At 33.4% G+C, this 72,089-nt stretch overlaps 1 protein-coding gene and 1 non-coding gene across 2 annotated transcripts; both read left to right on the top strand.

Moving 5' to 3' along the window:
- Nucleotides 1-40,923: 40,923 nt before the first annotated feature.
- LOC113771594 (dirigent protein 19-like) lies at nucleotides 40,924-41,493 on the top strand. The gene has a single exon (XM_027316167.1). It carries the CDS (start codon nucleotides 40,924-40,926, stop codon nucleotides 41,491-41,493), a length of 570 nt encoding a protein of 189 aa, XP_027171968.1.
- Nucleotides 41,494-57,884: 16,391 nt separating this feature from the next.
- LOC113772725 lies at nucleotides 57,885-57,991 on the top strand. The gene has a single exon (XR_003468682.1). It is a non-coding gene; the product is annotated as a small nucleolar RNA R71 (small nucleolar RNA).
- The last annotated feature ends 14,098 nt before the right edge of the window (nucleotides 57,992-72,089 follow it).

Below are 72,089 nucleotides of genomic sequence, written 5' to 3'. Positions count from 1 at the left end.
TAGAAAAATTTTTGTGTACACGAGGGTTTGGAAAAATTGAAAAACTTTTCTTTTTTTTTTTCCTTTTTTTTCTCTCTTTCCTCTTTCTTCTTCCTCCCCACAGGGTGAATTCTTAGTTTATGATGAAAAAAAAAAAGGATTCTACAACTGGGGCGATTTTTGGAGGTTGTTCTACAAATGGAGGGTCTTCGCATTCCGGGAATGCGAGCTCACAGAGCTCGCATTCGCGAAATGCGAGCTCACCGAGCTCGCATTCCCGGAATGCGAGCTCTGTGAGGAATATAGTGAATATGGTGAATCAGTGAATGATATTAGTTCTTTTACTACTAATTTGGGTTGCAAATAATGTTTGGTCCTGTACAGTGGTTAATGCTCCGGCATTTCTTAAGCTTGGATTCTTTGAATTCTCATGGTCTTCATTTTTTTTTTTTTCAATTTCCAACTTCAGGTATTGACTACTCAAACCTGGATTTTTTTGGAATATTCTCGATTTTTCATTTCTTTCTCAGTTATTAGTACGTAGATTACTGTAGCTGAACTCCTACAAATTTATGTGAATGGGTTGCCCATTTTTTAGAAAATTTTTATATTATTTCTTAAACACTGTTGTCCAACCAAATTTTTACTTTTCCAACATATTATCTCTCTAAAGTATGTCACTAAAATATGACACCATTATTCTTAAATAAGGTTTCCAAATATACTAAATTTCAATTTAAACGTAAGTCTTGTCGATGCTTACATGTCTGGTCTTTCTATTTATTGCAGTAATAAGGGAGGTGTCCAAAATGAAGGAAAGGGAGGTGTCCAATGGTTCAAGGAATGGGAAGCTCGCATTTCGCGAATGCGAGCTCTACAGAGCTCGCATTTCGCGAATGCGAACACCCTCCCTGCGGAATTTCTCACCAAAATCACCCCTTTTGTAGAATTTTTTTAAAATTCATCACAAAATTGGAAATTTCTCCTCCCCACACCAGATTTGCTCTTCCTCTTAATGAAGTATGAATTAATGAAGGCTTTTTTTTTTGGGCGATGAGTGAAGGTTATTATTATAGGACTGTAATTATAGAACCGTCAAAAAATTTGGAACTTCGTCTAAAACTCATATAGAGAATTGTCAAAGACAAACCTACTTACCCAAAGAAAAAATTGTTAAAAATAAACCTGAGTAACGTTTAAAATTAATACTAGTAATAAAATGCCACTAGTAATAGTAAAGCCAAGCCATTTTTTTGACTACTCTCTGGCCATATAGAGCAGATAAGGGCGGATTGATATATTTATAGGCCTATAATGTTTCTCTGTTGCATTAGTCGCAGCCACAAGTTTCAATAGAGAAGAAATTTCTTTGCCTAGTCCGGTAAATTCTTGTGGGTTACTTGAGTAGTTAATAGTATAATTCTTTACAGGATAAAGCCCTACGACTTTTTTGCCTCCATGCATTGAATTTTAGAGTCACCCCACTTAAGATTACAACAAAGCCTAATTTCATAGTTCCACATGAATCAATCTTGAGCAGCAGAGGATATTATGGTACTTTAATTGGTTGGTACGAACTTATCGTGATATTTTCTTTCTTTCTTGCCTTTGGACTTTTGCCTGGATGAAATTATTGTCAATTCTTGACTAATTAAATTGAAAGGATAAAAAAAACTCCTCTCGCTCCCTTCTTTTTGAACTCTTCCATCAAGACCTTCTTCATCTCTCCCATGGGAGAGAGACCAAATCTGGTCCATGAGAGGAAGTACTCTTTATAGTTTTTAGTTTTTCTTATTTGAATAAATTTTTTCCTAAGATTTTCTAATAAGAGGTTCTTCTCTCCTAAGATCTTCTAGTAAGAGTTTCTTCTCTCCTAAATTATTCTAGTGAGAGTTTTATTCTCTTCTAGATTTTTCTTTGCTAGAGTTTTTTAGGTTTTTATCTTTGTGGAGTTTGAGATTTTGTAGATCTAGAATTTAGTTTCTCATATTTGCAATTTCTCCACTATTGTTAGATCTAAATTTCTCTTTGGACTTGAAATAGTTTTAAATAGATTTGATTGTCAGCAGACATGCACTGATGTATTGAACTACAATGATTCATTCGGATGGAAGACATACAGAAGCATCAATTTTATTTTTATTTGTATTGTTTTCTTAGATTTATTATATCTATTGATTTCAGATCCATATATATCTGTGTCATATTTGTTTGATGTATTTTCTGCTATTAGTGCAAATTTGCTTGAATGAAATGATCTTTTTCTTTCAAAAAAAAAATTGAAAGGATAAAAAGGCTATCCCTTCGACAATTGACAGTATTTAGCCTGCAATTTGACATCTGAGAAGGTTTTTCGATGAGAAATTAAATCAAATCTTAGTTGTTAGATCCCCCATTTGCATTTAATTTTTTTTTTTGTTGAGAAAACCATGATATGATCAAATTCAAAAAAATGATAAACATAGATAAAGGTCCTATATATTTTACAGTACGGTTAAACCGTGCAATTTATAAATTGCTCATAATATCAGCACACAGAAAATTCTTACAAGCCGCAAAGGAGAACTAGAAAATTAGCATAACTCTTCTAGCATAAATTATACTTCAACTGTCTAGCAAAATAATATAAAATAAAAAAATCATTCATGGTAACAATAAGTCCTGACTGGTATCTTATTTCCATTATGGTCAATGTATGTAACATGATTGATGGTAAAAATGATATGAATTTCTACCTAATGCAGATATTCAACCATAAAGGACTATATGAAATAAATGAAAAATCAATCATACTCTCACCACAAGAAAAGGTTAAAAATTAACAGAAGACATTGGCTTGAGAAGACTTCATGGTTTGGTACTAGTCTGGAAATTGCTACAAAGGTTCTTTTATTCTTAACTATTAATAGTCAAAAAATTTAGGACTCGTGTAAGTGATAGGGAACTAAGAGAAAAGTTAAAGCGAGTTAGTGTGTACCTTAGAATATTGTGTGGGTATCTATGCCATCTTGATAAAGCAAAAACTGAGAGCGGATTGCCTAAACCTTTTTTTTCTTCTGGTGTGCCTGAAGTATAAGACAACGCATTTAGAAATCAACATATTATTCAATTAAAAAGAGAAAATCTTTATAGACAACATATTTTTCATAAGGGGGTGGCAAAATCAACCATTTTTCTTTTTCTTTTGTAAAATTCTTTGCTAAAATGTGCTCATTAAAATTTTTGTATGTTGCTATATGAGGGGCTTTATATTACAATCTTCAGTTGAATATGTTGGTGTTTTTCGTATAAATTAAGTTCTGAATTTGTTGATTTAGAAAATAAATATAGACAAACTAAACAAGAGAAATCACTACTTTTAATAGGATATATCCCAAATCTAGATTCTGGGGCTAGCGCACTAATTTGAGCAAATTCACTCAAAAACCAAAATACCCTCCATCAATTAACGGCTTGCATGGAAGAAAATAGGTTAGTTACAATAAGTCCCTTAAGGTATGGCCTAATTCTCACTTTACTCCCTAACTTTTAAATTATGTCACTTTACCCCTTATGAGATAAAATTGCCCCTTCATCAACTTTGTCCTTTTTGTTATCTTCGTCCCATTTTTTTAATAACTTCTCTTCACTCTAGAGCCCTAAATTTCTTTAGACGACTAACGAAAATACAACAAAAAAAAAAAAATCATAGACTATTAAAAGAAAAAAAAAAGGAAAATAGTAAGAGGCAGCATTTGGATTGGAGCAAAGGGAAAGGAATTATAGACGCTCCATTTTTGGGATATAGACATAGAATTTGCATAGAGAGATTTAAAAAAAAAAAAATCCTTGTCCTGTATTTTGTAGTCCTCAATTCTTTAAGCCATAATTTGAAGTTCTTCATTTGTTAAAATTCATTAATTATGCAATGCATTATATTTAAAGTTCTTCACATTAGGCAGATGAAAAGATTAATTTACCAAAAAAATAAATTCAAGCATCAGCGGCATAATATAACGACGGTGGCTATGAGACAAATGCAATTGATGGATGAACGCTAGAAATCCTAAAATGTAAAAAAAGCGGAGTTGGCTTATGAATATGAGCAGCAGTCATGGTCCCACATGGGCACATGACTAGGTGGCTAAATTTGGAATTTCACCTTAACATGTTAGTGTTGTACAGATTGAGTTGGTTTAGTGGTACATTGGTTTTGTTGCCTTACTACGTGGAAGCAATTGGAGGCCGGTGAAGTTACATGTCTGTTTAAAATGTTCCAAATGTATATTTAGTGTTTTTTGTACAGGCAGTCTTTTCTCTCCATCCATATCTAAAACCATATACCCCACCTATGTTTTGCAATATCTTTTGACATTAGTTTTCTACCATGTAATCACCTATTTTTGCTAATGTAAATAGTATTTTTGTCTACGGCTCTTTGTCTAAACTTTCTATCCTATATGACTAATTTTTGATGATGTACAAATTGTTACAAAGTAATGTACCTAAGTATTTTGAACTACCACTCTTCTATCGTCAAATTTGCACACACCCACTCTTAACTCCACACACACACTAACAACTTCATCAAAAACTGGGCACGTTCATGCACCGCATGAGGTGCAAATAAACTAGTACTAGTTTTAGCAATGTTTTTAGAACCGGACCGGACCGGCCGGTTCGACCGGTTGGACCGCGAACCGGCCATGTCACCGGTCCGGTCTAATGTTAAAGCCGGAAGTTCATGGAGAACCGTTGAAACCCGGACGAACCGTGCGAACCGTTAAGAACCGTGAACCGGCGGTTTTTTAAATTCTTCAACAAAATATCAAGAATGGTGTAACTAAGATTCGAACCTGGGTCTCCAAGTTTAAATATGACAATCTTACCGCTAGACTGTACTTAAGTTTGTTGAGAATTCTACTTGACTAAAAAATATATTAAAACATCAAGTTCCTCTCTTATTTTTTTTTTCAATTTTTTCTTCTTAACCATTTTTAACCCAAATATCCACAACAAGATTTTCTCAAGTCTTCACCATTATTATCAGGTTATTATCTTTAGCAGATTGTAAACAAATTGAAAATTTCAACTTTTCTTGTTTTCCAACATTTTAGTAAGTTTAATTTTTTTCTTTTCAAGGTTTTTTTCTATATTATTATCTTTAGTTGATTTTTTGCATTTTCTTCTTTTTCCCCTCAATTTTCATATTTTCATATGTTTCCCTCATTTTTGTTTTATTTTTATTGACGATTAATTAAGGATGAAATTTTTGCAAAAGTAGTGCACATCCGTGTAGGAATTGGGTAGGAATTACAAATAATAACATTGGGTTGGTCAAAAATATGGTAGTTGGCACATAATCGAAGCTATTGATAATTGAATTTAAAATAATTAATGGTATAGGATCATTGAATTTAATATAACATGTTAATTAGTAATGTTTAGTAGCAATTAATTTTTTATGTGTTTAACTGTATATTTGTTTTTCAAAAATTTTTAGTTTTTTTTTAGTTTGAGCAATTAGATTTATATTTTTATAATAAAATTTTAACTTTTTCAGCTTAAGTTGATGAAATTGTGAAGGTGGTGTGGTTGTTTATCATGCCACTGATAAAAAGTTTGCTATTCAAATAGTTTGTCTTAACTTGAACTCTTTTATGGATTTTTTTAAGGGTTGTAAAAGAATTTTCAATATTTAATTTATTTATTTTTTGTGTTTTTATTTGTGATAATTGGTGCACATTTGGATTGTATCTATTTATGTTTATAATGAATTTATTGAAAACTTGTGGTGAATTATGATATTTTAATTATATTTATCATTCCATGTTTTGTGTATAACTTTAGAAAATTTATTATTATCATAACTTAAATTAAGTTATGTTGGTAAAGTTCAAGTGTAGAATGAAACCTGCTTAGTACTTAACACTTAAAAAAAAAAAAAAAACAGTGAACCTTTGAACCGGCCGGTTGGACCGGTCGGACCGGTCGAACCGCGAACCGGCCACCTCTCCGGTTCACTGACCGGTCCGAGTTTAAAAACATTGAGTTTTAGACGTAAGCCTTGGTTTCTCTTTGACGGTTTTCCGGTCATGTGTACACCCCACAAGGGCGGCTTCATTCATTTTGCTCCCTGTTTCTTTGCAACGAGGGCGGCTATGTCTATTTAGGCTTCTTTCTTTGTCTCATTATTCATTAATCTTTGGCACCCACACCATTAAATTAGTGTGGGTTTCTTGACTTTAATTCTTTATTGGACAAAGCCCTACAATTACAACGAAGGTCAAGCTCCATGGCATCACATGAGTCAAATCTTATCTGGACAACTCATGTCGTGTTATCTCTATGCAGAGGTTTCTATTCTGTAAACGTGACCATAAGAGGAGACTATGATGCTGTGATTATTGGTTAACAACGAGTGTCTATGTTGGAAAAATCTTAATAACAAAATTGACATAACTGCAAAAAGTGAGATTTACTTTCTTTGCTGTACAATGAGTGGGTGGGCATAATTATTGACTATGGAGATTTATTTTCTATTGTGGGGTTTAATTTGATTTCAATAGGTAGATATTAATCTCACCAGTATTTTTTTAATTAATACAACAAATAAACATCCATTGAGCTTTATAAATCAACCAATTCAGGATGGGTTCATCTGACACTTCAAAGTTATCCTACCGCATGACACTTGGATAGACCTGATCTTTCAAGATTTAATGATTCAAATTGTATCCAATGTTTTCAGAATCGGACCGGACCGGCCGGTTCGACCGGTTGGACCGCGAACCGGCCATGTCACCGGTCCGGTCTAATGCTAAAGCCGGAAGTTCATGGAGAACCGTTGAAACCCGGACGAACCGGACGAACTGTGCGAACCGTTAAGAACCGTGAACCGGCGGTTTTTTAAATTCTTCAACAAAATATCAAGAATGGTATAGCTAAGATTCGAACCTGGGTCTCCAAGTTTAAATATGACAATCTTACCGCTAGACTGTACTTAAGTTTGTTGAGAATTCTACTTGACTACAAAATATATTAAAACATCAAGTTCTTCTCTTATTTTTTTTTTTTCAATTTTTTCTTCTTAACCATTTTTAACCCAAATATCCACAACAAGATTTTCTCAAGTCTTCACCATTATTATCTGGTTATTATCTTTAGCAGATTGTAAACAAGTTGAAAATTTCAACTTTTCTTGTTTTCCAACATTTTAGTAAGTTTAATTTTTTTCTTTTCAAGGTTTTTTTCTATATTATTATCTTTAGTTGATTTTTTGCATTTTCTTCTTTTTCCCCTCAATTTTCATATGTTTCCCTCATTTTTGTTTTATTTTTATTCGATTAATTAAGGATGAAATTTTTGCAAAAGTAGTGCACATCCGTGTAGGAATTGGGTAGGAATTACAAATAATAACATTGGGTTGGTCAAAAATATGGTAGTTGGCACATAATCGAAGCTATTGATAATTGAATTTAAAATAATTAATGGTATAGGATCATTGAATTTAATATAACATGTTAATTAGTAATGTTTAGTAGCTGTTAGCCCCGATGCAACCCAATGAGTACAAACAATTTCACAATAATGCACAAAGATATATCAAATTTAAGCACAATAAGGAAAACTTAATTAAAGAGAAAAGATAAGAAATGCAAACCAAATATCAATCCAATAGCCTCTTCAATAGATGGCGATGCTAACCAAGATGTACATGTGAAGGCTCACTCCTTCCTCACCCCAAACACACTTTGGTTGAGCCAAGGAGTTTTACAACTATTCTAGTTAACCCTCAACAACCTACACTTGAAAGATCACTCACCCAAATAAGAACTATTTTATACAAATGAGGCAACCTTCACCAAGGTTTTACCACTCCAAGTGATAGGTTCACCTTCACCAAGGTTTTACTCCTCCTAGAGAGGAACCTTCACTTGAGCAACCTCACAACCCAACTTTCCCAACCCCTTATACAACCAACAAAGAATCTTTCTACTCAAAAATCTCACTTGTAAGCTTGTATTTTGTGTTGGCAAAAGTCTCTTGTCTTCTTGTGCTTTGGGGTATTTATAGAAGGTGAGAAATGGCTTCAAAAGGCTGTCTAACGGTCAAATATTAAATGCTGTCAAAACTAGCCGTTGGCCTGTCGGACGTCCGACAGGTGCCTGTCAGACGTCCGAACCACCTGTCGGACGTCCGAACCCTGCGTCCGAACGTAGGCAGAGAGTCATCAAATCTTTGCGAAATTTCTCGGACGTCCGATGCGATCGATGTGCGTCCGAGGCGTGCGTCCGATCCTTCCGGACGTCCGATGCTTCCTCACGAGCGTCCGACAGAGTTTCTTTCTTGATGTTCTTCATCCTTTCGGACGTCCGATAGCGTCCGACATGAGTGCCCTGTTTTTGCTTCTTCTTTTATGCCACAAGAATCTGTTCTAACAAATTACTCACATAAAAATATTAGCCCAAATCTACATTTTGGTTTGTTAATCATCAAAACCAACCAAGGTCAACAATCTCCCCCTTTTTGATGATGACAAACAAAATGAAGATTTCTTTTATCAAATAAGATCAAATAAAGCTCCCCCTTAGAAAATGCCACATTCAAAGAAATTTCAATAAATCCTACTCCCCCTTTTGGCATCAATCAAAAAGCAAACTCCCCCTTTATTTTTCAAATCAAAACCATATAGAATGTCAAAACTTTTCATAGGGTCCTTGGGAGTTAGTACAACATGATCTAGCAATCCACATGGATTTCATACCTTTTCTCATATTTTTCTTTACATAGCAATCATTTTGCATATGTCCAAATTGGCAACAAAAGTGACACATGATAGAAGTATCTTGCACATAAGTGGATTTAATGCAACTAATTTTCTTAGCAAACTTATTTGTGCCTTGAAAAGATTTGCTTTCTTTTGTTTGAGAAAACTTTTGTTTTTCATTTTGGAGAAACTCGTTCAAGTCATTAATTCTTTTCTTTAACAAATTTTGTTCCTCCAACATTTTTTCATAAAACTTTGTTTTCTCTTCCAACTTCCTTTTCAAATTATTTTTGCAATCAAAAACACCTTTTTGATTTTCCATTCTCAAACATTTGTTTTCTTGAAAAAGTTTGGAGTTTTCTTCCAACAAATCATTTATTTTTGTTTTCAAATCTTTATTTTTAGCATAAGACTTTCTCAACCTTTTATGCATTTTAATCATAAGAATATGCACATCATCATCTTCATTATTTTCATCACTAGAAGAGTGATAAGAATTTACCTCATCTTCTCCAAAGGCCATTAGTGCCATTTGGGCTAACTCTTCTTTTTCTCTTTTTGAATTGCAATCATCCCATGTAATTTTGTAATCTTCTCTTGAACTTCTCTTGTTGAAGATCTTCTTGAATCTTTTGATTTGAGGAGTTGTATCATTGTCCACTTCCATATTTTCATTACCCATGAAGAATGGGTTATCCCCCACTTGAGATGCTTTAAAAGCTATGCCTCTCGTATACATTCTTGCATTTTCTTCCTCTTGCACTTTGAAATTCAGCTTTAATTCATAAGAGGTTAGGGTATCCACAAGAGATTCAATGGACATAGAATTTAAATCTTTTGCCTCTTCTATAGCATTTATTTTGTTTTCCCATTCTTTTGGCAAGGCATTCAAAATCTTTCTATTTTTCTCACCCAAAGAATATTCTTTTCCAAGCAATTTAAGATCTTGAATAATGTCACAAAATCTACTACACATCTTATCAACATTTTCAAGAGGATGCATTTTGAAAAATTCATATTGAGAAACAAGTAAAGATTTCTTTTGTTCTTTAATATCTTGGTTACCTTCATGAAATTCACACAATTTATCCCAAATATCTTTTGCTGATTTACAACCTTTAATCCTACTAGATTCATTTACATCTAATGCATTGTACAATATATTCATGGTCTTGGCATTCAAAGAAAGGTATCTCTTGTCTTTTTCATTCAATTCTTGTCTAGTCTTTAATCTACTCAAATTGGTGATAGAGTCAACTATTCTAGCTTCATAAGGACCATCTTCTACCACATACCATAATTCAATGTAAACAGATTGTAAGAAAATCATCATTCTTTGTTTCCACATGCTAAAATGAGAACCATTAAACATAGGTGGTCTATCAATAGATTGCCCTTCTAAAAAAGAAACTTTTATGGTTGCCATGATCTTTACTCTAAGCGGTTAAGCTTGATCAAAAGAGACCAAGCTCTGATACCAATTGTTAGCCCCGATGCAACCCAATGAGTACAAACAATTTCACAATAATGCACAAAGATATATCAAATTTAAGCACAATAAAGAAAACTTAATTAAAGAGAAAAGATAAGAAATGCAAACCAAATATCAATCCAATAGCCTCTTCAATAGATGGCGATGCTAACCAAGATGTACATGTGAAGGCTCACTCCTTCCTCACCCCAAACACACTTTGGTTGAGCCAAGGAGTTTTACAACTATTCTAGTTAACCCTCAACAACCTACACTTGAAAGATCACTCACCCAAATAAGAACTATTTTATACAAATGAGGCAACCTTCACCAAGGTTTTACCACTCCAAGTGATAGGTTCACCTTCACCAAGGTTTTACTCCTCCTAGAGAGGAACCTTCACTTGAGCAACCTCACAACCCAACTTTCCCAACCCCTTATACAACCAACAAAGAATCTTTCTACTCAAAAATCTCACTTGTAAGCTTGTATTTTGTGTTGGCAAAAGTCTCTTGTCTTCTTGTGCTTTGGGGTATTTATAGAAGGTGAGAAATGGCTTCAAAAGGCTGTCTAACGGTCAAATATTAAATGCTGTCAAAACTAGCCGTTGGCCTGTCGGACGTCCGACGTCCGAACCACCTGTCGGACGTCCGAACCCTGCGTCCGAACGTAGGCAGAGAGTCATCAAATCTTTGCGAAATTTCTCGGACGTCCGATGCGATCGATGTGCGTCCGAGGCGTGCGTTCCTTCCGGACGTCCGATGCGTGCGTCCGATCCTTCCGGACGTCCGATGCTTCCTCACGAGCGTCCGACAGAGTTTCTTTCTTGATGTTCTTCATCCTTTCGGACGTCCGATAGCGTCCGACATGAGTGCCCTGTTTTTGCTTCTTCTTTTATGCCACAAGAATCTGTTCTAACAAATTACTCACATAAAAATATTAGCCCAAATCTACATTTTGGTTTGTTAATCATCAAAACCAACCAAGGTCAACAGTAGCAATTAATTTTTTATGTGTTTAACTGTATATTTGTTTTTCAAAAATTTTTAGTTTTTTTTAGTTTGAGCAATTAGATTTATATTTTTATAATAAAATTTTAACTTTTTCAGCTTAAGTTGATGAAATTGTGAAGGTAGTGTGGTTGCTTATCATGCCACTGATAAAAGTTTGCTATTCAAATAGTTTGTCTTAACTTGAACTCTTTTATGGATTTTTTTAAGGGTTGTAAAAGAATTTCAATATTTAATTAATTTATTTTTTGTGTTTTTATTTGTGATAATTGGTGCACATTTGGATTGTATCTATTTATGTTTATAATGAATTTATGAAAACTTGTGGTGAATTATGATATTTTAATTATATTTATCATTCCATGTTTTGTGTATAACTTTTAGAAAATTTATTATTATCATAACTTAAATTAAGTTATGTTGGTAAAGTTCAAGTGTAGAATGAAACCTGCTTAGTACTTAACACTAAAAAAAAAAAAAAAAAAAAAAAAAAAAAACAGTGAACCTTTGAACCGGCCGGTTGGACCGGTCGGACCGGTCGAACCGCGAACCGGCCACCTCTCCGGTTCACTGACCGGTCCGAGTTTAAAAACATTGATTGTATCTCATCACTAGCAGGTCTACCCAAGTTTTGACCAATGTTAAAAGGATGTAGTTAGATAAAAAGATCATTGCCAATTGAAGAATAGGGTGAATTAAACAATTCAAAGAAAATGACTTTTAGAGGCTGTCCAACCCCCATTTGTACTAACGAGTGCATTCAAGTAGAATTATCAGTCATTCCAAAGATGAATAGACTAATCACTACATTATCAGTCATTTGTACTAACGAGCACTAATAGAATTATCGGTCTCGATTGTATTGTGCAGTGCAGGTACTAACAAAATAAATGTAGACAGTAAAGTAACAAAAGTAGTCACTAATATAATGACATATAAAAATATAATAAGTTTTAAGAGACAAATTCCAATTAGTGAAAAAATGGAGTATCATGTTTTTACTTGTTATTGTGTTAGCATGGCATGGGACACGTTAGGGGCAGCTTCTTGGTGGACAGTGGACACTAATTACTAGTTACTACTCATGCACTGGAAAACGGTGAATGGTCCAAAAGTTATTTGTCTCACCCTTCCATCGGGGTAGCAGTACTACAATAATTGCAGTAATGGTCCGCTTAATCCGTCCTGAGGTCGTCGGGCAATACTACAATAATAATTGCAAGCCAATAGGCAAATTCAATTGTCAATGGGAAATGAGTTCGTCGTCATCACCCATCTCTTCAACATCCAATCCCATTTCCAAACCCCTGAATAAGAAAAAGCAAATTCATATGTGTACGCCGTGCGAGGCCAACAGACTCTGGGCTGTTGGTAACCCTAAGATAATAAAAGTCTTGGGAAGGTGGGAGGTTATGATTTAATCCTAATTAGCTTCCATCAAACTTGTCACTTAATTGTGACTATCATGTTCTGATGGTTTTCTTCGACAGAATTTTCCGTCGACTCCGCCTTTCCTTAGACTAGATTAGAGTAGGTTATATAATTATTATCATTGCGACAAAAAAAAAATATGTGTATGCAGTACGATTTCTACGTCAAACATGTAATAAACCTAGTTGAATTCTTTTGCATTTTGTCCTGCAAAATTCGTAAGATTTTATCCCAAAAAAAAAGAGAGAGTTGTATAAATGTATAGTCATAACTTTTTTGATTAACGAACTGAATGATAATAAAATATGTTATAGTAATTTAACTTATGTGAGATGAAAAATAATTACAAAATATAATTACAAAACATATAAAATTTTTCTTTGAAAAATTGCAATCTATGGAGGCATCAAATTCCCTAGGCTTATTGACAAAGCTGCCTCTTTATTCCAGAAGTTTTCGGTGGTGCAATCAACTTGTTGAACGACTCCAAAAGCTTTAATGGGTACAATATTCAACTAACTTTATGATTCTTACTTGGCTGGCTTCCATACTCTTATAAAGTTTTAATGGGTAATGAATTCATGATGGATCTGTCATCAAGAGCGCAGGTCACAAATACGTGCCCCGCAGATTTCGGCTAATTCCTCTGATTATTGTTCCAAAAAAATCGCAACAACAAATGTTCTGACGAGTTTTGATACAAAACTATGCCTGCCTGTCGGCAAGAGAAAAAAATTTTTTTTTTTTTGTAAATGTTATAAAAACCACAAGGAAATCTGCAAAAAAACTGTAGCGTGCAGCTTTTTTTTTTTTGGTAATTTATCATGCTGCCGCCTGCCAGGCTTAGTAAGCCCGGCAGCCTTGATTTTTTTTTTTTTTTTTAAAAAAAAAACAAAGCTGCAGGCAGTCGGACTGACAGCGTAGTAGCTTTTTTTGTAGATTTCCCTGCGGCAGCCAAACATTTTAAAAAAAAATTTTCTCTCGCCTGCCGAGCTGTGTCAGGCATAGTTTTGTATTAGAATTCTGTCATAACTTTATTGTTGCGATATTTTTTTCGAACAATAATCAGAGGAATTAGTCATAGATTTCCAACTATTTTGTCTGGTTTAACAAATCACCTTGATGTGTTTGTATAGTAAATTATTTGGGAAAATTTTTTAAAAAAAATATTATAACATTTTTTTATGTGATATATATAAAATAAAAGGTAATTAAAAAATGTATTAATGATGTACGTAAATAAAATTGTGCAAATAATCCACCATCAAAAAAATACAATCAATTTGTTTGGATAGGATTATTTGACAAAAAAAATTATTTACTTACCTTACAAACACATTTTTCAATACATTATTTATTTTTTATTATATTTTTATCTTATATATATTATATTACAAAAAATGCTACAATAATTATTTCAAATAATTTCCTATCCAAACACATAATATAGTATTCTTCCTCCGAGGAGTTTGTCCAACAAAGAGGTTGCCTTGTGAAAAGAATTTACACTCTTAAACGAATTTTGTGTAATACTCTATGTTAATTAGATTGTTTCCTTTTCACCAAAATGTTGTTCTCAATTATAGTTTCTAAAAGATATCATATAAGTTGTGTACAAGATTACACATTAATTGTGAGAAGTTGCACCTTAAAATATGTATAATTTTGAAAGTCATGTATAATTAATTCCATATAACTATGCGTTTCTTCTTCAAATGCGGTCACAAGAACCTATTGAGGATAAGGCCAAGCTTTGAACTTCGTGGTCGAGGACTATGTACAACTAGTGCTCAATGCACATTCAATATGTGTGCAATCAAAAATGCATAATATTTATGTTATATATTTTACATTAAATTTTTATTATTGAAGCAAACTTTAATCTTTTAAATATTTTCATAAAATAACTTTATATTAGTAGTTACAGTGTTTAGGGATAATTATGTTGAAAACATATAGTTAAATAGTCAAAAGTACAAACAGTTATAGGTAGTTATAGGTAATTAAAGTAAAAATAGTTTTTATAAGAGTAAAAAAGGAAGATCGTGAAGTGAGATAAATATTAATCCCAATATTAACCTCAAACCCCTTCATCAGACTTTATATATTATATTGACAGTTTATATGTTAGTATTATATTTTTTTTAGAACAGTCTGACTGGAAAACACTTGAGCAATATGCGACTCAACACTTGGAATTTTGCAAGGTAAAAAAAAAAAGTTTGTTTCATTTATTCAAGGCCTGTGGTAAAAAATGCTATTCAAATTTTTGGCAAAAACTTCTATGCTGCACGAAGGGAAGATAATCTTACAAGTCATACCATGCTTTCTGGAATTACTCATACTATTTGCATCTCAATTGACGGAAACAGGATATTGTCAGCAGCAAATTAATAAGATCTTTGAATCATGTTTTTTTCCCTGCCCATCCGTGGGCCACATCTCGATGTAACTACAGCATCCATTTTTTGACAAGTTTTAGCATCAGTCTTGGCTCTTGGGTACCGTGTACTAAGTATATTTTCTACTTTTAGAAACTTTCTTCAATGTTGTAGGGGAATTTTTTTTTATACAAATTCAAGTGCAAAAATATTATAATGATCCTTTACTGGGAAAGAGGGAAAAGGATGGATCTATCTAATTTATTAAAAGACGTGAAGGAACTAAGGGATTTGTTACTACTTGATTCTAATATTTGCAAAATTCATGTAAATCATTAATTTATTGACAGTACAAACAATGACATCAAATTTGTAATAATATTAATTTTTTATGGTAATATGTTTACCTATATATATATATATATATAGGTACGAAGAACAACTATAACTGTATCTAGATTATTCAGATTTTAATTAGTGAAGAGGACACATTCTTGCCTTAGGATCTAACAACAGTTACACAAAATTATTCAAAAGCATTGCACACCACAATGTTTTATTGATAGAGTCAACTTGACTAAATGCCAAGTACCTCAAGAAATATGCAGCTCACATCACACATCTTGACGATTGATATATGGAGAAACTCTTGACCTGATGACCTATTAGACCCAGGGCCAAGTTTATTTATGAGGTACATATATCAGTTATCAATAAAGAGCAATATCAGGGTAGTCACCATGTAAGTCCCGTCTAATGTAGAGGTCCAACTTATAAACATTATGCCCTGTAGCATTTACAACCGAGGTACCTGTAAAAGTCGTATGCCTTGTTGCATACCGAAGTTGTTTGGTTCCTCCTACAATTGCAACTGCGCTGACTTGCTGATTTTGATTGATAATTCCTTTAATTTCCACAGTGCTACCAATGTGCTCTGATTCACACAACAGAAGATAATCATCAAGGCTACCCATTTGATATCATGTGCCAACAACTTTGACATCAAGGCTGGTGTTTCACCATTTTGCATTTAAGATTTAGAAAACTATTATGCAAAAGAAAAACAGAAGATTTTGAAAACCATCCTTTGCTCAAATTCGGGAAAATGCAACCAAAGACAAAGATTTGGTAATAATACTGTCATACTTATGATTGTTGTATAAAAGGTTCCTCATTAGCTAGAAAAATGGATATAGTAGTTTTATTTCATGGGGTTTTGTATGTTCCTAGCGTTGCATCACAACTGGTGAGCAATGGGTCAATAAATAGACAAGAAGTATAATCTGGATTTTTTTAGGGTTTCATTAACATATGTAAAATTACACTTGACTTATTATGCGAAAAAACACAATTACAAATATTCCATCAATGTTATTAGATACTTTTCTACATTAACTATATATTTTTTAAAAAACTAATCCTTGGTACCCATCTCTTAGCGATAGGCACCCATTAGTCAAGCCGCATTTATATTTAGGCAATGATATCTACTATGTTTTACAAGAAGGATTTGGTAAAGGGAGCATTAGTCAAGAGGAGTCTTAAATGTTAATTTTTTTTGACAAGAATGAAATTAATTTAGAAAATGTCTAAATGCATTGGCTATAATAAATATAAATGTGCATTCACACAATAAATTACGATTAATTTAGGTGTGCTAACGAATGTCTTTTTTTTATATAAAATATTATAATTTCATTAAAATATTACTAATGAAAGAAGTTATATCTTTTTTTTTCTATTTTTTTCTAGTGTAGGTGGTCGGACTTGAATTCGGAATATCTTACTTATATTTTCTGCTCTCGAACCATCCAATCCATCCCTTCTCTCTCCCATTATAGAAGTTACATCATTAAGCATATACATAGATATCAAAGAATATATATGAATAATGGATACTGCAGATCTAAATATAAAAAAGAAAATTACATTGTAAAACTCTAATAATTTTAGTGTCTATTGGCAAGGTGTTGCAAAAATCTCATAGGAAAATTGACATAATTGCGAAAGTGATTCTGACTTCAAATTGCGTATTTCCACCAAATCCAAACAAAAATGAGATTTGTTTTCTTTGATGTACAATGATTTTGTGGGTTGTGGGGGCGGGGGAGGGGGGGGGGTGGCAATCGACAATATAGCCTGCTGTGATCTGTTACTTCAGAGCCACGTGCTCGGTGATCTATTGACCATCGACTATTCCATAGATGAATAGATTTATCAATTATCACTAGAATAGATTCTAATATTATACAATCAACTAGTCATTACCGGAAATACACAAATAAGCCCAATGCATCAGCAAGATATTTTTTTTTCAAGATTTCTTGGGCATGGAATGGGACACATTAGGAGAATTTATTATTTTTTGAGAGAGAATAATGTAATCTCACCAGTATATTCTTAACGCAACAAATAAAAAATCATTTACTTTTATAAATCAACCAACTGAACTTGCGTTCATCTGTCATTTTAAAGTTACCCTGCCTGCATTTTCCAAAGATGAATAGGGTAATCACTAGATTAGACTAATCTTTATTTAATGAACCAATGATTACCAAGACCAAAGCATCAGCAAAATATAAACTTCAAAATCAATTTAAAGAATTTTTTATAGCATAGTCTATTACACGTTAGGAGATTTTGAAAATGCTTGAAGGTCAAAAGTAGCTTTATGCCTTTATATATATATATACTAGAGTATTTTTGGCTGTGCCTTGCCCAAGGTATTGTGCAAAAAAATATTGAAATGTGTTTTTTTAACAGGAAGGAACCAAAGCTTAATATCTTCAGGTATAGTGAGCTATATGAGGATGCAAACAGAAGAAAATAATAGATAAAGAACTCCATCCTATCACAACATTTTTGTCATGTATCATTTCTTTGTAAACCTCCTCAGCTGATCCAACACCCAACAGCTCTGCACACGCATTCATCCAAAGGTTGTACGATAGGGCATTTCTTGGTATTCGATTTTGTTTCATCTGCACTATGACAGCGAGTACTTTCTTATGTTGAGATGTTGCTATGTAAAGCTTCATCATCTCGTTAAATGGATAAGGGTTTACAATTAGCCCCAAGCTGTTCATCTTCTGCATCAAAGCCTCGGCCTTGTCAGTGGACCTTTCTTTAACAAAAGAGTGAAGAAGATGGAGACAGGCGGCTTTCTTAGAAACAGTGTCAGGCAAAGTTTCAAAATACTCTTTGCTGTGTGCACTTTAATTGTCAATTCCAATCTCATTGCATGATCAGCAGCAGACATTCGAGATCTTTCTTTAGCCTCCATCCATGTGAATATCTGCAAAAGCATAAAAAACCAAACAACATTGCTTCCTGCATCGAATTTCTGACATAAACCCCACAATAGGGTAAAAGAGAAATATACATAGCCTGTCTCTTGCACTTGTACTCTCACATTAACATGAAAACCAGAGTAAATGCATAGCATCAGTGCCACAACAACCACCAAAAATCACCTCTCAAATAAGTTTTTTTAGACAAAAAGAAAGGAATAATTAGCTTTAGTAGGAAAGATTGCAGAGGTACAATCATTTTCAGCCATATTCAGCCGATAAATGAAGTTAGAACCTAAAAACTACAGTCATTTTAAGCCACGGAAGAACACAGTACTGTCGCTTAGCAGATAATGAGCAGCCGTAATTTGGTGAAGACAATCTTCAAATTGTTGACCAAATGTTGGAGGAATTCAATTGGCACTTTTCTTTGTCTATAAACCAGAAAAGCAAAACGAAGGAGAAAGTAAATAAGGGGAAAGAGAGAGAAAGCATGAGATTGTTGACCAAGTGGGCGGAAGAGTTGAATTCATGCTTTTCTTTGTTTGTTTTGGAAGAACACCTAGCAGGTAGACAACCCATTTTTGGCCACTGTCTCTAAAAGCTGTTCAGCTACCTGTCTGCTGCTCTTTTTCCACCGAAGAGAAGAGGAGCAGTGAAAGAAACGGGAAACAATGAAAAGGAAAGGAGGATAATTTGATCCAACATACCGAAAATAACCCTTAACAGTGATCTACTGTTTTGAGGTGATGTTATGTTTGGTAGGACAAAATTGTAATTAGATAGTAAAAGACGTATGACCCCTTAACAGTAGTTCACTGTTCAGCTTAGAAGTTAAAATTTGGAGGACATTTTTGGTAAAAGACATCTGCTACAATAGGCTTCCTCCCCAAAAGCAACCACGTGGATCAACGTGGGAGAAGAAGGCTTAGGTTTTTATATATATGTAAGATAAAGAACGTAGTTAGGCACAAAGTCATTATTGTCTACTGAAGAATGGGGTGAAATAAACAATTCAAGGAACTGACTTTTAGAGGCTTTTCTACACCAATTTGTACGTTTTCCTTTTGATTTCCTACGCCTGTTACTTGTCCCTCCGGGAATCTTACGATATTAATTAACCAATCACACCTCTAACTTGTCCCCTTTTGATTTATATTTATGGAATATTGCAACAAGAATATGATATAGACTGCACAAGTTCTAGATCCGTATAATTTTTGTAGTTAAGTAGACCTCGTTGTATAAGTTAACTTGCCCTCTTAGCTCATATGTTCTTAATAAAATTATTTATGTTATTATCTTTACTAAAAGTACTAGTTTCATTTAGTGATTTAATGATTTGGAAACGTTTTTCAGTATTACCTCATCATAACATACCAAGACATGTTATGACTCTAAATTTAAATTTCAACATTATTTAGGGCATTTCTTTAATGTCGATTTTGATGTCTTATTTTAAGAAAAGAAGTTGTTGCGTTAAATTTCTTTTATGGATAGAGTTAAATTTCGAATGAAGTTTCTTCAATGTGTTCAAAGAAGGAAACATCGAAACTAACAATACCTACAAATTTCTAATGGATCAAACATACAGAAACCATCCAACACAATCCAATTTGGTGGTGGTCTTGGACAGCCATGGAGCAATTATTCTTTGTCATGGGCAACAATTAAAAATTTCTATTATTTAATAAGGCTGGTTTACTAGTCTACATGAATAGATGATAGGATAGAATACTTGAAGTTTCGCCAATCCGGGACAAAAATTTTGTTTTGAATTATTTGTTAAGTGCTTATTTCGTTTTGGATATTAAGTCCAAATTAGTATTAGATTTCGAACACTAAAAAACCCAAATAAATTTGCCCCTCAAATCTATATAAAATATATAAATCAGTTCAAGAAAACCAAATAATGTTCTTGGAAAATTTATAACTCTTTCAGTTTGATGACAACTAAATTTATTCGGACTCAAACTCAAATCCTAACCTTAATGGGTTTGAAAAAGGATATTTAAGTCCAGACCTGGACCCTAGTGGGTTTAGGGTACCAAAATGTCATCTTTGGGTAATTTTATAGTCTGAAACTAAAAAGTTAGTATTAATCAACAAAATTTGCGAGCACATATGAGTCGGAAAAAAGTCCTTTTATTTATTATATTATTTTACATACATATGGCTAATTTTGAGGCGATCAAATTGTTTCTGGTTCAACATAGACACACATATATACATTGTCTATGTGTTTACTTTTATGGTGTACACCTCAATATAAATGTCATTCTAATTTAAATTTTGCTTATGAAAATCATTTTGATAAATATATAAAAATTTGGTAGTTTCAAAATGATTTAGAGGAAAAATATCTTTTGATTTATAGGACATTATTAATAAATTAAAGACAAAAAATGTAATTCAAATATTATCGCACTGGATTTTTCAAATAATATTTCAAGTGTGTCTGTAAGGTTTTTGGAGAAGCCTAGAATAGGGTCTAGATTATGCAAAACTAGGCCCTTCTGAGACTATAGAGGGTCTATATGTAAAATATGGGGTAGATTTGGATTGAATTTGGGTAACATCCCAATTATTACATGCCTATGCATAATACAATTTTCCTTCAATACATATTTGTTTGGATCTCGAAGAAGAAGGTGGAGTGGCTTGGGAAAGCCTCGTGGGATGTGGGTAGTTGGCTAATTGCCATGGTAGAAGGACCAAATTGGAAGGTTGTTTCCGCAAGAGAACTTCAGTTTCGCCAAGGAAGTACAAGAACAATCGAGAAAATTGTATATTGTGAAGGTACGACTGACAGTACCAAAATGAATCCCATCTCACCGAATAAGTAAATGGTTCCTCGTTGTCTGCTAGGTTCCATTTTTAGTTGACATTGGATAATAATAATGGTAATGTATATAACTCTTAGTGTATATATTTATATATATATATATATATATATATATATATTGCAATATTCATTCAGTTAAATTCTATTGCATTTCGCCGATAAAGCATTAGTTGACCGGTCAAGATAAAGGCTCCAGAATTCAGAGGTTTTGGGTTCAAGCATCACCAAATTATGTGTTATAAGTTATATATAGTCTTATTAAAAAATAAAAAAGCATCGATTGTATCCACCGAACCAGTAAAGCTTATTCGATCAAGATAGAGAAGCCCAAATTACACTCTTTTTTGTTTTCACTTCAGTTAATTCACAATCCATTTTGAGTTTTGGGTTCCATTTAGCTTTTAAATCCGTCTTATTTGACATCTAAGTAAATTCATAGTAAGAATGCAGGAAATCACCTTCTAATTAAATGCCCCGGATATAATTTATTTGTTTACACCACAAAAACAAATAAAACGGTAACAGATAAGGAAAGATTGATTTACAAATCACTACTGCTAGAAATAAGCAGAAGAAATGTTATCCACCCAATGATCTAAGATATGAAATCTAGTATTAAAATGATCAATATCATCATCTCATTAGACCAAATTGACCCGTAATTCAAGAAGCCACTACCATCCCATTTAAACTAAATTTTGAATAGCACTCTACTTTTATTTAATTTTTCTTTGACAAAGTAAACTTTTTTATTCAGAAACGAAACTGTCCCTTGTGGCCTTGTCCACTTCTATTTCTAGCAAATATATCTTAACAATGGTACCAACATTCACAAAAGGCCGCAGGAACAGCAGGGTATGATTTACATAAAGCCCATGCTTCATTCCCATGCCTTCTTTGGCACTCATTCCAGCAACGTTCATCAGGCTTTTCTCCATCGCATTTGGTCTCTATCCAAGGGTACCCTTCGTGACAGGTTTTAGCCTCAATCTTGAGTACTGTGTAATTAGCTGCATCAGCATAATAAATTTTTTTTTTTGAGTACTAAATTTTTTTGCTAGGGTATAACTAAAATTTTTGATAAAAGAGCAAGGGTAGCAATTAATTTTAGTGTAGCCCTGTCGGGCCTATACTTTTAATTATCGGCATTCTATTAGCTTTATAAGCGAATAACAAAAAGTAGAGTGCTAACATCGGTGCCCTAAAATTAAGGGCACGTTTTCATATGTGCTTGATAAAGTTATAAAGGATGTACAACCTGTTACATATATGACATGACAATTGAAAATATTGATTGAAAAACTGGTAAAATATCTGCGGATTGCATCTATGAGGGCCGATTATCGGTTCAAATTATTGGTGGGAACTCAAATAATTGATTATATATGTATATGGTAAGCAAATTTGGAGGCAGAAATTAAATGATTGTCCGGGTGATTCAAAAAATAGACCAACTACTTTGATTTGATTAAAGTGAAGATTGGGGATCTGATCTTCTGATCTTAAAAAAAAAAAAAGATGTGAAAGACAGGATTAATACCTGAGAGAAGAATAGTGAGGAGAAGAATGGAGTGAAAAGATGAAGAAAATGTGGAGGCTGCCATCTTCAACTTCAGAACCAGTAACTCTTTGAAGTCGATGAAAAAGAAATGGGAGCGGAGTTGTATCAATTTTCTGCTTATGTAGAAGTAATTTAATCACATTTAATTCAAAGTCAGAGCTTCTTTTTTTTTTGTCTTTTTCTAATTTTTTATAAGCCAATGTAGGCTATGTAGCTAATTTTGAAGGTGCAATTAATTGAAAGATGGTTGTTAAAAAAATTAATAATTGAGAGTGAGAGACAGAGAGGGGGGGGGGGTTGGGGGGGAAGAAAAACGAATTTATTTGGCCTTTATTTTTTTTCTATTTTGGTTGCGTTTTGCCTTACTAGGATTACGCATTACACGGTTTTTGGCAATTTTAGTTGCTAGTAATTAGTTTCCTAAACGAGTGACGTGTTTATATCAAGAATCAATCACCAAATGCGAGTAATTATTAATGGAAAATGACAATTAGTTACCCAACTATTTTTTAAAACCATTTATCTAACAGTACCCATAGGGCACTTGTTAAGATATAATTCATGTATTATATTATTGAAAATGTAAGATTAAGTAAGGAAAGTAAATAAATACAAAGAAAATATTAAATAAGGAAAGTATATAAATGTAAAAGATGATAATAATTGTTAATATGTATATATACATGATATATGAAGCGAATGTTAGGTGTGTTAATTAGTATCCTAAAAGTACCCGTTAGAAAAATACTTTTTAAAATAGTACATATAACCATTAACTACTCTGTCAAAGTATGGTCAAATTGACTTATACAACTTTATCCATCAATAGAAAAGCAGTAAATATATAGACACACACAGTTTCAAGAAACACAAAAGACAAACAAAGACTATCTCTATGGGGTAGGGAAGCTTCGAAAAAAATTAACAACAATTTTTCTTTATCAACAATGAATAATATTGAAAGTTCTTCTTTTTTGAAAAAAAAGACATCCAATTGATGATAATGTTTGAAATGTGACACGTCCCTTTATTACTATTACTCATTTGAGAATAAAAAGAATACATACAAGCAACAGATAATAATACACTTCTTTTCAATTTATTTCGCAAGTGGATAATATTACAACTATCACATGAAAATTGAGTTCAAATTAAGATCCTACAAGGCTACACCATCTTTATTTTTATATGTAAGTTATTCTCTTTATTTTACTTTTTTTTAAAAAAAATTCTCTAATAGGGTAGAGGTGGAATTTAAGAAATGGGGAAGGAACAGGAATTAAGGGCTCTAATTAGAAATTAGAAATTAAGGGCTCTAATTTTTGAGGCCTCAAACATCCTTTTTATTTACTTATATTAAATAAAAAATAGTAAGTTGCATTCAAACCAAACAGTCAACCAGTCCAATCGATCGAAGAAACAGAAATACAAGGATCATTCCACAATATCTGAGAATCAAAACCCATTCCAGCACATTGAGGCAATTCCTTCTAACCCAAACATATTTAGACCATTAGAAAGAGCTCGACATTTTGTGAATATCATAAACAAAAGGAATGCCATGTTTATTAAACCATTTAAATTGACTAATGTAAAATTCTGCGATGATCTAAAAATGTAGTCAAGTAATTAAGAGGCTATATTAGCATTGACTGATTGCTTATTTTAGTTTCTTTTTTCTACAACAAAAATGTGGTTAAAAAATCCATTACCATCTGGTCTATTTTTTATTTCATCCTCTTTTTTTGCTAACTTTTAGTTTTTATTTAACCACGTTCGCTATTAAAAGCAGCATGAGAATTTGGAGGGATGTTATAGCCAAAATCTTTGCCATCGGAAATGTAATATGTTGAAGGCTTTGCTGGAAAAACAATTTGGTTAGATGTGTTAGAGCGGTAATTTATATTAACCTTTGGTGAAAGCCATCACCTATTAAACCCAAGATCTATATGGCGATTATTAAGAAATAAATTAACAAGAAATAGCGGAAGCATACCTGAATCCATATTGATATACTTGACACTTGAATGGCCTAGAGATTTGGGGTGGCCTTCCAGGTCAACAGGTATTCACCGATCCTTTGAGAGAGGCCTTTAGTTTCTCTCTGGTATCTTTCCTGACGATGGGATATCAGGGAAGAGGTATTTGGCGGTATTAGGAAATACGACAACTAAAACGATGCCTGTGACCTGGGGACCATAACCCTATTTATAAGTAACATTCCTGTTACCTTTGGAGCCCTATTTCAGCCCATCATTGAAATAGGAGTCCATAAGTTTCTACACATAAAAGGGCCCACATCCTATTAGATACATTAAACCCAAACTATATTTGCAATACATAATTATTCACATATAAGTCCAATGTTGATTAAGATCCACATCATCCCACTTGGACTATTGTGTAACCTTATAATTATGTTTTTGCAATTAACCGTATGAGCTCAACTTTACTGTCTTATCACAATGTTATCTGTTACACCAATTCAGGTCCATCAAATTACCCATGTAGGATCAAAGCGAGCCTATTTTCATTTCGTAACTCGACCCATCAATGGTCACATATATCAATGCAATTGAATGACATGAATTATGATGTGGATGTGTAGCATGAAAATTTCATGTAATGTGATCAAAACATGCCTATTTCCAACTGGTCCACCTTAAATTTTATGAAATCAAATCATACCAAAATTAGAGTGCAAAAAAATCCAAACTTTATTTATGCATAAAATATCCTTAAATCCTTAATAACTGAAAAATATCATAAGAGCATTTAAAATAACAAACTCCCACTAAAACTATACATCGTTTAATACGACACCCATATGAGCAGTATGCTCATGAAACATTTTGGGTGGCAATCCCTTAGTAAGCGGATCCGCAACCATGGAGTTTGTCCCGATGTGCTCTATTGATAACTGTCCATTCTGCACTCTTTCTTTAACAGTCAGGAACTTGATATCTATATGTTTAGATTTGGTCGAGCTCCTATTGTTATTGGAATATAAGACTGCTGACTTATAGTCAAAGAATAATTTGAGTGGTCTTTCAATGCCATCCACTATACGTAATCCTGTGACGAAATTTCGCAGCCAAATTCCCTGGTTGGATGCCTTATAACAAGTTATAAACTCTGCGGCCATAGTGGAAGATGTTATGAGGGACTGTTTAGCACTCTTCCAAGATATGGCACCTCCAGCCAACAAGTAGACATAGCCTGACGTTGACTTCATAGTATCTTTGCATCCAACATAATCGGAATCAGTATACCCAATGATCTCTAACTCATCTGACTTCCGATACGTGAGCATGTAGTCTTTTGTTTTCTGTAGATACCGTAAGACCCGTTTGGTTGCTTTCCAATGATCTAATCCAGAATTACTCAAATATCTACCCAACATTCCAGTAATGTACGCAATATCCGGACGCGTACATACTTGAGCATACATTAGACTCCCTACTGCTGAGGCATAAGGAATCTTTTGCATCTCTCTTTCCTCAAAAGTATTCTTGGGACACTGTTCAAGACTAAATTTGTCTCCTTTAGCCACAGGAGTGTCACCTGGTTTACAATTTTGCATGCCATATCTCTTAAGAACCTTTTCGATATAGCCCTTTTGTGATAGTCCTAAAATACCCCGAGAGCGATCACGGTGTATCTGTATGCCTAACACAAAAGATGCATCACCAAGATCTTTCATCTCAAAATTCTTAGTTAGAAATTTCTTGGTTTCATGCAATAGACCAATATCGTTGCTGGCAAGCAAAATATCATCAACATACAATACCAGAAAAATATATTTGCTCCCACAGAACTTATGGTATATACAATCATCCACTAAATTCATCTCGAAACCAAATGAGATGATCACTTGATGAAATTTGAAATACCATTGTCGAGACGCTTGTTTGAGCCCATAGATGGATTTTTTAAGTTTGCAAACCATATTCTTTGGATCTCCTGATACAAAGTTTTCTGGTTGCACCATATAAATTGTCTCATCAATGTTACCATTGAGAAACGCTGTCTTTACATCCATCTGATGTAACTCAAGATCGAAATGTGCCACTAATGCCATGATAATTCTAAAAGAATCCTTTGAAGAGACTGGAGAGAAGGTTTCTTTATAATCGATACCTTCTTTTTGTGTAAATCCCTTAGCGACAAGACGAGCTTTGAATCTTTCCACATTGCCTTTCGAATCCCTTTTTGATTTTAAATATCCATTTACAACTTTCCATGGCTTGACGGAAGTTGATTGGATCATCTTCCATCAATCCAGAGTCATCCTCATGTTCTTGGAGAAAAATAATGTAATCATTGGCACTGCACTTCTCCTTTCTCTAGTGGATCTTCTTAATGGCACTGGTTCTTGAAGAGGAAGAGTTTGTTCTTCTATAACAGTTTGCTCTTCGACATTGTCTTGATTTGTCATGTCATGATCAAGTTCAGGAATAGGGTCCTGAGCAAGAGTAATGACACCTGTGGGAATATTAATATATTCCTCTTTAAAGACAATGTCCCTTACTGTATTTTCTCCCCCAAACTCGACATCCTCAAAGAACCGAGCATTTCCTGTCTCAAAAATTGATTTGGCTGTGGGATCATAAAACTTGTAACCTCTGGATCTTTCAGAGTATCCAATAAAATAACAACTAATCGTTCTTGAGTCCAGTTTCTTTTCATTAGGCCTGTAAGGCCTTGCCTCAGCTGGACACCCCCAAACATGCAGATGCTTTAAACTGGGCTTTTTCCCTGTCCAAAACTCATAAGGGGTTTTGATAGTTGCTTTAGTTGGAACTCTATTAAGGATATATGCTGCAGTCTTAAGTGCTTCACCCCAGAGTGACTCTGGTAAGGTAGAATGACATATCATACTCCTTACCATGTCTTTAAGCGTTCTATTTCGTCTTTCAGCTACACCATTCATAGTGGGTGAACCCGACATAGTGTACTGTGGAACGATACCGCATTCCTCTAGGTATTTAGCAAATGGTCCTGGACGTTGTTCACCTGAACCGTCATATCTACCATAGTACTCACCACCACGGTCAGATCTGACGCTTTTAATTCTTTTGTTGAGTTGATTCTCAACTTCAGCCTTAAAATTTTTGAACACGTCCAGTGACTGTGACTTTTCAGAAATGAGATATATGTAGCCATATCTTGAAAAATCGTCTATGAACGTTATAAAATATTGTTGACCATTCCAAGCAGATGTAGGAAATGGTCCACAAATATCTGTATGTATAAGTTCTAAGACGTCTAAGGACCTATTGGCTTCAAATCTCCTTTTATTGGTTTGTTTCCCCTTTATACAGTTAATACAATCATTAAAATCTGTAAAATTCAAGGGGTCGAGAATTTCATTTGACACAAGCCTTTCCATTCTCCGTTTGGAGATATGTCCCAATCTCTTGTGCCATAATGCAGTTGAATTCTCATTGGCTAATTTTCTTTTAACTCCTCTAGTACTCAAATGCAGAGATTCATTAAATGAGGCAATCGTATCAATTAAATATAGATTATCGTAATGCATTAAAGAACCAGAACCAACCAATTTTGAATCATGAAACAATTCAAATTTTCCATTTCCAAATGAACAAAAATAACCAAATTTGTCCAAAGCAGAAATAGAAATTAAATTCCGTCTAAAAGACGGTACAACAAATGTCTCATTGAGATCCAAATAAAATCCGGTCTTTAACAATAATCTAAAAACTCCAATTGCCTCAACTTGAACTGTTTTGCCATCGCCCACGTAGATATATCTTTCACTATCATTAGGCTTTCGGCAATTCAGGCAACCCTGCATAGACACACTGATGTGAGTTGTTGCACCAGAATCTAACCACCATGTGTGTCTAGGTACCGAAGTTAAATTAACCTCAGAACAAACCAAATTAAGAAGCATACCTTTTTTAGCACGCTAAGCGTGATAGTTGGTGCAATGCTTCTTTTGATGCCTTTCAGCCTCACAGAAGAAATAACTATTCTTTCCCTGATCATTTGATTTCTTTTGTTGTTTCTTTTGTGGCACTGTACCTGCAGCTCCTTTTTCCTTCTTTCTTTTAAGTCCCTTACTTTTATTATTAGTGGTTGACACCAGATGGGCACTTTCTGTCTGCTCTTGCTTCAACCTTTCCTCTTCCTCTACACAGTGTGAGATGAGTTCATTTAGAGACCAAGTCTCCTTTTGACAATTGTAACTCACCTTAAACTGGCTAAATTATGTAGGAAGAGATATTAAAATCAAATGCACTAATAACTCTTCAGAGAGTTTCAACTTAAGTGCATTCAATTTCGAAGCAAGATGAGACATCTCCATGATGTACTCTCTGATATTGCCTTTACCACTATATTTCATTGAAACTAGGCGTGTCAAGAGTGTACTAACTTCAGCCTTTTCATTCTTGACAAACCTTTTTTCAATGTCCTGAAAGAACTCTTTAGCGGTTACAGTCGTTTCTGACATTGTTCCCCTGAATGCTTCTGGAACGGCCTTTTTAATGATCATCAGACACAAGCGATTTGATCTCTCCCACCTCTCATTGTTTCTTTTTTCATCAGAGGTACTCTGATCTGTAAGAGGTGGGGGAGAATCATCCCTTAACGCAAGGTCGAGATCCATTACTCCAAGTACTATCAAGAGGTTTTCTTTCCAAAACTTGAAATTTGTGCCATTCAACATAGGAATATTATTGATGTTGGAAGTAATATTTGTAAGATCATTTGCAACTGAACAGAAAACATAATATAATTAAAACAATGCTCACATAAGCCAAAATAATAATAAATTTAAATAATGGTAACCCCATCTCAAGATACCGATATTCCATTAATATTTTATCTTTGGACAAAATATTAATTTCTAAGTGATATCTTGGCGCAGTAATAAATACTGATAATAATAACATGTCAAAAAATAAATTTTCCTTTGGGCCAATTTATAATTCACATGTAAAAGCCGAATAATTATCACATGTTTATTACCACAAGTGCACATGTAATTTCATTAAATATTGACCTTCCTTTGGACCGATCAATATTCATAAAATTACTAGTACCCAACTAATTATATTTTAAAATAAATTAATTTCCATAATAGAGGTCACTTTGGTGGCATATTATTTCAATTAATTTATTCCAAAATATATATAATCATACCAATATTCAAATTTAAAATTATCCAAATTAAATAAAAATTTTGATCAAAATCAACTTTGGTTAACTCTGATCTAACAATTAATTGGATCAAAACTTATTGGACCAAAGGTCCATATCCATAATTTGACCCAATTTATTATTCAAGCCCAATTTTTTTTTTTAAGTCCATAAATACTTTATAAAATTATATATATATGGTGGGCCAAACATATGGACTTTAATAGGGCTTAAATATCTTATCTAACTTTATTAGGGTTCAATTAAATTAAAGAAACCCTAATTTTCTTAACATAAATATATGCAAATTGGCTCTTAAACAAGAAAACAAGTCAAAATTCAAGTTAATTGTCCTAATTTTATAATCAAAAGCATACCCATAAATGGATTCAAGTGATATAAACACAATAAACAATTAACTAGGCCAAGTAAACTATGAATTTACCACTGCCGTGAACATATGCAAACAATCATGGCCAGCATAGTGTTTGACTAACATATGAAGACTTGTTGGTGGAACCCACGAATTGAAAAAGTTGACCGAATTGAAAAGTTGCCGTGGATCAAGACTAGAACCATGGAAACCTTATGAAAGCTTGTTGGTGGAACCCACGAGAACAATGAATAGCACGTGACCAATTCACACAATCAACAGGACAAACAATCACAATTCTTGAGCCATGTATCAATTCCATTCATGTTCCAACAGAGTTAAATTCATGCAATATCAACAACCGTGATTTTCAAACAACCATGAAGCCGGAGCCAAAAAAAAACCGAAACATAAAGTATTGTATCTTGTTAGCCGATTGTTCACAAATATCACACATAACTTTCTTAAAATCAAAATATCAAACCCAAATTATTTCCTAATAATCAACCATAAAGGGCTCTGATACCACTTGTTAGAGCGGTAATTTATATTAACCTTTGGTGAAAGCCATCACCTATTAAATCCAAGATCTATATGGCGATTATTAAGAAATAAATTAACAAGAAATAGTGGAAGCGTACCTGAATCCATATTGATAAACTTGACACTTGAATCCCTAGAGATTTGGGGTGGTCTTCCAGGTCAACAGGTATTCACCGATCCTTTGAGAGAGGCATTTAGTTTCTCTCTGGTATCTTTCCTGACGATGAGATATCAGGGAAGAGGTATTTGGCGGTATTAGGAAATACGACAACTAAAACGATGCTTGTGACCTAGGTACCATAACCCTATTTATAAGTAACATTCCTGTTACCTTTGGAGCCCTATTTCAACCCATCATTGAAATAGGAGCCCATAAGTTTCTACACATAAAAGGGCCCACATCCTATTAGATACATTAAACCCAAACTATATTTGATCACTTTAATTCGGTTTAACCTTAATTGACAGTTTGCAATACTTAATTATTCACATATAAGTCCAATGTTGGATTAAGGATCCAACAAGATGTGGTCGCCAAATGGAAGCTTGATTAAGAAAACAAATAAAACATTATCTGCTACAAAGAAATAGCTGAAAATAGTTTCCTCGCAATGATATGCTACATTCAAATATTAAAAAAATTGGTGGATTAGAAATTCAAGTAGACTTATTTCTTCATGTATTGTTGGGAAAAAAGTCAGGAAAGTATGGCTCTAACAAGATTTGTTTTTGCTTATATGTCCGCTGTGTCCAGAAAATAATTTCCTTGCAATGATATGCTATATTCAATAACTAAAAAAACTTGGTGAATTACAAATTCAAATGGGCTAATTTCTTCATATATTGTTGGAAAAAAAAGAGATAAATGTGGCTCTGACAGGGTTTGTTTCCGCTTATATGACTGCTATGTCCATCGCACAGGGCGGGTATATAAGGAGACACAACCAGGATAAATAATAACACGAAAAATCCAGCTCTCAGTTCACAATTCGGTTATAGATTGTATTATAAAAGTGAAAACAAAACCACAAAGAACTGCCAACCTTTACACCAAGTTCTTCACAAGTTTACATGGGCTAATACCAATTTGGAGTACGGCACTCCACAATGTTTTACTGAAAGATTTAACTTGACAATATGCCAAGCACCTCAAGGACACAATAATTACAAATACATAAATTAAAAGGCAACTAAACGTAGCTTGGTAAGTCTTTTCACCTGTAACTCCTTCGGTTCAGATCAAGAAGAAGATTTTGCTTCCTAAATGGCTATGGCTTGGACAATGGTGAGGTTCAACCTTAAAATAAGATGACCTCCGACAAGGCTGGCAGTTTCAGAGGTAGCATATCCGGTTGCTAACCTAAACTTTTTGGTCCCTCCAACAATTGCAGTTTCTGTCACTGGCGTAGGCTGTGTGTTAAGTCGTTTTACATCCACGGTGCTACGCTTGTACTTTCCACTTGTGAACAGAATAGAGAACAAAGCCTCTATGTTAATATTCCATCAAAGGGGTGCCACTGCAGAGAAGCTTTGTATGTGACCAACTTTTGGGGAATCGACTTAAACGTCTTGGAACCCACCTACTTTCCATGCAGAGAAACTTTTGGGGAAAGCGACATATGATGAATTTCTTGACAAGCTTCCAACTCACTTCACATTAAAGTAAAATGGGGGGGATTTTGAAGAATTAAACTAACTAACTATTTTAAACATAAATAAGTATACGAAAATTAACTAAGATTAAAGTAACAATAGCGAAGCCTTAGCTAAAGAAATAATCTCAAGATTGATTCATGCAATTGATCATTGATGCATGAATAAATTTAAATGTTCACAGCTAAATTGGCTATAATTGCCAAAAAACTCTAGCAATTAAGTTTTTCTTACTTTTTTGGTAGATAAGATACAATCATTGACTACTTTTCTAATTGAAAAATAATTTTAAATATGCCCGCACAATTTAGTCTCACAAAAGCATTAAGAATTGGAAAAGTCTAATTTTGATCAACAAACACACTACGATAGTTCATTTAAATTAGATCATATATTTTCTTGGCACAAATCTAATGATATTAGTCTCAACAAATATTGAAACAGCTAAACAATTACATATTCGTCCACTTCAATTTGTAATAGACTACTATGAATAATCAAATATTGGCTACCTATTTAATCGCACACAATCATCATGAACAAAAATATATGAATACCAATGAATGAAAGAAATAGTTAAAATAAATTCAATCTCACAGTTATCGTAGAACTGAGTCTTCAATCATCCTTCGACTAGAAGAATATGCTTAGCCACTCTTCACGGAGAAACGTAGCCAAAGTGCAAAATATTGATGTTTTTATCTTGGGAGAAGAAGAGAAGAAAGAGTGGAACTAACTACTACGATAATGATCTGAAATAAGAGTCAGAGTTGGGAATATATCAATGTTCTCACTCCAAAGATACCTCATCTAATAAAATTATTATCTCTTCCCTCATAAAATTCTCCTAATAATAATCTACTTTCCTAGATAAAGTTGAAATAAATATCCTAACTTAAGTTGAAAATAGAAGAATAAGTTATTATATAAATTTGACATACTAATATATATTTAAATTCATTACTAGATATATGACTTCCTTATTATGTTTTGTAAAGTTGATTTTAGTGGTGTTTTGTTAAAATCATCTTGATAATATAGAACTTGTTGTTAGAGAATTTTGAATAAAATATTTTTCATTAAGATGCAATTAGATATCAAGTCTAAATCGTTAAAACCAAAAAAATGGAAAAGTTAACAATACAATTCATAATTTTCAAAACTATACACGTAAAAAAAATTTCTACCTTTATTAATCCCCCCGGCCTCTCCTACCAAGAAATCTTGACTCCGTCACTGTCACTGAGTGCAAAATTTCCCTGTTCTAACAGGGAAGTGCACTGTGTTGTAGGCCGTGGTGCCATTGGCTTCTAACCACCGAGGTTCTATCGTCAAGGTTATTAACCATAATTGTTTACTTTGTTAGATGTTGCTTTTATGTTACTAGTCAACTACAAACATGATACACGAAAATTCTGTAAATGCTCCATCACAACATTTTTCTCACCCAAAAAAGCCTGCTAATTGCCTGATTGCTGCTTTTTGGCTACAAATTCTTGCTGGAATTCCAAGTGATATGATGTTTCTGTACTAATCTACCAAGAATTCTTTGTTTCACAAATGATTTAAAAAGAGTAACTTTCTGAAGATTGGAGTTGTGATGATTAGTATGCTTTATATTGGGGATTTATATTTATTTTAAAATATAATTTTGTTAGAGCACACGAAAACCAGGGACAAGATATTGCTCAGAGTCTTTTCATTTCTGTCCGCCAATCTAATTTTATCCTTTTCTTGTTTTTCGTCAACATTTTTCATCGGCTGAATTACTTCAATATTTGAAGTTGAAATTTTTGATTTTTCTATACTACTTGAGCGAATCAAACTTATAGGATAAAAAAAGTCTGAAAATTTGCCAAGTTTTCTAAATTGACCTTTCAACTTTTAATTTCTTGATTTTGATTCTTAATAGTTTGCTGTTGATTTAAATTAAAAGACATCAAAATTTCTCCAAGAAAAAATAGATCCACATTTTTGCTGGACTGATGGTCAATTGACATATAACTATGATATTCCTAGTAAATATAAGATACCAACTTTTTGAGGGATAGATTAAACTTTTCAGCAAAGCTTAGTATTTTTTTTTTAAATTATGAGCAAAGCATAATATAATCATCAATAATATAATAGATTAATCTTTTATATACTAACAGTGCATAAGTTATTGAAGAATCTTTTATTAACTGATGTCTGAATCCATTAAGTTATTGAATTATTAAATATTAAATCTAATACATTTGAGTGAATATTACATTCAATGATAATTGAATAACTTATCACTTAATTTTGAGAGTAAGTTTTACCTAAAAAATTTAGTACCACTTAATTAATTCAGATATTTAATTTTTGGTTATCAAACGGTCTGAATATGTTAATATCTAATTTCATTAATTTTAAGTATTGAATTGGGTTATCAACAGAGTCTTAGTTAATCTGACCAAGCAATTGTTGTGAAAGTTCTGCACAACCTGCCTATTAAAATTGATTAAATGGTGGGTGTAACATAAGAAACCAAGTATTCTTCAAATTTGATTATTGAAGAGTTGAAGGGATCACTAGTTCTAAATGTGCAAAGAGTCAATAACATGTTGGAAGATACATAGGAGAAGGTTACCGTTGAGAAGGCATTGTAGAATAGGTTAATTCGAAGAGCAAAGATGAATCTAAGAAGGGAGAAGAAATTAGTTAGAAAAATCAAAACTCCAGCAATAGAGGTCATAATTACAACAACAACAGAAGTAAGAGGCAGTTGGAAAGGTAATTATTTCTGTAATTATTTCAAACTTAGAGGCTACAAAGGTAATGTATTCGATTAGCTTAATCAACATAATGTTGGACAAAATATTAAATGTTGTAATTGTGAAAAATATTGGCATTGAAGATTCAAATGGAAGAAACATTTAACAGGAAGTTTTTAGGCTCATGCTGTTGATAAAAATTCAATTACTTTGTCATTGCCTTGTTATATGCTGTAGAAACTATTGACAGAAAAATTGGTTATAGTAACTAGAAGAAAAACTTTTTTCTGAGCTTGATAAATCAATTGAAGGTGAAGTGAAATTTGGCAATAATAATACTTTACCTATGTTTGTTATAGGAAAAATCCTCATTGCTGTGAAAGATGGATATAACAATTTTATCTCACGTGAGCTAATTGAATTTGAATTCTTGTGCGTGGAAAGGTTTGGCCGTCTTGGCTTTGTATGGTACACATTATTTCGAAGAACCTAAGGGAAATGTACACTGAACACCAAACCAATCTCGACAAAGAAAAAGATCAAAGAAAGAATCAATTCGTTTTCTCAAGTTGCCTCATACTGTGTTGACAATGGTAAGCCATCAGGAAAATTTTGTATTACATCTATATTAGGCATAATTTATGTACTATATTTTATGAAAAGAATGGTATGATAGTGAAAGTGATGATGACTTGAAATAGTTTATTTCCACCAACTCTGAGTTTTGGAGACATTTCTTCTTTGATTAGAATGATTGATGATAACGATAGGCTGCGGCGGACTTTGCTACTTCGACGCAGCCTGCTTGATGATGCCCTAACTGTTGAGTATTCTTTTTTTTTTTTTAAGGCACCGTTGAGTATTCTTAAAATCAATGGATGAATAAATACATTTAATTCATTTGCGTACGCATGTAAGCTTGATGCATCTTTTTTTTTGTCTTAGGGGTATCCCAATTTTACAGTCAGACTAATCCTCTAAGATTGTGTAGAGTCATATCACAAGGATACACAACGAGATAACACAGGAGGGTCGATCACGGGACCTACTGATAAAGATCAGACTATGGAATCATTCGGACTACTCATGATACATTCATTTCCAGATCTTCATTCGAATAGAATTTTTGAGTATGATCTGTTTCATGTAAAGACAATTTATAAATGTTTGAGACGGTTTAGATCTTAGAATGTAAAGACTCTAATACTAATCTTCTTATACTCTTTCCCGTTTCTTGAATCTCGCCCTCGAGATACACCCCAAAATGTTGAGTAAAAATGTGAACATCTATCAAAGGGACGTTGTGGTTGCCAATTGAAGAGCATGTTGAACTAAACAATTCGAAGAATTTGGCTTTTAGAGGCCTCTAAAAAGCAAAAGTTCAGTAGGTTTTCACCGTGATGACATGGTGTATATATGGTGCCACATTACTTTCTTCCAAAAGTACATCCAATCGAATAAGAAAGGTGAGTCCTCCTCATTGTCTACTGCTCCACTTATTCGTTTATTTTCAAGTTGGCGCTGGACAATTTTAAGGCAATTAGTTTTTAAATAAGAGCCTTTCTGTTTTTACTAGAGTTTATTCATTGAACAATGATGACTTTGGTGCGTGCCAACAAGGTCTGCAACTTTGAACATGAACCAACTCTACCCAAGACTTTTCCGGCAAAAAAATAGAACCAAAAGCAAGGACAGCATTTAATAAAAATGTGGCAATATAGACACTCTACTTTATATTACTGGCACTCTATTAATTTTGTAATTTCAGCCAATGAATAAAAAGCAAATTAATTTAGTGCCAATGACAACAAGTGGAGTGCCAACCTCATTACCCAAACTTAGGGCTGCATTTTATTGTGTACCAGGTGAAGTCCTAGAGGACGTAAAACGTAACGTATTATAATGACACAATAATTAAAAATCTGAAGCAGGACAAGAAACTTTTGGTGGGAACCCAAACAATTAACTGGACTTGCATAAGATAAACTATTGCATGAGTGATATTGAGATTTGGCCAACTATTTTGACCAACCATATTTTCACCTTCCTTATTTGAAGACTAGCTTAAATTATGTGGGTTATGCAAGGAACTAGTTTCTTGGACGCAACCCTTAGTTTCATGGACGATTTAATTCTGTACGACATTACCAATAGTCATTTACTTTTAAGCCAATTACTTTTAAGTCAATTAAGGCGGTCGTCAAAGAGAAAACTATATTATGCTCAAACTCGACAAAATGGTGACCATAGATAAGGATATTAATCACGAAGCAGAAGTAGCTTTATTAATTAAAGGTATCAATTAAGTACCGAATTGTTTTACGTGCAAAATTTTCCATCCATTGATTTGACTAACAATACCATTTTCAAAGTAGACGGATAAATATGTTTATTTTTATGATACTACGATTTTTAAAGCAGCTTAGTGCTCTGCCAGTTAATTTCACATTTTTTTGCCAACCATACTATTCTAGATTTTTTAAACTTTTTGTTGGTATGAATTTTAAGAAAATGAAAATCTATCTATACTAAGTTACATAAATATATGTCATTATTAAGCCTTGATTCGGGTAATTGTGGATATTAGAGGGTCTAAAGACAAAATAATGAAGTATAATATATTAACAGCAGATCAAAGTCTATAGATAGACATCTAGCCATTATTTCTAAGGATGGCAACGGGGCGGGGTTGGGGCGGGGGACCCCTCCCCCACCCCCGCCTCGCTGCCTACAAATTCCCCCAGCCCCCACCCCGCTTTCCCACGGGTGCCCCCGTGGGGTTAATAAAAATTTGTTATATAATTTATAGTTAAATTTAAGCAAATAATCAAATACTAAAATATCAACACATCACCAAATTATTATTTATTGTAATTTCACAATTGAAACTTATAAAAATAATCAAACAAAAGTTATTTGAATACAATCCAACATGATGAAATAAATACAACTAAAATAGTCAAGTTTTCATTTTTGGCACAAATACAATTACTAATTCAATATTGTGCTTGTGCTTTTTTTTTGAGAAAAAAATGTTATTGTTTTAAGTGTAATTAGGGATTTAGTATATATGTATTAGTAAATTTGTATAACTAATTAATAATTTCTATTAGTGGTCATATATAATTATTAGTATAATTGATAATATCAATTATATTACATATACTAATATACATTTTATAATACATATAACTAATAATATTATTATTAAAGTTTGCAACTAATTAAATTAAATATTATATATATAATTATATACATATATATAATTATATATATTTTTAAGCGGGGTAGCGGGGCGGGGGTACACTCCCCCGCCCCATTTCCAAACGGGGGGAAAATATTCCCCCCGCACCTACCCTACCCTCGCCCCAACCCCCCGCCTCATTAGCTCCCCACAGGGTAGGTGGCCGCGGCCACCCGCCCCCATTGCCATCCTTAATTATTTCTGTATCAACTTCACGTTACACTCTGATTCATTATTCTTAAAAAATTCTCGGGAAGGCGAAATGCAATGGATCTTCTGTCCCACACCCTGTGCCACTCTCTGTCCAACTTTTTATTATATAGTTATTTCTCCTTCATAAACATCATGTTTAAGTTCTTTTTTATTTTCTTAAGATCCAATAACTATTAATTCAGTAAAAAATAAATACAACAGTTTCAAAAAAGTAATATATAATAGAAAATTAAAAAATACAGCAGAAAATTTATAAAAAATCTCATTTTTTATGCATTTTGATTTTTTGAGTTTGTTAACTTTTGTGTATTACTTCATTAATAGTTATTGGATCTTAAGGAAACAAAAAAGAGTTAAAACATGATATTTATGAAGGAGAAATAGCAATTTAATAAAAAGTGGCACAGAGAGTAGCACAGGGTATGGAACAGAAGATCCGTTGCGGTCAAAATGTAGCATTTCAGCCTTCACTTCCGGATCCTGTCTTCTTTGTACCATCGGTTGTTTCTTCAAACAATGATAACGATGATCCAATGGCCCCAAGTCAGCGGGCGGTCCTATAAATAGTCCTCCTCATCAGCTTTATACTTCACACCAAAGTGATAGAACGGTTATTTGGCGTATTTTGCACTGCTATTTTGTCCTAATTTTGGCTATTCACGGTATTAAAAATTGGAATTTTACTCATATTCGATATTTGTGTGAATTGTAGGTGGTAGGCATGAAAAATGATCTCGCGGGGTGAATTTCCAGAAGACTTCCCGTTCCAAGGCGTGGCCACGCCTTAGAAGGTGGACGAAACCGAAAGCCGGACTGCGGTCCACGTGAACCGCGAGGAGCATGGGATTAAAACTCCAAAAGCTAGCTTTTGTTGCAATCAATTGGGTCAGACGTTTGTTTTCTTCTTGACTTCTCTTGGGCGGCGCTACATATAAAAAGGAAAAGGAGATTCAGAATCAGGGGACCCTAGCTTTAGGTTTCTTTTTCTACTCTTTGGGTCAGACGCCGTCTTTTGCTTTTTCTCCGTTTTTCCTACTTCGGCAGCAAGTACATTAGAAATTAGGAGGACATTTTAGCTTTCGTCTCGTCTCTTCTCTGTCAGACGCTTTTGGGTTTTTCTTTCCTCTCTAGCCGCAGTTAGGGAAGAAGATTCCCCTTGTGCGTGGGGCCCCATTTCGGACGCAGAATACGAAGGAACTATTCCTTCATTGTTTCACTTTTCCAATTCTTCGGCAACTAATTGAATGAACTCAATTAAACCACACGGGATTGACACGATGAGGAGCGGCTAATTTCCTCCTCTACCCAAAGGTTAACGCGACGGCGCGGTCCATAATATCTGTGAGATCTAATCGAATCTTCATTATTTCTCCCAATTTATTGCTATTCGTGCGTTTTCTGAATTAATTGTTCATGGGTATTTTATTGATTGAATATCAACGGCCGGGTATTTGATTTAATTTAATAGCCTACTGCCACGTTAATTAAATAGAATCCGTAATTGTTCATTTAATTAACACCTCGTGGCAACCACCATAATTGGTTTTATGATGGGGAAACGCAAGATCTAACTTAAATAAACCCTCTTAGCGTGTTTATTGGTTAGGGTTGGGTTCTTCTAGCTTTAATGCAATTGGATAATTAAATTCCTACGGTCGTACCTAGGGTTGTTATCTGGTTAGGGAAGCAGTCAATGGTCGTACCTTGACTGTCGAAAAGGTAAGGAAGAACTGGTTGTCAGAGCTTATTGATAACTATAACCAACCTAGTGATGAAAAGGTTAAATATCTTTGCATCGATGATCATTTAATTGGACCGTGCCTGCGCAGTTGATCCTTTGGGTAGAACTTTTGTTAATTGCTATTTTCAGTGAATTGTGCTTTGTGAGTTAGTTTTGAATTTTGTTTGTTTTATTTTATTTTATTTTTATTTGCCTCCCATTGAAAATCCCCCAATTTCGTTCTACTAATTTGGAAAGAAATAATTTCCTACCTGCTCCCTGTGGAATCGACCCTACTTGCCATTGTACGCAAAATTAGTATTTTTATAGACAAATCCGGTATATCGGATCAAGCAAACTCTTCGGGAACAGGGTGAATCAAGTAACCCATTGCACACCTAGGGTCCCTGCTCCAGTACTTGGATTTGTTCTATAATTATTTAATTGAGGTGGTAATTAGGACTTTTTAGTAATTATTATTGCACAGGTTCGACACCTGTCACAAAGCAACTTGTTTCCTTCTTTCTTCTCCTCCTTTGTGTCGGTAACAAAACAATGGCAAAGAGTTTAGCTATAGCATCCCTCCAAATTCTCGGCGTGCTTTTACTAGCAAGCTTGGCACAGTCAAAGCATTCGATCTTACATTTGACGCTGTACGACCATGAATTTAAAGGTCCAACTGCTGAGCACAATCAGACTATTTATCCTGTTGCAGGTCTCCCCAACGTAAAATGGGGCTTTTTACAATTTGGAACTCTTTTCATCGGCACAAATATCTTGAAAGAAACCATCTCATTCCACTCCCCGACAGTTGGTCATTTGCATGGCGTTGTTGGAGTAGCATCCCTTGATGGCTTCGCCATAGAGGCCTTGGCAAGTGTGCACTTCCTTGAACACGGAAAGTACAATGGTAGCACTGTGGAAATTAAAGGAGTTATCAATCAGGATCAGCAAGTCAGTGAAGTTGCAATTGTAGGAGGAACCAAACAATTTCGGTATGCAACAGGGTATATGACCTTTACGGGTACCCCGGTTGTAAATGCAACTGGGCATAATGTTTATAAGTTGGACCTCCACATTAGACTTGACAAAAAAGGTGACAGCCCTGGTATTGCTCTTCAATAATAACTGATATATATGTATCTTTTAAATAAACTTGACCCTGGATCACCATAGGTCATCGGGCCAAGAGTTTCTCCATGTCTGATGTTTGTTGTATGTTTCTTGAGGTACTTGGCATGTATAGCCAAGTTAACTCTATCAATAAATCAGTATGGTTTGTAATACTTTTGAATAATTTAGTGCAACTGTTGCTGGATCTTTTCTCGATTTATGTTCCACTTCTAAAATAGATGACACAAAACTAGGGCAAGAATGTGTTCTTTCTCTTTACTGACTAAAATCTGAATAATCTAGTTGTTCTTTGTACCTAGTTATTCAATTTAAAGTACTTTTTCTAAGTGCCTAGTTATTCAATTTAAAGTACTTTTTCTAAGTAAATGTAAGATTTTTGTTATGTTTACCATAACAAATTTAATACTATTACAAATTTGTGTCGATTGTCTGTACTCTCGATAAATTAATGATTTAAATGAATTTTTGCGAACATTAGAATCACGTAGTTACAAACCACGTACAACATTCAAGTTGAGAGCTTATAAAAGTAGAGGATATAATAATGAATCCTACTTACTATCAGTGATTCAAGCATTCTGAGTTAAAACCCCCTCGCATCTGCTGCTCTCAATTGTTATTTTATTTGTCAAAGTGTAGATTCCCATGAAAACTCAGTATCACCCAATGTTAAAGGTCATCGAACTCAAATCTTAATTTCACTGGGTGGCGTGTGCATTTCCGATTCGTAGAGAACCTAAAATTTGCATTCAAGATTGTTCATCTATCTATTATTACCTTTTTTTTCTTTTTCTTTTTCTTTTTTTTTTAGTAGGACATAGTCTGACTTAAGAAACAGAGAATTTGAATCTAAAATCTCGAAATTCTAAAGAAGTTATTACTCATTTCGTCCCTTCTTGTGTTGGTGGGAGTAAATGAAAGTACTTAAAACTACATGAATTCATTTTTTCTTCTTTTTGTTCAAGATCTATGGGTTTGCAATTCGCTTCATTATATTGACTAATGTGCAGTTACTAGTTAAGCCCCAGATCATGTAATTAAAATTTTTTGTCTGCTCGAAAAATGCGTGTGGAATGGTTTTCTTTGTTCTGCAAATCGATGCCACTGGATAGTTTTTTTTTCAAGGTGCCGTGGAATAGTTTTTTTTTTTTTTTTGGTCTAGAAAAAGAGAGATGTATGACTTAAGAAGCGGAAAGGGAATAGGAGCATTTGAATTCAAGACATCTAATCACGGGATTTCAATGTTAACCGTTGGACCAAGACCTACTCAGCCATGCCGTGGAATAGTTGACTGGCATTAATTTGCTATTCTTAACGATTTTACAAGTCTATTTCTTTATATTTAACATAATATAAACCAATGAATATGTCATTCAACTTTTACTATGTTCTAAATTATGTCATGTTGTTTCATTCTCAAGACTCATTTTAACTAGTGGGTATTGAGATCCTTAGTTTGACTCTCATATTATCACCTCCATCCTTTTTTCTTATAAGATTTGGAATCTTCTCTTGGAAAAAAAAAAGTTATCATGTCAAAACTGTAATTGCTTTGTTCAACAGATAATAACTTTACAAGGTCATATATGTTAATTATTCTTAATTTAGAACTGTCGATCTTGTATTTTCTTATTTCCGCTATTCCGGCCCTCTCAAATTGTGCCAAGTCTCAGTTGTTTGCCATCAAATATAATTTGACCTTCGTGATAATTTAAGGGCTCAATTGAAGCAAAATTCAGCTTCGTGGTGAAAATTTTCAGAAGTCTCAACTTATCCTAGTCGAGCCAAATGCAATTAATTCTTCTGGATTAGTTTTAAAAAAGTGATTTGAACAAAACTCTTCTGGCCGGTTCTCCAATATGACTTGGAGGGAGGCCTTGCATCTGCTCTCAAATTTAATTTAATTAGTTAAAGTATAGATTCCGTGAAAACTTATCTTCAGCAAATCCAGAATTGGTCATCCAGAAAGGAATTTAGCTTAGATGCCTCAAGCTCAAAATCTTTTAATTTCATTAGGTACGTGGAATGCCATTTCAATAGAACCGACTCCTTTCACACTTTCTGTAGAGAACATAAAATTTGCATTGAAGGTCGTTCATTTTTCAATCAGCACTTTATAAGCAAGTTGTTCATTTCTTTTTTCTGTAACCTTTTTTCATCTCTAGCCAAATCATTTTGAATTTGATCCTATTGTAATTATTGTTCAGCGTCTTCCACTGCAACCGAATCTGTACATACATCAAGAAAATCTTCCCCAGTTTTCAATTTGTACACTCAGAAGACAATCTCTTCACTGTGTATTTTGGATTCCTTTTAATTGTTCCCGTGTAAATCATCTCAGCTGGAGTGATGCTGATCACCTTCTCAGCTACTGATCAGGCTGCAGCATTTGTGAATATTCTGGTCAAAATGGGAACATTAACAAAGGTTGAAAAGCAAGTTGCGTCTGTCGGGCCACATGTAGAACTGGTTCCTCGTTGGATACAAGTTTTTTTTTTTTTTTTTTTAAATTCTCCTCCAGTAGTTGACTAATTAGGATCAGTTTTGTTTAGAAAATAAGAAACTAAATATTTTGGAGATCAATTAACTTAAATTTCTGCGTTACACTATCGGACGGCATTGGATTTTTTTTGGGAAGATAACAAAAAGGCATTAGTTGACTTGGAAGATGCTGTTTTTTGGATTCTTAATTTGGTTATTGCATTTTAAATTTTACGCATCCTGCATTTGGAGATGGTAATTTTAGCATAAAGAAGAGTTAATGTAGGTGGAAAAGGTATAACTTGTTTCAACAAATTGTTGGCAAAAACGGATATATATGGCGAACTAGTAACTACACATTAATCAATACAAATGAAGCAAAATAGAAATATATCTCGAGAAAAAAAAATGAAAGTAGGTTGTCATAGGTACTCTCAATTTACTTCCACCGTTCAAAGAAGGGGCGATAAAAAGAGTGCTAATTGATAGATGAACAATCTTCAATGCAAATTTGAGTTTCTTCATGAATTGCCGAGTGTCAAAGGGTTCAGTTTTGAGGATATGCTGATGCTAAATAATGCAATTAAAAGTTAATTTAATCATTATAGATCTATCACTATGGAAGACCCAAAAGTGACCAAATGCCATTTGGAAATGAATTGGACATTTTCATGTCCATTCTGAAATTTTCCGTGTGCATGTTAGTAATGGTTTATATAACTTTTGATGAAAACCATCACCTATTAAAGCTAGAATCTTTATGGTATTTACTGAGAAATAAATCAACAAGTAAATTGCGGAGGCGTACTTGGATTCATATTCACTAACCGGTACTTGAATCCTTAGAGATTTTGAGATTGCTTTCCAGATCAACACATATTCGCTGATCCTTGAGAGAGTCCTTTAGTTTTTCTCTGATATCTTTCCTAACGATGAGATATCAGGAAAGAATTATTTGCAGTGCTAAAAAATACGATCATAAGAATATGTATGACCCAGGACTATAACCCTATTTATAAATAATTTTCCTATTATCTTTTGGATTCTTATTTCAACCCATCATAAAAATAAAAATTACCCTTAAATCTCTATACATTAAAGATCCACTGTTATGACCCAAGGAGGAGCTGAACATATGAGCAAATAGGGTGATGATCAAGAAGTTGCTATACTACTTGCCAACTCAGAAGTTAGTTAACAGTCAGTTAGTTAGAGGCACTTAGAATAGTTGAATCAATTGATTGTATAAATAAAAGATGAACTGTACAGTGAAGGGCCTATTGCAATAAAGTATTGTGCTTGAGGAATCTAATTAAGCTGAATGATATTGAGATAGGGAATGACCTTGAGATTAGGTGAAGATAGATTCTTCACTGAAACCTACACGTTTACTAATGAAATTAAAACTGAAAGCTCATTTAAGGCCCTCTTAATTCTATTCAGAATGATGGGCTTCACTGATAGGTGATAAGAAATTTGTCAAATCGTAACATAACAATATATTGTCTTGTTTCTTTGTTATTCATCAGTCAATATCGTCCTTTGTCAATTTACTGGTTCTATTTAATTTCTCTGAGTTATAAAGTTTGCCTCAAACATATATCATAGAAAAACACTTTCATTGGAAATGACACTCCTAAAAACAAGAATAGTGTCACGAAAACATAAGGTGGAGTAGAAGTGGCAAAAGAGGTGGAATTTGTTCTTGCCAAAATGTCTACTAATATGTACCTATACTAAACTATATAAATGTTGGTGAATCAACTTTCAAGTTCTATAAACCAGGATCCTTATACTTCATTTTCATTTTGAGGAAAAAATGGTTTGAACTGTTTCTAGTTTCTTTGGCACAAAAACATGTTCCATGGCCATACTCGTAGCTCTGTATTACAAGTATAGCCCTACAAACTAAAATTTTTATTTTTTATCTTTTAAATAAAAAGCTAAGGATAACTCATTTCACGTTGATCAGCTAGAAGATAAAAAATATGATAATCCAATATTAATATTCTCCCATATTTTTTCCTTGACTTTGTTATTCCTTTAATTAGGTATTTCATAAAGGATAATTGCGTTTATAGTTTTGTGATTATTATTTTCTTCACCCATTTTTAGATACCGACGTCTGTTTTTGGTATGGGCATTTGAATAGTAACCTATGTCTGAGAATCTTCGATCTTGTCCTTCATGGAATCAAAATCTCTTTTGATAGTACAAAACTACCCATTTTGCAGCAGTACAACGGTAACTAAAGTAGTGTCGATATCATTACTATCCACCATTTAAGCAAAAATGACATCATGTGAAAGCTTAACTCTACTTCTAAAAAAAAGAAAAATAAAAATGGAATCATATTTGTAAGGATAAGGTAATATAGTCTACTAAAAAATTCTTATTTCAATGGTTATGATTGAGATCCTAAGTATTTTTTTTCGAAACGATAATTGGTTATATTTCTTGTCAAAAGATATACAATTGCGAGCAAATGCTCGAGTTAGTTTTACAAGCAGCATTTTTGCCACTAAAGAAACAAAAGTTCCTCATCTGAGATCCTAAGTATTAAAGGTCTTAGATTCAATGACCCCTTTCCCCTTCCCTGATTCTTAAATCCCACCTATCTCTTGTTTGAAAGAAAATAGATAAAAGGTAGTAATTTAATCCAATTTAAATAAAACGCACACTATACATTTCAATGGAATTAACATTAGCTATTAATTTAGGTAATTATTGATGTTTATACATACATCTAAGTAGTTAGTTATGGTGGCTTCTTTTCTTTTTTTTAAAAAATTTTTTTAGCAGAACAATGATAGGAATTACGAAGCAAAAAGAGGGAGGTTAGAAATAGAATATGGTGGCTTCTTTAACTCTCAATGCCAATTAATTGCAGTGGCGATAGCAAATATTATGTCTACTTTTATCAGCTAGCTCATGAAGTGATTTTGTTAAGATTCTAATGAATTTAACATTGCATTCCCATATAAATGTAACCGCCTATGGTGTCTGCTACGCTGGATCTAGAGCCGGCGCCCCCATTCTGGATCGTAGATAGTTGATTATAATTATTTCTTTGGTAATTTTTAGTTTTTCCTAGAGGTGGCAAAATGGGCGGGATGGGCGGGATTTGCTTGGGTTTGAGATGGAACCGAGTCATATGGGTTTGGGCCCAACCTTACCCATATGTGTTTTGGGACTAACTTGGGCGGGATCATTTTGGGATGGGTTTAGATTGATCCCGCCCAATACCCAAATTCATTTTCTACATATTTTTTTCCTTTAATTCATTTTTTAATTTTATATAATTTTAATATTTTTGATTTATTAAATTCTTTTAGTTTTATTAAATAAACATGCAAGTGCTTTATACTCAAGATTCCCACCAAAAATTGGATTAACAAATAAAGGAAAAGATAGATATACAACCATATTCCAACATATATCAAGATGGCGAAGGTCCCTAGGATGTTGAATATTTATCCTTATCATTGTCCAAGGATGACAGGTCTAAACTAACTGAAATGGTGGAAATTCTTGTGGATAATGACTAGGAAGACTACTAGATTATATTCGCTGGTATGACTATAAAAATTGTTAAAGATAATTTTTGAATCTAAGATTCCGTTTGGATTGACTTTTTTTTCAAAAAATAAGTTTTTCAAATACAATGTTACAGTAATATACAATAACTCAAGAAACATCCCATCCATATTAATATATCAAATATTTCAAAAAAAATTTTATAGTAAAAATTTTTCATATACACTGCTACAATAAAATATTTCAAAAACACCTACCAAAAACAGCTAATCCAAACGGAGCCCTTGCCATTTGAGCCCAATGGGTACCCAAGTATTTCCCATCCTTTCCCATTCATTAATGGGTATAGTTGGGATGTGTTCCAACTTAAACCCAATACCAAATTATAATACCCATCCCGCCCAAAGTTCCTTTGGGCATGAGTAGCCCATTGGGACTTGGGACAAATTGCCAGCTCTAGTTTTTCCCCTGCCTTAGATACCTTATAAATTTTTAGGCTCCCGAACCAATATAAAATCTGACAATCCAGTTAGAAGAGCCATAAAACCCTTCAAACAGATTTTTTTTGATATTTTATTTGCTAAGAAAAGCCAGGGATATATAACTCATTCTAATTGATGTGAAAGGAAAAAATATAATTAATGTAATATTCTCCCAAATTTGTTATTTGACCTTTTTTTTTTAAAATTATGGAATTTTTTCAAGGATAATCGAGTTGCTAGTTTTGCAATTAGCGTTAACCAACTTTTATGTATCCTACGACTTATTTTGGTCCTTCCCTAGAAACTTTAATTAATGGCATCGAAGTCTTCTGATACTACAGAAGTTTCCACTTTCCCCGCCGGCGGAGAAGATGTTTAAATACCGTATTACAACTATCCACCTTAGTTATACTTTTGACACCACCAAAAAAAAAAAAAAAGTCTTACTGACAATGGGACAACATAATTTTATCCAATCTAAACAGAAGGTACACCATGGCAAAATAATAAAAAATATATATAAAAAAAGTACACTACATTATATGCATCTTAGTTGTACTTCTGACACCATCCAAAAAAAAAAGTCATAAGAACAATGGCACAAGATAATTTTATGAGATTCTTCATCATTCATTTTACTGGGGAGAAAGAGTGGGGGAAGGGGCGAGACGAAGTCGAGCCATTTGGAGATAAGCCCTTCGCATGTGTCGAGTAAATGAATGCAGCCTCAACTTCAATTGATTCAGTAGGAACTGTTGTAGGTATTGTAATGTGTTTGCATTGCTAAATTATTTAACATAATATTTCGCTTGCATCGTAAATTTATTTTTCAATCTATCTTTTTATATTTTTAACTATTTTTTTATGTTATATACTTCATATCATAAATAGTGCTATAGATATTATTTTAAATAATATTTCAAATAATACTCTATCCAAACACACTATTCTTGTGGGACGTAAACACAAAAAAATATAGAAAATAAAAAAAGAAAGTTATATTATATGCATGCAAATGAAAATTATATGATATTTCTAAATGATAGACGCAAATATGAAATCTCTAAAATAAAAAAGTGGGTTATATTTTAGTTTATTTTTATCACTTAAGTTGTACCGTTGTTTAATATAGAATTTTCCTTTTTTGCTAATTTAGGTTAATGGCGGCGAAGTCTTTGACGCTACCAAAGTTTCCACTTTTGCCGCTGGTGGCGAAGATATTTAAATACTGTATTACAACTACCCGTCTTAGTTGTACTTCTGATACGACCAAAAAAAAAAAAAAGGAAAGGTCGTATGAACAATGGGACAAGATAATCTTATTTAATCTAAATAGAAGGTACATCATGCAAAAAAAAAAATCTAAATACAAAAATAAAAGAGTACACTGTAATATATGCATTTTAATTGTATTTCTGATAACTTTATCCGATCCAAACAGCCAACGGGACAAGATAACTTTATACGATCCAAACAGCAGACACCATGCACAAAGAAAAACTATAATATAAAAGGTATAAAAGTACACTATATTATATGCGTGCAAAATTGCCATTTTCTATTACAGTCCACTTGTAAAAAGTGACTGAAACCACGATATTTTCAAGTGATAAATACAAGGGATAATTTTAGAAACCTCCCTTGAGGTTTCCGACAATTTCACTGAATTTTCCTGAGATTTGAAAAATTACACATATCTCCCTTGATTTGATAGTTTTAGTAACAAACTTTAAAATAATATTGACTTGATCAAATTTTTAAATGAATATCCAAAAATGCCCTTGTGTAATGAGTTTTAATTTACTTTCCTATAGAATTATAAGATTATCTATTGTAATTATAAGGAAAAAGTGCCGAATTTTTTATGTTTATACCTACTATTTGATAAACAAATATAATAATAATTTTATCGCTATGATTGGATACTTTTGATAGTATTTTATTATGCATTTAGATTTATAAGATAGAAAATAAATTTTAAAATAATTGATTTAGAGTTTATGAATTTTTTGAGTAGTGGGATTATCATAATTTAGTAGTGATTTTGGGCAATATATTTTTTGATTTGTTGTTAATTTTAATACCAAAAAATAGAAAACAAAGATTAGCAAAAAACAGCGGATTATATATAAAGTTAATTCATTAAAAAAATCATTAGTTCGACATTTGGTTACAATAGAACTAGAGATAATAGTGGTAATTTTACAAATTTATTGGCAAAAAATTAAATAAAAAGGAATAAGAAGGAAAAAGAATGAAAAAATAATTTTAAAGTCACTCCAAGTATAAGCATACCAAACAAGGGAATTTCATTAAAATATTTAAGGGTGGTATTGCCATTTTAAATGACAATGGAGGTATGTGTAATTTTTTAAATCTCAGGGGAGCTTAGTAAAATTGTCAGAAAACTCAAGAGAGATTTTTGAAATCAAATATAAAATCTTTAGAATCAAGGAAATAAACCATATTTTAATTTATTTCTATCATTTAACATAGGACTTTCCTTTTCTACTAATTCAAGTGGCCTGTTGGTGCATGTGCTTACATAGGCATAAAGAGTATCTAGTCATGGTGGCTTTTTCTGACTTTCAATTCCAAATCAAAAGATTAAAAACAAAGAAAGGTATAAAATATGCGGTATTATCTAATTATAGCAACTATGAATCTAGTGTAAACCAACTAATCCGACACATAATGCCCCTTCCAAGGACGTTCATTGTACTTAAATACGTGTGAAATCTCAAGGGAAATATTTGATCAGATACATGCCATCTTCTTCTTCCTAAATTAAAACCTAACCGTCTGTGACACGCCCGAGACAGCGCCTCGAGCCGCCCCCTGCTTTATAATCTGGGGCTGTGGGGCTAAATAATTCTACTATTATCCTAGTAATTTTGAGAATTTTTTAGTTGTGCTTCTATTATGATCCATACAATTATGAGAAATTTTCAATGTGTCCCCATTTTGTTGTTTAGAAGCAAATGTAAATTTAATTAGTTTTGTAACTTAATGAAAATAAAATGTTACAAAATTCAAAGCAACGGCCATCTACATCAATAAAATGAAATTTTAGAATTTTATAGGTCTGTGGCTACTATAAAAGGTTTTTTCATATTTTTTTCAAAGAAAATTATTCTTTTCTTACTTTTAAAAAAAAATTTAATAGATTAAGTAGGAAGTCTCAAATCCGAAAACTCTCACTTACACTTTCTCTTCTCAAACCATTCAACCCATTCCTCCCCACTATTGTGTTATTATGTGATTTTGTGCTATATTACTTATTAAATGAAAATTTGTATATTTGTCTGAAACAATTAATTGACAGGCCTAATAGTTGCTCCAAAACCAATAAAAGAGTTTCACGTGAATATACAAAGGCCTCCACTAAATAGACGTAATAAATTTTATGTGAAGGTTGTTGTTATGTGCTATTTTTAGGAAGACAAGCAAAAAATTTTGATATTACTTTTTCCCCCACTAATAATTATTTCTAACTTCGCCATTGCACATATCAAATTTGACAATGCAATTACAAATAGGTCCTTGAGTTCTACTTGCCATCCCCCTTCTTAAATTCGATCCTCACTTTGTTGTACTTATGCAACCAACTTAATTTACAAAAAGTCACTTAATATGTAAGTTACATTAAAATAAGTGTACCCTAAATGTCAGAAGAAGTGAAACAACTGTATATAACTGCACCAAATTCAATTGTACCTACACAATCCCCAAACTTATACTTCACATTGCACCAACTTGCATCTTTCTTTCTTTCTTCATTTTTCTTCTTCTTTAGCAAAGCTTCGGCATTTGCAATGGGAAAATACTTGGATTAAATGTTACGACATGGTGTATGGTGCCACATTAATTTCTCCCAAAAATACTGACGGGATTTTTACTATCAATGCAAGTTTAATTCCGAATTTACACCCGTTGGACTGCAAGTATACAGGTCGCAATTGTAGTACAAGATGTGTATCGGGTCGATCCCACGAGGAGCAATTAAAACAATTATTAGATACTAATTTACTCTATTATTTAGACTTACAATTAATTTGAGCAGAAACTTTAGAATTTAATTCAACTACAAAAATTCTTAAATAGATAAATGCAATTTCACAATAGAAGTAGAATTCACTAAATATTAAGATCTAGGGATGTAGATTCCACATATAACACAAAAGATCTAAAACGAATGAATTTAACACTTGTTACTGCTCTTGTTTAACCAAGGATTCATTTCCAACAATACCAAAATCACATTTTCATGATAATAATGGGTTAAAACAGATTAGTTTTTCCTAATCTCTTGGAAAATACTAAATCTGTTTTGTGCATACCTGAAATATAGATTTTATCCACTTGAATGTATTTCTATTCTCATGAATATACTACTCAAGCTCTACTTATGTCATTCCATTATTTTTACCATTTCTCAATGAGTAAAAACAACTATAAACCTGCTATTGGTGATCAAGCAACAACAAGTAATCCAACATACACAAGTAGATAAGTTAATACAAGACATAACAAGCATAAATCACAATCACTTCATATCATTTGGCCATAAGCTTCATCTACTCCCTAGATAAAGGAAATTAGCTACTCATGAATGATTTAACAATCAAACTCACAAGTTTATTAATGCAAAACATCATTAAGTACAAGTATAAGAAAGGTAAAAGAAAGCTTAGCCAATTGAAGGTAAAGCTCTCCAATTCCTGCAATGTTCTTGTACAAGATGGTTACAAGTGAAAAACCAAATGCTTCTCTAAGAACTCTTAACTAGAGAGAAAACTTGTTGCAAGAAGGAAAACTAGCTACGTATGGTGCTCCAGGCTTCTCCCCTGTGTTTCTGCATAAAAGGTGGTAGAAATTCCATTCCTCTCACTTCATAATTTCCTCCACTCAGATTTTGTAAAAAGAAGTCAAAGATATGATGTTTCCTTTTGTCCACACTCATTTGGTCTTCTCTTTTATTGCAGAAGCATGTGCACCGAATTCCCTTGCATCTTATAGCTGGAAAGTGGTATGAACACAAGAGAATTGACTGAGTCAAATTGCAGAATTTCGGCTATAAAACGCGCCTACACAAAACGCGGTATAAACTCGCGTTTTGTCTACTCGCGTTTTCACTCTGGCCTTATTTCAACTGCGATTTGCTCCATGATAAAGGCCAAAATAGATTTTGTACAAAACACAAAAGTTGTAGCCCTTTGAGTTAGCTTTCCAATGCTTCAAGAATAATCCAAATCGGAGCTTTGTAGCCTAAGATATGATCGAAATACTGTCACCTGTTCAAACCTCTGTTTTAACTTCCGACCACAGAATGCAGCTTCTGTATTCCAACGTTTTGCCCATGAAGATGGCAGAAATGGATTTCGATGTCTTCATACGAATTGTAGGTCTCTTTCTTAGCTTTAAAATGGTATAAAGATCACCTCAATCCGATAAGTGTAGCTCCAGATATGGTCAAAATACTGAAGAGTGTCAAAACTGACTTGTATTGCATTTCCTCACTTGAACATTTTTCACTTCATTCTTCTTGTTGCCACTTGAATTCATCACCAAATCTCTATTTTTTACCTCATTTGACATCCTTTGGTGATTGAATCATCATTCCTGCATAAAAATGAAGTTTTTACCATTAAAATCAATAGAAATGCAATATTATCCACTTTTACCAAAAATATATAATTTTACCAAAAACCTCTTTATTTTATTTATAAAACTAAATAATCAACTCAAAATTAACTAATAAAATGCACTTAAAAATACGTAAAATAAACTCTTATCAAATACCCCCACACTTGAATCATTGCTTGTCCTCAAGCAATATGAAATTCCAACCATCAATGATCCAAAAATTGAAAATAAACATATGTAGTATTTCAACTCCATTTCCTTGAATCAAGGTAAATAACCTTATGTGATCTTTCCATTAAGTTCAAGTACTCATAATATCAAGCAAAGAAGAGCCAAGTATACCATAATTTTACCAATTCAACTCAACTTCTTATTTTTATCCAATTTCGCAAGCAAGCAACTCCTATAGTCAATAAAGATGCTAACTAATCTCATGATCAACTTCTTATTTTTCTTAAAGAGGGATTTAATTTACTTTTATATATATATATATATATATATATATATTTTAAGGATTAAATATTACTTAAGTTGTGAAAAATGCCTTTTGACGCGAAGATCAACATTTTTAGATGCAGATCCCCGGTTACTCAACATTTCACATACTCAAGTTGCTTTGCATACTCTTAATTCAAGTACCTTTTTACGCGAATGTCGACATTTGTAGATGCCAACCCCCGGTTACTCGGTACGAGAATCATTGGAGTAGAATAACCCCTTTTTTTTTGATGTATATATATAATAAAATTCCCTCTAAGAGTAATCATGAGAAGAGTATGACACTTATTAACCATATTAATTTCTTATCTTATAAAATTAGATAAAAAGAAGAATTTTCATCAAATATACAAAATGTAGGCATAATTTTCTCCACTTTACTAGATATACTTTCCTATAGATGTAAAAATTATAATCACATAAAAATCATTTCCAAATTTCATGAGAAAAGAAGTATCAAAACCGCATATATTTATTTCAAAAGGATAAGTGACAAAATTTTATTTATTTATTATAGTTAATAACATATATATGTATAAGGTTTTGGAAAAATTTTGACAGAGTCTCCCCTTAAAAGTGGACTAAAACTCCCTGCCAGCAACCACAAGAAACACCATTTAAGCACAAGAATTATATCAAACACAACTAAAATCACAAGTACCACACATTTCTTCCCCCACACTTAAATTACACATTGTCCTCAATGTGTAGGGAAGAAATGAAACAAAAGAAGAAAAGAAAAGAAAGAAGTACTCCCCAAGTCAATGGCTGAGATCCTTATCAGCCACTAATCACGAACCACTGTCAAAATACAAGTACCTACCACATAGAAAACAGAAAAATAAAATGAAGTTAAACATCTTAAGTTCCACAAGTTAAGATAATTAGGCAAGCAAGTTCATCAACTAACGATAGCTTCTGCAGTGTGCCAAGTCAGTCATCCCCCTCGGCATCATCGTCATCCTCTGCATCACGATTGGGCGGTGGATGAATGCCCAAATGATCTTCAATTCGGCTTAGACGATTATGGAGTACAAATGAAGATTTGTGAGTTGGGTAGAAGAGAAGAAGAAAAACGCGGCTGGAAAAATGGAAAAGTGAAGAAATGTTCTGCAAATCGCGTTTTTGAAGCAGAAAAATGAACCGAAAACGCGACTAAAAACGCGCCTTCAACGCGCGTTTTTAAATCCGCGTTTTCTGCACAAATCTCGCAGAATTGAAAACGCGGTTACGTATGAAAACGCGACTTAAAGTCGCGTTTATATGTGTCGCGTTTTCCAGTTTTGCTCAGGCGATAAAACGCGACTTCCTCCAAAACGCGACTTCAAGTCGCGTTTTAAAGGCGCGTTTTCTGTTCTGCAGGCGCAGAATTGAAAACGCGATTCTACGAAACGCGACTTATAGTCGCGTTTCCTTGGAAAACGCGTTTTCTGCTTCGATTTTTAGCAGAATTTCAACTTTTGAAAAATTACAAAAGGTATCCCAATGACTCAAAATGCATCATAGATCATTTGTTTGCCAATTTTAATGACTGGAACAAATGTAAAACATTAAAAACATGCATTTTACCCCTTTATAATGAATCAAAAACACCTTTAACGCAAATCGAGGGTTTGAGTTGTTTGATCAAAGTTCGCCTTTTTTGTACTCAATTGGTCATCCTTGCCTTCAATTGCCAACCCTACATTACAAAAACAACAATTTAGCTAAAACATTGATTCAAACCACAAAATCACACCAAGTTAACAAATATAACCTAAATATTGGGTTGCCTCCCAATTAGCGCTTTTGTTTATAGTCGTTGGCTCGACTGAAAAAGTTGAATCACTTTAGAGCATTAGAGAGAGATTTTCTCCCCATGGGTCGAAACTCCCGAACCAATCCACCATGTGGTGAACCATGCATTGATCTTCATAGTCCAATTTCCTCAAATGCCAAGGAGGAATATTAGACTTGTCATAGAGAGGCTCAACTTCACCTTGGAGTGGATTTTGCTTGTCTTTTCTGAATTGGCTCAACTTTTCACCATTTTCTTCATGGAATGGAGAATTTATTAAGCCAACTTCCATCCTTATCTTCTCCTCCTTTGTTCCTACACCATGAAAGTTAGTACCAAGGACATTTATAAATTTAACTTCTTCGGTCCTTTCTTGGTTAACCTTTTCATCATATGGCATATTAGACACAAGAGCAGTAGGCTCTATACTCCCTTCTTTATTATCCAAATTGAATTCCAATTCCTCACCATTAACCCGTAATATAAGCTTACCTTTTTCTACATCAATTATAGTTCGTGCAGTGGCTAAAAACGGTCGTCCTAGAATAATTGGCATTCTCACATCTTCTTCAATATCTAAGACAACAAAATCCACAGGTATTATAGATTGTCTTACCTTTATGAGCACATTTTCCAAAATACCCATGGGACGTGTGATTGACCGATCCGCCAATTGCAATGTAATATTGGTAGCTTTTAGCTCTTGAAGTCCCAATCTCCGGGCAACCGATAACGGCATAAGTGACACACTTGCACCTAAATCACATAAAGCATTAGAAAAATGCAATTGACCAATAGTGCAAGGAATAGAAAAACTTCCCGGATCTTTCAATTTAGGAGGGAGTTTATTCTTAATCAATGCACTACACTCTTCCGTTAATGCTATCATCTCATTATCTACAATTTTCCTCTTCTTTGACATGATGTCTTTCAAGAAACGTGCATAAGAGGGAATCTGTGTTATAGCATCAATGAAAGGAATGTTAATGTGCAATTGTTTAAACATTTTGAAGAACTTTTCAAACTCCCGATCCTGTCCATCTTTCTTCAACCTGTGAGGAAAAGGTATCACATTAGAATTTAATTTGGGATGAAGTGCATCAATATCAATGATAACATGATCATTTTGACTTTCTTGCTCCCCTTCAATTGCTTGCTTCTTGTCTTTTTCACCACCTGAATTTTCAAAATCGAATCCCTCAACCGTTTTACCGCTTCTAAGAATGATTGCATTGACATGCTCTCTCGGATTCACTTCGGTTTTACTTGGTAATTCACCAGGGTTTCTATTGTTGATCACATTGGCAATTTGACCAATTTGAACCTCCAAGTTTCTGTACATCCCAGCTAATTGGTCCAACCGCCCCTCAATTCGCTCGAATCTATCCGAAGTCACCTTAGCAAGTTTTTCCACCGCGATCTCCCAACTTGGTTTAGTTTCAGCCTGTGGTTGCCTTGGTTGAAATCCCGGCGGATTGGTTGGCCTTTGTTGATTGCCTTGATCTTTCCATCCAAAGTTTGGATGATTTCTCCACCCCGGATTGTAAGTATTCGAATAGGGATTAGTTGGAGCATTTCGGTTGTAATTATTGACAAATTGTACCTGCTCAGAATCAACACACTCATTAATATCATGTTCACCTCCACAGAAAGAGCAACAAGCTACGTGAGCATTAGATGAACTTGGGCTAACTCCACCTTGTCTACTCAATAACTTCATCACGTTATTCATTTGGGCACTCAACATATTGAGAGTGTCCATTTCGATCATACCTGCGTGACGTCTCGTATTACCTCTTTCATTGGCCCATTGGTAGTTATTTGCGGCCATTTCTTCTATCAAATTTTGAGCTTCTTGGGGTGATTTACCCATTAAAGCTCCACCTGCGGCTGCATCAATAATAGTTTTAGTGGAGAAAGATAAACCATTATAAAAGGTTTGTATAATTAACCATTCAGGCAGTCCATGATGTGGACATTTCCGAAGCAAATCTCTAAACCTTTCCCATGCCTCATATAATGATTCTCCATCCAATTGACTAAAACTAGTGATATCCATTCTAAGCTTAGCAGTCTTTCCTGGTGGAAAATACTTATTTAAGAATGCTCTTGATAAATCATCCCATCCGGTGAAAGTATTAGGAGCATGAGAGTGTAGCCAAAGTTTGGCCTTATCTCTCAATGAAAATGGGAACAATCTTAGCCTTATAGCATCATCACTAACTCCATTCATTTTAATTGTATCACAAATTTCCAAGAATGTAGCTAAGTGTGTATTAGGATCTTCTACTGCATTACCTCCAAATTGAGATTGTTGAACCATTTGGATAAGTGATGGTTTAATCTCAAAGTTGTTAGCATTTACCGTAGGCCTTACTATGCTTGTTTGAGATCCTTGTGTTCCCGGTAGAGCAAAATCTCGTAGAACTCGCCTATTTGCTTCATTTTCAGCCATTTCTTCTTCAAATGGTAGTTCTATCAAAATTTCCTCTATCGGTTGCCAAATCTCTTGTTCCTCTTGCTGTTGTGTGTGCCTCCTTTGTCTACGTAGTGTCCTCTCAATTTCTGGATTGAAAGGTGCGACTTCTCGAGACTCCCGGTGCATACACTACAAACAGAAATAAGGGATATTATGCAACTTCAATGGTAAAAAACTGATTACAATATAAGATTAAATATAATCTAAAAAATAAAGCTGTCTAAAGTAATAAAGATGATTAGGCTCTAATATTGCCGTTCCCCGACAACGGCGCCAAAAACTTTTCGGGATTTTTACTATCAATGCAAGTTTAATTCCGAATTTACACCCGTTGGACTGCAAGTATACAGGTCGTAATTGTAGTACAAGATGTGTATCGGGTCGATCCCACGAGGAGCAATTAAAACAATTATTAGATACTAATTTACTCTATTATTTAGACTTACAATTAATTTGAGCAGAAACTTCAGATTTTAATTCAACTACAAAAATTCTTAAATAGATAAATGCAATTTCACAATAGAAGTAGAATTCACTAAATATTAAGATCTAGGGATGTAGATTCCACATATAACACAAAAGATCTAAAACGAATGAATTTAACACTTGTTACTGCTCTTGTTTAACCAAGGATTCATTTCCAACAATACCAAAATCACATTTTCATGATAATAATGGGTTAAAACAGATTAGTTTTTCCTAATCTCTTGGAAAATACTAAATCTGTTTTGTGCATACCTGAAATATAGATTTTATCCACTTGAATGTATTTCTATTCTCATGAATATACTACTCAAGCTCTACTTATGTCATTCCATTATTTTTACCATTTCTCAATGAGTAAAAACAACTATAAACCTGCTATTGGTGATCAAGCAACAACAAGTAATCCAACATACACAAGTAGATAAGTTAATACAAGACATAACAAGCATAAATCACAATCACTTCATATCATTTGGCCATAAGCTTCATCTACTCCCTAGATAAAGGAAATTAGCTACTCATGAATGATTTAACAATCAAACTCACAAGTTTATTAATGCAAAACATCATTAAGTACAAGTATAAGAAAGGTAAAAGAAAGCTTAGCCAATTGAAGGTAAAGCTCTCCAATTCCTGCAATGTTCTTGTACAAGATGGTTACAAGTGAAAAACCAAATGCTTCTCTAAGAACTCTTAACTAGAGAGAAAACTTGTTGCAAGAAGGAAAACTAGCTACGTATGGTGCTCTAGGCTTCTCCCCTGTGTTTCTGCATAAAAGGTGGTAGAAATTCCATTCCTCTCACTTCATAATTTCCTCCACTCAGATTTTGTAAAAAGAAGTCAAAGATATGATGTTTCCTTTTGTCCACACTCATTTGGTCTTCTCTTTTATTGCAGAAGCATGTGCACCGAATTCCCTTGCATCTTATAGCTGGAAAGTGGTATGAACACAAGAGAATTGACTGAGTCAAATTGCAGAATTTCGGCTATAAAACGCGCCTACACAAAACGCGGTATAAACTCGCGTTTTGTCTACTCGCGTTTTCACTCTGGCCTTATTTCAACTGCGATTTTCTCCATGATAAAGGCCAAAATAGATTTTGTGCAAAACACAAAAGTTGTAGCCCTTTGAGTTAGCTTTCCAATGCTTCAAGAATCATCCAAATCGGAGCTTTGTAGCCTAAGATATGATCGAAATACTGTCACCTGTTCAAACCTCTGTTTTAACTTCCGACCACAGAATGCAGCTTCTGTATTCCAACGTTTTGCCCATGAAGATGGCAGAAATGGATTTCGATGTCTTCATACGAATTGTAGGTCTCTTTCTTAGCTTTAAAATGGTATAAAGATCACCTCAATCCGATAAGTGTAGCTCCAGATATGGTCAAAATACTGAAGAGTGTCAAAACTGACTTGTATTGCATTTCCTCACTTGAACGTTTTTCACTTCATTCTTCTTGTTGCCACTTGAATTCATCACCAAATCTCTATTTTTTACCTCATTTGACATCCTTTGGTGATTGAATCATCATTCCTGCATAAAAATGAAGTTTTTACCATTAAAATCAATAGAAATGCAATATTATCCACTTTTACCAAAAATATATAATTTTACCAAAAACCTCTTTATTTTATTTATAAAACTAAATAATCAACTCAAAATTAACTAATAAAATGCACTTAAAAATACGTAAAATAAACTCTTATCAAATACATCCAATGAAATAAGAAAGGTGAGTCCTCCTCATTGTCTACTACTCTCCTTTTTCTTTCAAGTTGGCACCTGACAATATTAGTATAATTAGTCTTTAACTAATGGCATTTCTGTTCTTCTTATATTTCATTCATTAAGAAATGGTGACTTGGAACGTGAACCAAGTCTATCCAAGACTTTCCGGCCAAAAAGATAGAAACAAAAGCAAGGATAGTATCTAATAAAAATGTTGCAGTTTGGACACTCTACTTCATATTACAGGCGTGACAGGTTGTCGAAGCCTGTGCAATAATAAAACCTGCTCAAACTAAAGTTAATTCTGTAGATAGCGGTGAACAGGGTCGAATCCACAGGGACTGGGAGTAATTGTTTTTTTTCAAATTCACAGTGACAAGGGGGTGTTTTTATGCAGAAGGTGACAATTTAAGCAATCCAACTAAGATAAAAATAAAATAGCCAACTAGAAATTAAAATAACAATTTACCAAAATCAAAGGATCTAGCCAAGGAATAACTTCAGCAATGGTTCACCTAATTGATCATCGATAAACAAAGGCAATTCCAATTATTTACTAATAAATAGGTTATAACTACCAAACAAGCGATGACAGTCAACCCCTCCTTACTGTGTCGGTGATCAAGGTACGCCCGTTAATCACTGCTCTAATTGAGAAATAATCCTAGGTACGCCCGTAGAATTTAATTCCCCAATTGCCTTACGTATTAGAGGAGCCCTATTCTAACCAAATAACACACTACCAGGGTTATTTTAGATTAGCCCGCGTATTCCCCTGACACGAATCTAATCGTGCCAGTTGTCACTATTTTGAGGTAATTAAACAATTACGGATTTAACACCTCAATTGACAATAGATTATTAAATTAACTAATTATCCGGATCCAAGACAATCAATTAATTAAACAACCATAAGCACTGCAATCAGAGAATATGCGAATACCAATAAATAAGAGAAAAAGATAAAATTAAATCGATCTCACAATTGTAGGCGACCCAAAGCCTTCGTTGCTCCTTGACTAGAGTGGAGAAATTAGTTCATGTTTAATGAGAACAAAACGTACGAAACTGAAGCAAAAGCTGCGGCCATCTTCTGTGTTTGGGAGAAAAGCCACGGCAAAATCATTCAATTGCACCTAATTGCTCCTGACATCCCAGGAGACAAAAAACTACTAAGAAGCAAAAGAAAAGTCAAAGATACAAAAACTACTCAGTGCCTCATGGCTGACATGCGTAAGAAGAAAAGCAAAAGGAAGTCCAAAGGTCTAAGTCAACCAAAGCTCCAAGCTAGTGCTCTACTCCTCCAATCTTCATTCCTATTCTAAGTAGCCTACCGCTACTGTGCGGCGTCCGCCGCACAAGAGGAAGGGAAAAAGCTCCAGAGGTTTTCTTTCTTTCCCCTTTTTCTAGTTGCTATCTTCGGTCAAAATTACCAAAAAGGTCTTGCATCTCCTCGTTCCAAGAATGCCCTTGATTGCCTGCTATTTGAACTCTTTCCTGATAATCATCAAATTGGCTCTTATTATGGTATTTTCGATCTACTCCCTGAAATAAATGCAAATTACGAAAAGTGAGTAGAATCTAATAATTAATCCATATCAAGTCAGGTAATAGGGGAAATTAATAATAAAATAAATGACAAAATTGCAACCTATCAAGGCGCTCTATTAATTTTGTAATTTCTGCTAATGAAAAGAAAGTTTTTCAATTTAGTGTCAATGACAAAAAGTAGTATGTCTAGGAAAAGAGAAATAATATCAACAATAATATATTAATTACATCGTAAAAACAAAACTCTTAATCTTTCACTTTTCTCAACTAAACACAATAATAGTACTCTCTATTTATAAACTAGATAATTTGATAAAAAAGTTTTACAACTATAAGAAATTTCCTAATAAGATACTAATTCATAAACAATAAAATTACCATAACTTGATTTCAATAGAATTAGTAAAACTCTAACTTGACTAAAACATTACTAAATAATAATATGAAAATTTCTAATTTTGAGTCTTGATTTAATATGCCAACAACTTTTTTAACCAACATTTCACCTTCCATACGTGAAAAGTACCTTAAATTATGTGGGTTACGTCTAGAACTAGTTTCTTGGACAAAGCCTGGGTTTCGTGGACGACTTCATTATGTACGACATTATCAATGCTCCATTAATTTTAAGCCAGTGGGCAGGAGAGAACCTTTTCTATTTGATAGTCATTAGCCATCAACCTTGACATCTAACGTGGCCGTCGAACAAAAAAACAATGCTATGCTCAAACTCGAGAAAATGGTTACAATACATAAGGGTATTAATCACCAAGCTCAAGTAGCTTTGAAAGTAAGCGATGAACGGATGCTACATTGCCCATTACTACATTGAATACTACAATGGAGTTCACACCAGTTAAGATCATGGTTCAAAGTCACGGTCGCTGTAGCGGTCGCGGTCCGAAACGTTCCACATTGATTTCGGCATATTGGTCGCGGTCTCGGTGAGACGTAAATTTTAAAGTATTTAATATTCTAAAAATTGTTAATAATATAAAAAAGTATGCTAAATAAAAATAATTAAAAAATAGCAAAAGAAACGACCAAGTCAATCCGTCGCGGTGTGACTCGACTGATTTCTCGTCTTGACTCGGGATAACTCGGAGTGACTCGGCCGAGTCAATCCGTCGCGGTGACGACTCGGCCAATTTCTCGGCGATTCAAGTATTTCGATATCGTTTCGTCACGGTATCGTATCGATAAGGGCCGAGACGGTGACGACTCAGCCGAGTCGTCTCGGTCTCGGCCGAGACTTCGAACCATGGTTAAGATAGGTCTTAGGTGCTAGTATTGGAAATGTTATACTAAATTGAGAAAATATTTTAATACAATGAGTGTAGTTTTAGAGTATATTATTGATGCCTCAATATGTTAACTGTATAGATTGATGAAGCTTGGACCTTGAGGTTGGGGCATGCAATTGCTTTGATAGCAGTTAAAATGAAAAGTTCTGTATACAATAGTTCAAAGATGAATTCAAAATGAAACCTGAAAATTTTCTATTTCTAAGTTGTACTTGTTTTTAATTTTGAACATGTATTTAGTTTTGATTTTAAGATTTAAAGACTTGAATTTCAGCCAAGCAATGTATAGAGAAAAAGACAATCTATAATTTTGAGGGTATGCAATTATAGGATAATAAAGTTTCTAAAATTTTAGCTAGCCTATTCTCTGACTTGTAGTAAAAAGTTGGTAATGGTCATTGTCCAACCTCAGATATACAAGGCAACATTCATAAGTACATCAATATTGTTGCATTTTATTTTGCACATTCAATATTGATCTTAAGCATACCCGAAGCTTTTTTAATTAAACATCTCAATTAAGTGCCAAATTGTTTTATGTGCAAATTTTCCATCCGTCGACTTAACTAACAGTACCATTTCAAAGTAAATGGATAAATATTTTTATTTTTGTCATACTACCATTCATAAAGCAGCTTAGTGCTCTTCTAGTTAATTCACATTTTTTGGTCAGCCAGACTACTCTAGATTTTTAAAACTTTTTTTTTTTGGTTTGAATTTTAAGGAAATGAAAATCTATTTATACTGAGTTACATAAATTTATATAATTATTAAGCCTTGGTTGAGGTAATTGTGAATAGTATAGGGTCTAAGGACGAAATAATGAAATATATATTAACAGCGGGCCAAGGTCGACAGATGCACATCTAGCCATTATTTCTGCATCAACTTCATGTTTGCACTCTGATTCAATATTCTAAAATTCTCGGGAAGTCAAAATGTGGCTTTTCAGCCTTCACTTCCGGATCTGGCCTCCATTGTATCATCGCTTGTTTCTTCAAACAATGAAACCGCTGATCCAATGGCCCCATCTGGGCGGCTCGGAATGCCGTGAAATCGTTGTGTTCCCCTCAACGGCGGTCCTATAAATAGTCCTCCTCAGCAGCTTTATACTTCACACCACTCCAACTTGTTTCCTTCTTTCTTCTCCTCCTTTGTTTCTGTAACAAAACAATGGCAAAGAGCTTAGCTATTGCATCCCTTCAAATTCTCAGCGTGCTTTTACTAGCAAGCTTGGCCCAATCAAAGAAAGTGTACACACATTTGACGCTGTACGACCATGAATTTAAAGGTCCAACTGCTGAGCACAAGCAGACTATTTACCCTGTTGCAGGACTCCCCGACGTAAAATGGGGCTTTTTACAATTTGGAACTCTTTTCATCGGCACAAATATCTTGAAAGAAACCATCTCATTCCACTCCCCGACAGTTGGTCATTTGCATGGCGTTGTTGGGGTAGCATCCCTTGATGGCTTCGCCATAGAGGCCTTGGCAAGTGTGCACTTCCTTGAACACGGAAAGTACAATGGTAGCACTGTGGAAATTAAAGGAGTTATTAATCAGGATCAGCAAGTCAGTGAAGTTGCAATTGTAGGAGGAACCAAACATTTCCTGTATGCAACAGGGTACATGACCTTTACGGGTACCCCGGTTGTAAATGCAACTGGGCATAATGTTTATAAGTTGGACCTCCACATTACACAGGACTTACAGGATGACTACCTTAGTATTGCTCAGTGTTAATAACTGACACACATACACACATATATATATATATATATATCAGTAACCTATCAATAAACCTGGCCCTGGGTCCTCTAGGTCATCAGGTCAAGAATTTCTCCATGTTTTAATTATCAAGATGTATGGTGTGAGCTGTATGTTTCTTGAGGTACTTGGCATTTAGTCAACTTTACGTTATCAATAAAACAGTATGGTTTGTAATACTTTCGAATAATTTGGTGTGACTGTTGTTAGATCTTTTCTCGACATATGCTCCACTTCTAAAATAGAAGACACAAATCTAAGGCAAGATTGTGCCCTAATTTTCTTTCTCTTTACCAAGTAAAATATGAATTGTCTAGATATCATTATAGTTGTTCTTTGTACCTACTTAATCAATATAAAGGATCCCCTTTTTTCATAAATGTAATATTTTTATTTATTTACCATATAAAATTTAAGGAAAAATCATTCAAAACGTCCCTTACATTTTGCAAAATGACTTTTTCCGTCCCTCACTTTTAAAAATGTAATTTTACGTCCCTTACAAATTCACATTAGTCAAATTTGGTCCTTATCTGGGTTTCCGATTAGTTTTTTGTCAAAATCCACCATGTACGTTGCATGTGATCTTTTTTGAAGGGCAAAATTGTCAAATCAAATTTTACATAATCCGATTCACAGTCCCTTACATTTTACAAAATAAATTTTTTTGTCCCTCACATTTCACAAAATAAATTTTTTCGTCCCTCACATTTCACAAGTTGGATTTTTTTGTCTCTCACATTTTATAAAATGAATTTTTTCTTCCCTAATTGACCATGTGTACAAATAGTTTTTTTTAACCCATGTACATACCTATTTAATTTCACCTTAACAATACAAATAACATGTAATATATCTCTATTTGATTTTGTCTGATGTTATATTGAATTAAATTTGGACAGAAAAAATAAACATAGGAAAAGTATAACAAAAAGAAGTAAGTAATTGGTACTTTCAAATTTTAAGACAATCACAAGATAAGTAATTCAACTATTAGTCTTAAAGATGGTGAGTAGAAACTTCAGATTTAAACTGCAATTTGTTAACATAACTATAAAATTCGAGTTAGGATCCATTAATTAAATTACCTTATTATACAACTCAATAAATGAATTATTACCAAAGAGAAAAGGCTATAAATATTGAATAGATTCGCATGGTGAAATCAAATAGATATATACATGGGTTTAAAGCAAATTTGTTACTTTTAAATCCCTGTATATATGTATTTAATAGCATGTGTACAACTAGAAATAGAAATATATGACATGCTATTCGTACTGTCCAGGTGAAATCAGACAGATATATACATGGGTTTAAAAAAAACTATTCGTACACATTATCAATGAGAGATGAAAAAATTCATTTTGTGAAATGTGAGAGATGAAAAATTTTAATTTATGAAATGTAAAGACAAAACAATTCATTTTGTTAAATGTGAGGGACTATGAATCAAATTATGTAAAATTTGATTTGACAATTTTAACTCTAAAAAATGATCACATGCTAGGCACATGGTGAATTCCAACCAAAAACTAGTCGGAAACATAGTTAGGGACAAATTTTGATCAATGTAATTTTGTAAGGGACGTAAAATTACACTTTTAAAAGTGTGGGACGAAAAAAGTCATTTTCTAAAATGCGAGGGATGTTTTGAATGATTTTTCTAAAATTTAATACTACTACAAATTTGTATCAATTATTTGTATTCTTAATAAATTAATGATTTTTTTTAACACGCGTTGGAGAAGCAGTTAGACTACAAATAATTAGCCTAATTATTTAGCTACTGTAATTTTATAAAAAAAAAAATCTAATGAATATGGACGTATACTCAAGTAATGCAACATTGTGACCCCTGTCTTCCAATGAACAGCAACACATACAGTTAGAATATATTCAAATTCAAGAGTTTCGAATATAATTTCTAATTTTTGATGTCTCAATCTTGTTTGTTATATCATTAAACCAAAGACTCACTTTCCTTGAAATAGATTTGTTTATGTATCTCGCTTTCAACAAAATATTTGGCATGATAAACCCCATCTTTCTATATTAATCTTTTATCGTGAACATGTACTTGTACTTATTTTTAATTGTGAACATGTATTTAGTTTTGATTATAAGATTTAAAGCCTTGAATTTTTAGTCAAGCAGCGTATAGAGAAAAAGGCAATCTATAATTTTTGAGGGTATGCAATTATAGGATAAAACTAAAGTTTCTAAATTTTTAGCTAGCCTATTCTCTAATTTGTAAAAAGTTGATGATTGGTCATCGTCTACACTCAAATATATATGGCTTTGAACTTAAGTATAGCAATATTAGGAATGTCAATGGGATCGAGCCTAACCGAACTTGGTTGGTCCATTCGAACAAAAAATGTTCATTGAACCTAAACTTTAATTGGGCGGATCAAAGGCTAGCTTTAAATATTGGGTCCAAACTAAATGTGAGTCGAGTTTTGGGTCATACTAGACTTAAGTTTAATTAGAACTCAGCACATATATGAGTATAATTATATATGTAAAATATATACTTTGTTGGTCGCATTTTATATGTCATGGTTTTCATTTTAGTTTGTCCCAAAATACTTGTCATGATTTAAAATAAAAATAAATGAAATCCAACTTTTCTATTATACCCTTAATACAAGTCCCAAGGTAAAGCATTTAAGTCATATTCTCTTAATAAATTGTGCTACAAACTATCTTTATTTTTAGGTAGTTGTGCCTTTTTTAAAATTTCAAACTCAAATTACAAATTTTAAATTTTAATTGAAGGGCACAAGTGTAAAGGCACTTTTTAGTAGCTTATGTGTGTCTTAGTCAAAATTTATTTTCTTAAACTATGTGCAAAGTTGACTATGACATATAGAATGCGATGGCCCGAGTATAATAATATCTACAATTTATAATTATACATATTACGATGTAAACTATTAATAATTTATATATAAATTTATATTAATTCATAATTTATATAAATTTGTATTAATTTATAATTATACATATTGTGATGTAAAATGTTAATAATTTATATATAGATTTGTATTAATTCATAATTATATAATATATATTATATATAATTATGAGTTTGGACCAAACCCAATTTGAACCTGAAACTCATATAACAGTGTGAGCAGAGTTTGAGTCTTTTAATATGAGCCCGAAGCCCAAAAGCCCCAAATTCAAAAATTTATAAAATTTGTGAGCCAAATTTGGGCTTGCTAAATTCCGGTTCAAAAATCAAATTGACACCCCTAATCAATATTGTCACATTTCATTCTGCAAATTCATACTTTTAATTGATTTAAGCATACTAGAAGCTTTTTTAATCAAAGGTCTCAATTAAGTGCCGAATTGTTTTATGTGCAAAAATTTCCATCCATTGATTTAACTAACAGTACAGTTTTTTAAAGATGATGCATAAATATGTTTCCCTTTCACATACTACCATTTATAAAGCAGCTTAGTGCTGTTCTAGTTAATTTCATTTTCTTTTGTTAACCTTACTTCTCTCGATTTTTTAAACTTTTTTTGGATGAATTTTAAGAAAATGAAAATCTATTTATACTAAGTTACATAAATCTGCTTAATTATTAAGCCTTGACAGGAAATTGTGAATATTAGAGTGTCTAAGGACGAAATAGTGAAATACATATTAACAGCGGATCAAAGTCAACAAATGGACATCTAGCCATTATTTCTGTATCAAACTTCACGTTACAGTCTGATTCAATATTCTAAAAATCCTCGGGAAGTGAAAATGCAGTTTTTCAGTTTTATACTTCACACCACACCAAGTTGTTCCCCTCAACTCTGCGGTCTTATAAATAGTTCTCCTCGTCGGCTTCGTGCTTCACACCACACCAACTCGTTTCCTTCTTTCTTCTCCTCCTCTGTTTCTGTAACAAAACAATTGCAAAGAGTTTAGCCATAGCATCCCTCCAAATTCTCAGCCTGCTTTTGCTAGCAAGCTTGGCACAATCAAGGATAGTGTCCAAACATTTGACGGTGTACGAACATGAAATTCGAAGCGGAGAAGGTCAGACTGTTTTCATTGTTGCAGGTCTCCCCAACGTAACTCGGGCCTTCAACCAATTTGGAACTGTTTTCGTCGCTGATAATATCTTGACAAGAAGTGCTTCATTCAAATCCGCACTGGTTGGTCGTTTCCAAGGCATTGGTGCAGTAGCATCCCTTGATGGCACCATCATAGAGACTCTGGCAAGTATTCGCTTCACTAGTGGAGAGTACAGTGGCAGCACTGTGGAATTAAAAGGCATAGGGTCTCAGGATGTCAATGAAATGGCAATTGTAGGAGGAACCAAACAATTCCGGTATGCAACAGGGTATACTACTTTTGAGACGGTCAGAGCTGTAGGAGATTTTATTACTGCAAAGTGGGATCTCTACATTAGACTGGATATACCGGATGACTGCCCTGGTATTAATCTTCATTAATAACTTTTATATATATGTATGTGTATATATATATATATATGTGCCCCCTGAAGACAGCCTTTGTTTTGCTCTTCATTAATAATATTTTTTTACCTGGGTCTTGAATGAATGAAATAACTGTTTATTACCTTGCAAAATTCCAAGTGTTGAGGAGCATAATTATTGCTGAAGTATTTTCCCATCAGATTACTCCAAAAAACATTGCTAGCATTAACTATTGTACGTAAGCCACTAATCATTTGGATAGGTATTAGCCAGCAACTTTGACATCTAATCATCCCAATATTAAAATATCAAAAAAATTTGGGTTGAGCATAATCTTAGAAAATGATTTGAACTGCAGATTGATCTCCAAAAGTATGAAGAATAATTTGCTGGAAATGAAAAAGTGTTTGATACTTTAATGTGACATCATATAATATCAGTTTATGTATCCCACATAATTGATAGTAACATATATTGCATAAATGGTGACTTTGATACCTGATCACAAAGTCCACAAGTTGAACCCACTTTTTGGGCAAAAAAGGAGCAAGGACAGCATTTAAAATAAATGTGGCAACATGGACACTCTATTTTTTTATTACTGGCAGTCTATTGGTTTTGTAATTTCTGCCAATGAATAGAGAGCAAATTAATTTTATGTCGGCTGCGTTTTATTGTGTATTAGGTGAAGTTCTAAGGACGTAAAAAACTTAACTTATTATAATTGAAATGGCAATTAAAAAACTGAAGTGCATATTATATCTTTGAGGATTGATTGTAGTTGAAATTATTGGTGGAACCCAAATAATTAATTAATTAGCCATGCTGAAGATAAACAATTGTATGAGTGATATTGAAACTTGATCAACTCTTTTGACCAAAATTTCACCTTCCCTATGTGAAAACTACCTTAAATTATGTGGCTTGCAATTTGATTTAGTAGTCTGCATCTATCAAATAAAACTACATCCAGCCATCAAACTTTAAATAATTAACAATTTATCGAGGACTTTAATTTTAAATGATATGTCTACTTGTCAACTTAGAATTAAGATTCCTGCTATGTGAACTAAGTAATTTTAATGGCATAAATTTGAGTTCTCATAACTTGTAAAGACCTGTACGAAACCACAACCAAAATTGTAAACTAATACTAAAATGTGTTAGTTGTATTCAAACATCCAATTTCCGCTGATTCATGTGCTCAGAAACATCCCTTGAAGTTTTTAACAATTTCACCTAGTTCCTTTGAGATCTGAAAAATTACATATACCTCCCCCGAGCTTATAGTTTTGGCAACAAAAACTATTTAGTGGTCAAATTTTGAATGAATAACCCAAAATACCCTCATGAAATTTTCAAGTTCATTTTACCTTCTGATAAAATTATTCAAAAACTATGGAACATAGACAAAACCTCAAACTCATTTTCAACCCTCATCTCTACTATTTTAAACCTTTAATATTACCACATTTCAAATTAGTACCATTATCGCAATGACCATTACCACCATCAATCCCTAAATTTTAAAACCTCAATCGAAATTAAAAAAATTTACACTGTTAAACTCAAAAAATTTCAATAACCGCATCAACATAACATCCTATCCTTTAAATATTGGAGTATCAATACCAGCCCTATCCTTTTTAAACCCAATTTACATCTTCTTCTATTCATCTTCAAATCCTCCAAGCAAAGCTAAAATTAATTTTTAATATGTTATTGTTGTGTTTTAGATATGATCGGTTATTCCACAAGAGAATTTTATTTTTGTTTCCATTAAATGTCTAATTGTGTGATGCATTCATATAAACAAAATTAGGAGTGGATTGTTTAATTGTATGAAAAAAATATTAATATGTTAAGGTTATTATGGTCATTTTGTAGGGCCAAGGGAGATATGTGTAATATTGAAAAGCTCAAGGGTACTAGGTGAAATTATTAGAAACCTTGAGGGAGGTCTCTGAAATTATCCCTAATATTAATGTATCACAGAACAGCCTCAAGCAGATTTAAAAACAAAACTAATTAATTTGAACTTATTTTGTAAAAGCTAACAACTAGCTGGCAAATTTACTTTAAAACAATAATAATAAATAGTACTAATCTGACATGCTTACCCTGTTCAATAGCTACGTAACATTTAAACAAATGAGAATTTGACAATCCAACGGTACCATATAGTCTAATAATTTTTTTTTGTTTGACCAATCTTTTCGATAATGTGACACAGCTACTACGTTATGGATTGCCTCCAATGATTATCATTATCTAAGTCTAAATAACTTCTTTTACCTTTAAAACTTAATTGGTTATTTTTCCCATATGTCAAGATTAATTTGGATGAACGCTAAATATTTCTTCTTCTTCAACATTTACTTGTTCTTCATCGCCCATTTAT

Source organism: Coffea eugenioides, chromosome 5 (genome assembly GCF_003713205.1).
Source record: "Coffea eugenioides isolate CCC68of chromosome 5, Ceug_1.0, whole genome shotgun sequence".
NCBI lineage: Eukaryota > Viridiplantae > Streptophyta > Magnoliopsida > Gentianales > Rubiaceae > Coffea > Coffea eugenioides.
The sequence above is the reverse complement of the archived record's forward strand: the minus strand, read 5'-3'. Positions and strand labels throughout refer to the sequence as shown.

Excerpts from the sequence above, each read along its gene's own strand:
- LOC113771594 (XM_027316167.1), top strand. The coding sequence starts at position 40,924 with ATGGCAAAGAGTTTAGCTATAGCATCCCTCCAAATTCTCGGCGTGCTT.